This window comes from Callorhinchus milii, unplaced genomic scaffold (assembly GCF_018977255.1).
Source record: "Callorhinchus milii isolate IMCB2004 unplaced genomic scaffold, IMCB_Cmil_1.0 Scaffold1, whole genome shotgun sequence".
NCBI classification, from domain to species: Eukaryota; Metazoa; Chordata; class Chondrichthyes; order Chimaeriformes; family Callorhinchidae; genus Callorhinchus; species Callorhinchus milii.
Window position 1 is genome coordinate 138,709,004 of NW_024704742.1, and position 72,089 is coordinate 138,781,092.

Genomic DNA, 72,089 nt, shown 5'->3' on the forward strand with positions numbered 1-72,089 from the left:
AGACGTCTCAAAGCCCTTGACAGAATATACTGTAAATTGAGTTGACTGAATATGCTGTAACAGTATATTCTGTGAAGTGTTTTGAGACGTCCAATTGTGTCCCACAAACAATCATGGTTTGTGTGACCACATTATTATTATTATTATTTTTTGAAGGGATTATTATCCCCAGAAAAGCGATCCACCAGTCGACTAAACAGGATGAGTTCAAGTTATTGTTAATATTCACTCACAAAACACAGTCACTACACTTTACAGTATATCCTGTGAAGCGCTTTGAGACGTCTCGACCACGTGATAAGGCCCTGTGTCAAATACAACGATCATTGTTGTATTATAAAGTTATTTCAACACATGTTTAATGAACCCACCTCATTGCTTGTTGCTGGACTTGGCGTGGGCCGAAGGCAGCCTCTCCGCTGTGGCTGAGAGCCATGAAGGAGGATGGTCGGTGACATGAATCCCTGGGCAGCTCTTTGACGTTTGGTAGTGACGGGCGCCATTATACCAATGTGGGGTCTCACAGCCACAGCGCTAACGGCCAACGCCACCGCACGTGCAGCACAGACACCACGTGACCCTTTGAATCCGGCCGCCACCATCATCTCATCGGCAGCCGCTCTCCTACCGAGTGACGGGGAGGGCGGGATAACGAATCCTTCTGTCCCAGCAATGATTCTCCAGAACACGAACCACATTTTAAAAATATATCTGCGTGAAGGAATATTCTGTGTCGTTTTTACTTGGCGCAATATGGATTCCTCGATGTGTCTGCCTCCCCCACCAGTCCCGGGCTGTGGTACGCTCCGCCACTGCGCGAGCTGCAGTGGCTTTAGGCGGGAAGCCGGCGCCTGGTGGAGCATGCGCAGTGAGCGCGGGGCGTCCGCCAGCGGCGTCGTGAGAGGAACTGTGGAGAATATTTACTGAATGTTAAACTGCGAAGGTACTCACCAGAGGTTTACAGTCTGGGGAGTATTTACCGGAGGTGTTCAAGTCTGGGGAGTATTTACCGGAGGTGTTGTTGAGCTTTTAGGGAGTATTCACCTGAGCTGGAAAGATTATTTTCCCGCGGTGTAATTCGGGTGTAGGGAGAATTTATTTGAGTTTAGTTAAGTTGAAAGACGGCTTTCCTACGGTGGAGATATGTTTATAAGTTGAAAGCATATTAATAATTTCCAGAGTTTGTAAAATCTAGAAGCAAAACAAGAAAAATGAGGAAGGTGGCACATGCGGCAAACCTGGATAAGCTGGTTGAGAATTTTGCTGTACTGGAACAGGTAAGAAACAGAGGGAAACCAGGGATCCCAATGCCCTTCAGTGCATCTCAAGTTATAAATATGGAACTACTGTTTGAACATACGAACCTAAGAATTTACTCGGAAGAGAAGACCAAGGTCCATCCACATCACCTTCCATCATCCTGGCAGTTGCATGACATTCGTTTCCCAAACTATATATTATATCCCAAGATATTAGTTGAACCTGCTAATTATAAGCGTGACCTATTCCCGGATATTGGGCATTCTTTTGTGCTTTGTTTATAACACAGCTGCTGAGACATTAGACCCAGATAACCATGTTATAATGAGATAATGTAGTTTGTATTACACAGGCTGTTCATCAAATGTCAAATAGTATGCAGACTTGATCACTTATGGTCCCAGGAGTGGAATATCATTGCATGTGGGGGGCAGCCAGACACGTAGAAACCAATCACTTTTATTGGTCTATGCCTCAGTACTGGCTAACTATTGGAGAACTGTAAAGTCATGTAAATTGTACTGGTGAGCATTTAAAGAGTGTGTCAGGTGACATCACTCTGGAATTTTCTTTTATTTTGGATTTCAACATATGTGCATGAAATAAAATAAGTATTTTGTAAACAAGATAGCCTGTGTGTTTAAGACAAAATAAATGCATAGTCTGGTTTATTGTATGAAATTCTGTACATTGTCCTGTGCCTTGGGATGTCCTCCCGACGTGAAGAGCTCTATACAAATATAATCTTCTTGTTATTGTTGATTATTTTGTACAATATTGTACATTAGCTTGCTATAATGGAAGATTGTAAAAATAGTAATCATTGCATTTGAAACATAGAATTACAGAAATTTATAGCATAGAGGAGGCCATTTACTACAACAACAACTTGGATTTATATAGCCCCCTCCACGCTGGACAGCACATTTAGTTCATCATGGCTGTAAAATCCTTTCATTTTCCTGCCTTTTCCCATATCCTTGTAGCTGACTAATTTTAAAGGTATTTATCTAGTTTCCTTTTGAAAGCCAATATAGATTCTGCTTCAACCTCCACTTCCAGCAGAGCATTCCTTATCCTAACTACTGTACTCTTTGGGTGAAAAATAAATCGCCTAGCCTCCTCATTTGCTTGTTTAGCACATTGGAATATCCTCCTGATATGAATAAATGTAATATAAGTTTGTACGGTATTGTTTACTAACTATCTTAAGTTGATTCCCTTTCGTCACTGACTCACTGACCCAAGCAATGGAAATAATTTCTCACTATTGACTATAAATATTGAAAAAATATCTCTACTGGTAATATTTCCACTGAGCTCTTATATATACCAATAATTGGGCTCTTATCTATAGCTCCAGTACACTTGCTTGGAGACATGCACTGTAATATGTCCACTGTAGTTTTGCCCACAAAATATTCAGTCAATTCACTTTACACTAGTGAATCTGTGAAGCCCTTTGAGACGACTCGAAGACTTGAAAAGCGCTCTATCAAATGCCAGGATTGTTATTATAAGGAAGGAAGGAACTCACATTTGTATAGCACTTCTCACATTGGAACGTCCCAAGGTACTAGACAGTCAGAGTTTTGGACTCGAGCTGTGGATTGGGATTGGGGAGGGTAGAGGGCAGGGGGGGAAGCAGGGTGATCAAAAGCATGGTCGAAGAGGAGGTTCTTGAAATATAACAAATATCTATCCACCTCAGTCTTGAATCTTGAGTGTTGTTTGACTCTCAACTGTCCTTTCTACCCTACATTCGTGCCATGGCCCACTCACTCTGCCTTTCCCCACCTCCGCAATATCGCCCGACTCTGCCACTGCCTCACCCCTCAGGCTGCCGAGACCCTCATTCACCATTCATCACATCGAGGCTCGATTACGCCAACTCCATGATTGTCGACCTTCCCAACTTTTCTCTCCATAAGCTGCAGCTCATCCAGAACTCTGCAGCTTGTGTCCTCTCCCACACCAAGCTCAATGATCCCATCAACCCCACCCTCGCCAGGCTCCGCTGACTCCCAATCCCACAGTGGATAGAGTTCAAAATCCTCATCCTATCCTTCAAGTCCCTCCACAGCCTTTCCCTTTCCTACCTCTGTGATCTATTAACCCTATATCAATCTATTCTCTCCCTTCGCTGAGCAGGAACTCCATGCCCACCTCCCGGCACACCCCACCATTGGTGGTCGGGCCTTCAGCCTCTCTGTCTCCACCCTTTGGAACTCCATCTGTAAGGGTTAATTCAAATTTGTGACCCCGCGGTGAAGTCAAGGTTGGCACAAATGTTGAACAAAAATATAGATGTTTATTAATTCAGATTAGTAATAGTTATAAGGAATTAAAAGAATACATTTCAATAATGCTTAGGTGTCAACGCATAGTTCACAACGATTTAAGTTGACCTAACAAAATGCTGCGGAAGAGACAGAGTAGTAATGTCCAATTTAAGGTCCATTTTAATATGTCCTTCTTAATCCAAATATATATACACCCAAAGGTATCCAAGTATTGTTGTATGTTTCTAAATTCGATCACCCAAAAGTATCCAGGTATTATTGTATGTTCAATTCGATCATTTGAAAGTATCCATGTATCATGGCACGTCCAATTCTGTTAATGGCACATCCAATTCAATCCCGTTCCTTTGATTAATTCTTCTGATTTTCTTCAAATCGATCTCCATATATACAGTTTGTTAGGTGACCTTCCACCTATTGTCTTTTGCAAGATGGTTCCTTTGTAAAAAAACACAATATATGAGAATACGTTGAGAATACTTGAACACGTTTTAAGTTGTGAAAAAGATGTTAGTATAGGATTTAGCGTAAGCTAGTAGCAATCAAAAAAGCAAGGAAACAAAGTGAAGGCTGTCTTTAAATGTTCATGTAATTTATGTGTTTAAAAAAGAGGACCATGATGGGTCTGACTTTGCTCTGGACGCAAAGTCTAGCCAGATCCCATCCATGTTCCATAAGTTTCGGATTAGTTTAAAGTACTGGACCATAGTAGATCTGACTTTGCTCTGGACGCGGAGTATAAGCCAGATCCTACCCACGTTCCATATGTACTGAATAATAGTAAGGTAAAAGATAAACAAAATGAGCAATAGTTAAAGAATATGAGGGTCTGCATAGAATTACAGGTAAGACTAAATAATTTGAGACGTGATGCGAGCGTGAAATGACAGGGTAGAATGAACATTGATAGATGTAGGAGAGAAATTCCATAATTTTCCAATCAATAATGACAAATACATTCACATTTTAGTAGTTTTTAATTGTTATAAATGTTATAGTGTCAATTATCTTAATATTTCTTGATTTATTCTGATTCATTTTGTGTATTCCAGTATTTAATCAAAGTGATGTTTATACAAATTATATATGGATACATGTATTGGTAATTTTATAGATGATATTTTGAAAGAAAAGAAGTGTGCCCATAAAACAAGGCAACACCCACTCAAGTAATATTTTATTTTTGTGGTAATACAATTTATGTATAACCTTGCTAATTTATTTTATTTATAGATTTATTAATAATGGTTTATGGTAATTGTTGGATTATGTGTTGGATAAAAAAACTGATGTAAAAAAACTGATGTAAAACAGTTAAGAATCATAAAAATGTTAAAATAGGTTGGAGGTCGAATGCGGTGAGAGAGATGGAGGAGAATAGTACTGATTTTACATTAATTATGGAAATAAAACTGGGTTTATATTTGTAACCTTAACGCAGTTTAGGACGGACAGTAGGATTCTGCAATTAATGTGTTAAATAATATCTCAAATTATATTTTCGAAGTTTCTATACATTTGAAACATATAGAATTATACAGCACAGAAGGAGGCCATTCGGCCCATCGTGTCTGTGCCAGCTCTTTGAAAAAAGCCAAATCCAAATCAATCCCACTTCCCCGCGCTCTCCCCATAGCCCTGCAAACTTATCCTCTTCAAATAATTATCTACTTCTTTCTTAAAAATTGTTATTGAATCGGCTTCACAGAAGCGTACAGCACAAAAAGAGGCCATTCGGCCCATTGAGTCTGTGCGGCTCTGTGAATAGAGCAATGTAATGTCAATCCCACTCCCCAGACCTTTCCCCATAACCTGCAAACCCGTCCTCCTCAAATACCCGTCCACCGCGTTTTTAAAAGTAGTTATCAAATCGGCCTGAACCGCCCTTTCAGGCGATGCGTTCCAGATTCGAACAACTCGCTGCGTGAAGAAATTTCTACTCACCTCCCCTCGGCTTCTTTTAGAGACTATTTTAAATCTGTGACCTCGAGTCACCGACACTCCCACCAGTGGGAACAGTTATTCCCTTTCTAACCCATCAAATCCCCTCATGATTTTGAAGACCTCTATTAGGTCCTCGTAACCTTCTCTGCTCCAATGAGAATAATCCCGGCCTCTCTCGCCTTTCCTCATCATCACGGTCCCTCATTCCTGGTCCCATCCTCGTAAATCTCCTCTGTACCCTTTCCAATGCCTTAACGTCCTTCCTACAGTGTGGGGCCCAGAACTGGGGCCGTATTCTAACTGAGGCCTAACCAGTGTTTATATGGGTTAATCATAACCTCCTGACTCTTGTACTCTATGCCCCTATTTATAAAGCCGAGTATCCCATATGCCTTTTACAGCCTTATCTCCCTGTCCTGCCACCTCCAAGGATTCAGTTACCTGCCCCCCCAGGTCTCTCTGTTCCTTCACCCCCCCTTAAGATTGTATTACCGCCTATATTGCGTCCCCTCATTCTTTTTACCAAAATGCATTATTTCGCATTTCCCCACATTGAAACTCATCTGCCATGTGTCGCCCATTTTACCATCTGTCTATGTCTTCCTGCAGTCGGCTCCTATCCTTCTCACTGTTTAGCCCCTCCCTAACTTTGTGCCGTTCGCAAACTTGGAAATGGTACTTGCTATACCCAAGTCCAGGTCATTTATGTATATTAAGAAGAGCAGTGGTCCTAATACCGATCCCTGGGGGACACCACTGTACACTTCCCTCCAGTCAGAAAAGCAGCCGTTCACCACAACTCTCTGCTTTCTGTCTCCCAGTGAGTTCTGGATCCGCTGCCACTGTCCCTTTTATACCGTGGACTTCTATCTTTCTTACAAGTCTTTCATGTGGCACTTTGTCAAATGCCTTTTGAAAGTCCATATAAACTACATCAACTGCACTCCCTTTATCCCCTCTCCGTTACCTCATCGAAAAATTCTATTAGATTTGCCTTTAACAAATCCATGTTGGCTGTCCCTAATTAACCCATATTCTTCTAAGTGAAGATTTATTCTGTCCCGGATTATAGTCTCCAGGAGTTTCCCCACTACTGATGTCAGGCTGACTGGCCTGGAGTTCCCAGGTTTGTCCTTCTGTCCCTTTTTGTACAGAGGAGTAACATTGGCCACTCTCCAGTCCTCGGGCACCACTCCTGTGTCCAACGAAGATTGAAAAATTGTAGCCAAAGCCTCCGCTATTTGTACCTGTGCCTCCCATAGTAACCTCGGCTGCATCCCGTCCGGACCGGGAGACTTATCACCTTCAGCGCAGTCAACCTTTTCAGTACTTCCTCTCTGTTTATACTTATCCTATCCATTTCCTCTGCCCTCTCCTCCGATACTGTGGAATTTGGTGCATCCACTTCTTTTGTGAAGACCGATGCAAAATACTCATTCAGTACATCAGCTGTGCCCTCTGCCTCCACAATAAGATCTCCCCCTTGGTCCTTAATTGGCCCCACCCTACCTTTGACTAGTCTTTTTCTTGATATGTTTGTAAAATATTTTAGAATCCCCTTTAATGTTACCCGCTAACCTTTTCTCGTATAATCTTTTTGCCGCTCTTATTTCCTTTTTCAAACTCTTCTGCACTTCCTATATTCTATTTGGTTGTCTTCTGTATCTTGGGTTTGACATTTGTCATACGCCTCCTTTTTCTGCTTTATTCTAGATACAATTACCTTCATCATCCAGGGAGGTTTGGAAGCCCTACTTTTCCCTGTTGTGGGAATGTATTTATTCTGTCCCCGAGCTATCTCATCCTTGAAGACTTCCCACTGCTCTTTCGTTGTTTTACCTGCCAATCTTTCTTTCCAGCCGTCTTGTCTAGGTCCCTCACTTAGCCTCTTCCAGTTGAGTATCTTCACCCTTGATTGCTCCTTGTCCCTTTCCATAAGAACTCTAAACCTAATGATGTTGTTTTATTCCTTATTACATTGCTATTCGTCTCTCCCAGCTTTCTGTGTAACTTATCTGTCCTCTCTGATGCTACATCCTGATTCCCTTCCCCCCTCGAAATTAGTTTAAACCTCCCTGTGAGGACATTGGTCCCAGTCCTGTTCAGGTGTAACCCATAATGAATCTCATATGAGGGGAGCGGGTTGTGACTATTTTAGATTCTTTCTCAAGGAGCGGAAACAAAAGACTGTTTATAAACAATAAACTTTTCAGTCCTTATCAGTAATTTTTTCATGGAAATTTGGTCTGTAACTATAAGAGAGAAGAAAGAATTGAAGGAAACGATTAAAGAAGAAACATTAAAATGGACATTGGAGATTGCTACCCTGTCTCTTCCGCAGCATTTGGTTAGGTCAACTTAAATCGTTGTAAACTATGCATCGATATGTAAGTATTATTGTAATGTATTAATTTAATTACTTATAACTATTACTAATCTGAATGAATAAACATCTATATTTTTGTACAACATTTGTGTCAGTCCTTAGTTCTCTACAGGATCACAAATTTAAATTAACCTTTACAAAAGGGTTAAAAGGGAAAATGACTGATAAGGAATGAATACAGTTTGTTGTTTATAATCAGTCTTGCTTATCCTCCGTGAGAAAGGATCTTCTTCGAAGCTAATCACAATCAGGTCCCCTCCATATGAGATTGATCATATGTTTCAAATACAAACAAATATCGCAAATATAATTTGAGATATAATTTAACACATTAATTACAGAATCCCACACATCCACAATCCCTTTGCCTCGCTCCCTCCCTTGCCTCCTTCAACGCACGTCTCAAGACCCTCCTCCTTGACCGTGCCTTCGGCCACCCTTCTATCCATCCAGCCCTACACCATTCTTGATTCCCCCCCCCACCCCCCACCTGACTATCCAGCGCCTTGGGATGTCTACCCGATGTGAAAGGAGCTTATACAATGCAATTTTGTATTGTATTGAGTCACTGTCTTCCTCTGTAAAGCCACAGTTTCTGCATTTGTCAGCTGGGTTTGTGCTCCTTGAGTTCTCTGCCTGCAAGTCTATATCTTTTCTGTATCTCAACTATTGCAATAGCCTGCTTGTCAGGTACATCAAGTTCCTGGAGTTTGTGTATTGTTAGTTTCTCTGATTGCACTCTCTCTTTTAGAGTTTTTTGAAAATGTATCCAGCAGGTTAGATAGGGGGGAACCAGTAGATGTAGTATATTTAGATTTTAAAAAGGCATTTGACAAAGTGCCACACAAAAGGCTATTGCACAAGGTTCAGGCCCATGGGATTAATGGGAAAAAGGAATACACATTAGGATTAGTCACATTAGTTCTGTTGAGTCCTGTAGTATATTCGTTAGAGCACTTGCCTCGCAAGCGATTCCTTCTCAACATGCCTCCGTTTACCTAGCAGTAAATAGGAACCCGGTTATTAGTCGATTGGCAGATTGATTTTCCGGAGTTATCATCCCTTCCAAAAAAATCTGAATAATAATAATAATTTGGTCACTCAATCCATGACTGTTTGTGAGAAACTGCTGTACGCAATTGGATGCCATGTTTTGCCCACAAAATATACAGTCAATTCACAAAGTGCTTTGAGATATCTCCAAGATGTGATAAGGCACTATTTCAAATGCAAGGATTATTATTATTTTCCTGCTTGTCTACTAGGTGACCGCTTTAAACTCTGATGTTGGATTGTTTGGTGTCCTCTACTTTTGTAATATATATTGGCATGGAATATTACATACTCCATGGATGGGATAGAACTTGCCAAAGTGGGAGGATGACCAAAGGCCCAGTCGAAGGGGAAGGTCTTGAGAGGTGGGAGAGGGGGTGGGGCACTCTCAGTAGTAGCATTGCTGGGCCTACACCAGATGGCCCTTGTTCAACTAGATGTCAGGGTGGCTTGATTGGAAGCATTTAATCTAATCAGTGTTTTCTCAATGTGCTTTGGAGTCCCATAACGTAAAGGATAGCTCTCTCGCCTCGCAAGCGAGAGGATCTGGGTTTGATTCCCAGGCAGGGCGAATGTTGGGCAAGTTTTAATAATAAAATTAAATAATAGTAATAAATGAGTTTCTCCCGGTGTCATGGCCAATGATCCCCTAGATAAAATTGATTGAGTCTTGGTACAAGCCTTGAAGGAGGCAAGGGAGTGAGCAAGGTGAAGGACCTGTGGGATGGAGTTCCAAAAGGTGGGGGCAGAGAGGCTGAAGGCCTGGCCGCTGATGGTGGGGCAGGCAAGGTGGGGGAAGTGGAGCAGTTTGTATGGACACATTTAATTAGCAATATACAAAACATTCTGATTGATTTGGTACCTCTTAGTGGTTAGAGCGCTCACCTCGCAAGGGAGAGAACCTTTATGTGATTCCCAAACAGGGCAAAACCTTAGGCAAGTTTTGTTACTCCACACACGTCTCCTACCTAACAGCAGATAGGAAACTGGTTGTTAGTCGATTGGCAGATCGCTTTTCAACAACAACAAGATTCCATTTATAGAGCGCCTTTCACGTCGGGAGGTAGTAATCCCTTTAAAAAATATATATTAAAAAAAAAGTGGTCACTCAATACATGAGTGCTTGTGGGACACTGCTGCCTTGTTTTGTCCACAAAATAAGCATCAATTCATTTTACAGTATATTTTACAGTATAGCATGGATGTATTCAAGGAAAAGCTAGCTAGGTATGTGCGGGAGAAAGGAATAGAAGGTTATGCTTGAAGCTTAGTTGAGGAAGTGCAGGAGAAGGCTCATGTGAAGCATAAACACCGGCAAAGAATGGGTGAGCCAAATGGCCTGTTTCTGTGCTGTATTCTGATGTATATTCTATGAAGCGGTTTGAGACGTCTTGAATACATGATAAGGTGCTATATCTAATGCAAGGATTTTTATTATTATCATGAGGTTCTTTGTATTTCATTCTTGACAAAGTAAATCTTTTGTAGATTCGTTTGGCTGAGCAAGCCAACAATTCTTTCTCATATATGATTACAGTCTGTGGGTAACTATCTGCGGCAAATGTATTTTATTTTTGTCGGACATTTGGTTTTAAGTAGTTTGGAAGTAGATTATTTAGCTTGTGGAACTTTATTTACTTTAGCATATATTGAGAAATACTTTCTTAGAGCAACAGTACTCTAGCTGTCAGGTTTTGCTACCACCAGAGATTTGGCACTGAAAAAACACAATTTGAATGCATTAATAATAATAATCCTCACATTTGATCAAAGAATCATAGAATTATACAACACAGAAGGAGGTCATTCGTGTGTCTTTTAAAAGAGCTATCCAAATCAAGTCCACTCCCCCGCTCTCTCCCCATAAAACCTGCAAACTGCCCCAAATAATTATCTGCTTCTCTCTTTAAAGTTGTGATCGAATCGGCTTCCACCACCCTTTCAGGCATTGCATTCCAGATCCCAACAACTCGCTGTGTGAAAATATTTCTTCTCACCCCCCACCTCTGTTTCTTTTAACAACTGTTTTAAATCGGTGTCCTCGGGTTACCGACCCATCCGTTAGTGGAAATAGTTTCTTCATGTTCACCCTATCGAATCAACCCCATAATTTTGAAAACTTCTATTAAGTCTCCTCTGAACCATCTGCTCCAAGGAGAATAATCCCAGTTTCTCTAGCTTCTCCTGTTAACTGAAGGCCCTCATTCCTGGTACCATCCTGGTAAATCTCCTTTGCACCTTTGATCTAGTGCCTTATCACATTGTTGAGACGTATCAAAGCGCTTCACAGGATATACTGTAAAATGTAGTTACTGTATAGTGGGGAAAACGCAGCAGCTAATCATTCACAGTGATCCCCCAATCAATTAACAACTGGGTTTCTACTTACCACTAGGTAAATAGAGGCGTGTGGAGTAAGGATACTTGCTCAACGTTTCACCTGTTCGGGAGTCAAAGCCAGGTCTTCTCGCTTATGGGGCGAGTGCTCTAACAACTACCCTACAGGAATCCAATTTAGCTACCAGAGTTTTGATCCTTTTTTTTCCCCATCACAATATATGCCAGCTCACAGTTTATATCAGAAAATTTAGACACAAAAAAGAACCTTTTATAGGTTTGATTGCAGTAAGCTCTTGATACTTACCCCAATGCTTTGACAACCTTTTTCTTTACACTTCTCAGAAAATAGCTAAAACTCAGGGGTGGACCAATCTATTGGACATTCAGCTGGAGGAAACAAAACGCCTGCTGAAACTAGCACAAACTAAGGAAAGCTGTATGAAGGAAGGTAAGAAGAAGTTTACAATACAAGTAGTATTTGGTATATTAAAAGCGTTATTTGAATTGTGACTTGAAGAAAGATTTTAAATAGATAATAATAGTTTAGTCACTCAATCCATGACTGTTTGTGGGGACACTGCTGTGCACAATTGACTGCTGCTATTTGCCCACAAAATATACAGTCAATTCACTTTACAGTATATTCTATGAAGCGCTTTGAGCATCTCAAAGACATGATAAGGCGCGAAATGGGGAAAGGGTAGTTAAATAGAACTGAAAGGATTGTTCTTGAGGGAGTTGGATCTGATAGGATAGACAGAAGGGCATTCATCTGTGCTGTAAATTTCTATCGTTCTAGAGTAGAATATTTTGTGAATTGAATGCAAGATACACTGGCGAGACAATATGACCCATAAATCTGGATTTTCTGCACAAACAGAAAAAAAATTACTTGTGCTATGAAACCTCATGTTTGGCAGAGTTAAAGAAATGTTGGATATTTCACATACTGTAGCAGTGACTGTTGTGCAAAATAAATAACTTTTATTGGATTAGGCTAACACAACAATAACAACAACAGTAAAATTATATTTGTTTAGTGTCTTTCACGTCGGGAAGACGTACCAAGGCGCTGGACAGACAGAGTTTCGGACCCAAGCAGGGGGTCGGGATTGGCAAGGGGGAGGGGAAGCAGGGAGATCGAAAGCATGGTCAAAGAGGAGGGTCTTGAGATGGGTCTTGAAGGAGGCAAGGGAGGGGGCAAGGTGGAGGGACTGTGGGATGGAGTTCCAGAGGGTGAGGGAAGAGTGTTAGAAGGCCCACCCATCAATAGTGAGGCGAGCGAGTCGGGTGATGTGAAGCAGGCTGGAGCTCGCTGAGCAGAGGGACCGAGCAGGATGGTAAGGGGTTAGGCGGTGGCAGAGGTCAGGGGGAGCAAGACCATGGAGGGCTTTGAAGGTGAGGACCAGGATCTTGAACTATATACTCTTGTGTGATGGGAAGCCATGGCCATGATGGGGATGATAGGGTTACGGAGCCTGGTGCAGGAGAAGACATGGGCTGCGGAGTTCTGGATGATCTGCAGCCTGTGGAGGGAGGAGTTGGGAGGCCAACATGCAAGAAGTTTGCATAATTGAGTCTCGATGTAATTAAAGCGTGTATGAGGTTCTCGGGGGCTGCGGTGTGAGACAGTGGCGGAGCCGGGTGATGTTGCAGAGGTGGGGAAGGCAGAGTGGAACATGGCCCAGATGTGGGGTAGAAAGGATAGTTGAGGGTCAAACCAGACCCCAAGGTTCGGGACTGGCGCAGTGAGGGGGAGTGAGCCCCAGGGATGGTGATGCTGTCAGGGCCTGAGGTGTGGAGGCGCTGACGGGAGCCAATCAGGAGCCTCGGTCTCGTTGACGTTCAACTGTAGAAAGTTTGCTCTCATCCAGGACTTGACGTCTGACAGACATTCTGTCAGGACAGCAGTGGGTCCTGGAGTCAAGGGGGGGGGCAGAGAGGGAGAGTTGGGGGTCATCCACATACATGTGGGAGTTGACCCCGTGTCTGTGGATGATATCACCAAGAGGGAGCATATAGATTGAAGAGGAGGGGACCAAGGACAGAGCTCTTGAGGAACACCGCACGAGACGGTGCGGGGATTGGAGGAGAAACCATTTGTGGAGATGAAGTGGAGGGGGTGTGAGAGGTACGATCTGAACCAGTCAAACACATGTTGCTCTTAGTACCTGTACAGATATTACTCTGTTTTCTGGGTCTGTTGCTTTTAAAAAAATTTTGCTGCTTGGTGCTACCTTCTGAGTTTTCTCCTGAAATTTCTCATGGTTTCAGCCTTAAGACAAAGATTCAATGTGGTGTCTTGTAGTTTAGTGATTAGTGATTTAGTGATTATCACTCCCACCCTCGCTCGTCTCCACTGGCTCCCCATCCCCCAGAGGATTGATTTCAAGATCCTCATCCTCACCTACAAGGCCATTCACGGCCTTGCTCCCCCTACCTCTCCAACCTACTATCCCCCTACCTACCTGCCCGTACCCTCCGTTCCTCTGGCTCCGGTCTGCTCCACGTCCCCCGCCCCAATCGCCCTACCATTGGTGGTCGGGCCTTCAGCCTCTCAGCCCCGAGGCTCTGGAACTCTATCCTCCAGTGCCTTCGCCGCTTCCTCCCTCTCCTCCTTCAAGGCCGGTCTCAAAACCTTTCTCTTTGACCGTGCCTTCAGCTCCCCTCTCGACTCTCTTCCCCCTTCTCGCCCCCTCCCTTCCCTCCCCTCACCCTGACCATTTCCCCCCTCCTCGCTCCCTCCCCTCCCCTCACCCTGACCATTTCCCCCCTGCTCGGGTCATGACCCAACTGTGCAGCGCCTTGGGACATCCTCCTGACGTGAAAGGCGCTTTATAAATGGAATCTTGTTGTTGTTCTTGTTGTAGAGCACCCGCCTCGCAAGTGAGAGGACCCGGGTTTGATTCCCAGGCAGAGCAAAATGTTAGGGAAGTTTCCTTACTCCACATAACTCTTTACCTAGCAATAAATAGGAACCTGGTTGTTCATCAATTGGTGGATCGCTTTTCCATGGGTAATAATCCCTTAAAAAAAATGTAGTCACTGTCAAATCCTGTGAAGTTCTTTGAGTTGTCTCAACAACAAGGTTCAATATCAAATACCAGGATTAATATTATCTTTAGGCATTTTTAATTAAACTTTTATATTTGAAAATGTAAAATTGGTGAGATTATTAATATTTTTCACCTCTTAAGGCTGAATCAGTGAAACATAACCCAATTTGAGATTACCTGTTTCAAGCCAGTCTGTACTTAAACCCAAGGAGCTGATATTCCAAGCGGAAAAATAGAGATTAGACTTTTAAGAGGAATTCTTACAATTAGGAATGGTTCATACTGGTCAGTATCACACCTTCCATCATCAGCCTACTATCATCTTGAGAGTGATTACACGAACAAAAAATAAATTACTTTTAAATGTACAGGTTGCAGTCACATGGAAGCTGCAGTTTCTGCTTTGAATCCGTTTGTCCAGGTCTGGGACTGATGATGCAGGCTTAGCTGTGAAAAGCAAGTTGGAATGCATGTAACATCATCTTAATGATAAACAATAATAATCCTGGTATTTGATATAACGTCTTATCACGTCTTAGAGAAACCCGGTAGCCAATTGCGCACAGCAGTGTACAACAAACAGTTGTGGATTGAGTTACTATTACCCCCGGAAAAGTGATCCGCCAATCGACTAATAACCAGGTTCCTACTTACTACTCGGTAACCAGAGGCGTGTGGAGTAAGGAAACTTGCCTAACGTTTTGCCCTGCCTGGGAATCAAACCCAGGTCCTCTTGCTTGCGAAGCGAGTGCTCTAACCAACACACTACAGAACTCTACAATCTGCAGGAGATTGACCGAGTGAATAATAATAATAATAATAATAATAATCCTTGCATTTGATATAGCGCTTTTCACGTCGGGAGGACGTCCCAAAGCGCTTCACAGAACACACTGTAAAGTGAATTGACTGTATATTTGTGGGCGAACACGGCAGCCAATTGCGCACAGCAATGTCCCACAAACAGTCGTAGATTGAAAATGACCGATTTAATTATTGTTTTTTTTTTTTGGAGGGATTATTATTAGGCGTGTGGAGTAAGGAAACTTGCCCAAGGTTTCGCCCTGTCTGGAATTGAACTCAGGTCTCTCACTTGCAAAGCGAGTGCTCTAACCACTGAGCTACAGGACTCCACAAGCTACAGAATCACTTGTACTGTTTGAATTTCTGGGATTAATCTGCACAAAGAAGTTTTGTATGTCTGTCGGGATTGTTTCTGGCAAGGTAGAATGATGTTAATACATAAGAATACATTAGAATATACAGCACAGAAACAGGCCATTCGGCCCAGCTGGCCTATGCCGTTGTTTATGTTCCACATGAGCCTCCTCCTGTCCTTTCTCAACTAAGCCTTCAAGTAGAACCTTCTATCCCTTTCTCCCTCATGTACCTCTCGAGCTTTCCCTTAAATACATTTATGCTATTTGCCTCACAACTCCTTGTGGCAGCATGTTCCACATTCCCACTACTCTGTGTGAAGAAATTTCTTCTAACTTCCCTATTTGATCTATTTGTGACTAATTTTATATTGATGGCCCCTGGTTTTGGTCTCCCCCACAAGTGGAAACATCTTCCCTATGTCGAACCTAACAAAACCTTTCATCATTTTAAAGACCTCTGTCAGGTCACCCCTTACCCTCCTCTTTTCAAGAGAAGAGTCCAAGTATGTTCAGCCTTTCCTGATAGGTATAACCTTTCAGTTCTGGGATCATCCTTGTGACTTCCTTATTCCTTATTCCCAAAATATACCACCTCACACTTTTCTTTATTGAAATGCATTTGCCATTTAAATGCCCACTCAGCAAGTTTATTAATGTCTTGCTGTAATTTGTTGCCCTCCTCCTCTGTATTAACTACTCCCCCAATTTGGTGTAGTCCACAAATTTTGAAATTATTGAATGTTATATTTTCACATCTGCCTTTCAGAATGTACTATGCTGCACAGAATGATAGAAGGACTACAGAGCACCATCCAGAACCAATGTGACGTCAGAGGTAAATAAGTTTGAGCATCTTTGATCCAATAGATTCAAAAGGTGATAAAGAGAATGTGTTTTCTTTAATTTAAGGAATCTGCTTCCTCTTTCTGCTAAGCTTTCCCAGATGTCACAATTTCGCCCACAAAATATACAGTCAATTCACTTTACAATATATTCTGGGAAACACTCTGAGACGTCTCGAAGATGTGATCAGGCACTATATGAAATGCAAGGATTATTATAAATACACGGTTAATGACTAGGTAACTGCTGTTTGGGACTGGGATTTCCATTCAGATATCCCTAGTGAATTTCTGGTTCTAGCTTGCACTGCCGCAATATTCAGAAAAAAATGTAAATGAAAGTTTTGTGTTTTTCTATTTATGTTATAGGTAATTATTCACTATCAGCTTGCTAGTCTTATCATCACTGGCGAAGCTTTTTGCTGTTATACCACATGCTTTGGAACTCTCTTAAAATGCTTTTGCTTTGCGTCTTCTTTCCCCGACTTCAAAATCCTTTTTGATAATTATAATAATTTTTGCATTTGATATAGCGCCTTATCATGTCTTCGAGATGTTTCAAAGTGCTTCACAGTATATGCTGTAAGTTAAATTGACTGTATTTTGTGGATGAATCGTGGCAGCCTATGGTGCACAGCAGCGTCTCACAATCAATCGTGGATTGAGTGACAGCATTTTCTTTTTTTGAAGGGGTTATTACCCATGGAAAAACTATCTGCCAAAATCGACTAACAACCGGGTTCTTACTTACTGCGAGGTAAACAGGCGTGTGGTGTAAGGAAACTTGTCCAACGTTTCAGCCTGCCTGGGAATCAAATCGCTTGCGAGACGAGTGCTCAAGAAACAGTTGGTCAATTAGACTTTAGTGGTCTCTTCCACTTGTAGTGTTCTTTTGCTCTTTCACAATTATCTGGTGCAAAATATGCCACTTGCGCTCAAACTTCCTCAACTATTCTTTCTAACCCAAACCTGTGCCATGACCCACTCTGCCTTCTCCCACCTCCGCAACATCGCCCACAGGCCGCCGAAACACCACAGGACGCCGAAACCTTCACACAGGCTTTCATTACATCGAGGCTTGACTATGCAAACTCCTTGCTTGTTGGCCTCCCTAGCTCCTCCCTCCATAGGCTGCAGATCATCCAGAACTAACTCTGCAGTCCATGTCCTCTCCCGAACCAGGTGGCCCTATCACCCCCATCCTCGCCCAACTTCACTGGCTCCCCCTCACACAGAGGATACAGTTCAAGATCCTGGTCCTCACCGTCAAAGCGCTCCATGGTCTTGCTCCCCACTACCTCTGCGACCTCCTAACCCTTACCACCCTGCTCGCTTCCTCCGCTCAGCGGGCTCTGGCCTGCTTCATATCCCCCACCTCGCTCGTCCCATCATTGGTGGGTGGGCCTTCTGCCACTCTGCCCCCATCCTCTGGAACTCCATCCTGCAGTCCCTCTACCTTACCCCCTCCCTTACCTCTTTCAAGACCCGTCTCAAGACTCTCCTCTTCGACTGTGCTTTCAATCACCCTGCTTCCCCCCCCCCACCCCCGCCCTCTACCCTCCCCGACCCCCAGCTCGGGTCCAAAACTCTGACTGTCCAGCGCTTTGGGACGTCCTACTGACGTGAAAGGCGCTATACAAATGTAATGTTGTTGTTGTTGTAGTGGTAAGAGCACTCATCCCACAAGCGAGAGGAACTGGGTTTGATTCCCGGGAAGGGCAAAACATTGGATAAGTTTTCTTACGCCACATGCCTCTGTTTACTTAGCAGTAAGTAGAAATCCAGTTGCTTGTTGATTGGCGCATCGCTTTTCCAGGAGTAATAATCCCTTCAAAAAAAATAAAAAAATAAAAAATAATTATTTGGTCATTCAGTCGACGACTGTTTATGGGCCACTGTTGTGCGCAATTGGCTACTGCGTTTCGTCCACAGAATACACAGTCAATTCACTTTACAGTACATTCTGTGAAGAGCTTTGAGACATCTAGAAGACGCTTTATCAAATGCAAAGATTATTATATATTATTCCAGTACAATTTTCCTGCTGTACACCACTGTATACTGGAGGGAAGTATACAGCAGTGTACCCCAGGGCAACTATTAGGACAACTGCGCTTTTTAATCTATATAAATGACCTGGACCTGGGTATAGGGAGCACAATTTCCAATTTTGCAGATGGTACAAAGCGAGGAAACGTAATAAACAGTGAGGAGGATAGTAGCAGACTGCATGAAGTCTTAGACAGACTGGTAAAATGGGCAGACAATTGGCAGATGAAATTTAATGCGGAAAAATGCAAAGTGATGCATTTTGTGAGAAAGAATGAGGAGAGGCAATATAAGCTGATGGTACAATCTTAAAGGGGGTGAAGGAACAGAGAGACCTGGGGGTCATATAAGTAAATCTTCGAAGGTCGCCGGACAGGTAGATACAGCTGTTTTTAAAAAAAAGCGTACAGGGTATTAGGCTTTATAAATAGGGGCATAGAATACAAAAGTCAGGAAGTTATGATGAACCTTTAGAAAACACTGCTTGAGCCTCAACTAGAGACTGTGGTTAGTTCTGGGCCCCACACTTTAGGAAGGATGTCAAGGCATTGGAGAGGGTGCAAAAGAGATTGACCAGGATGGCACCAGGAATGAGGAATTTCAGTTATGAGGAGAGGCAGAGAAGCGAGGATTGTTCTTGGAACAGAGAAGGTTAAGGGGAGATTTAATAGAGGTGTTCAAAATTATGAGGGGATTTGATAGAGTGAACAAGGAGAAACTGTTTCCATTAGCAGGTGGGTCAGTAACTAGATGACACAGATTTAAGATAGTTGTCAAAAGAACTAGAGGGGAGATGAGGAGAATTTTTTTTCACACAGCGAGTTTTTTGTATCTGGAATGCATTGCCTGGAGCAGATTCAACAACAGCTTTCAAGAGAGGAGTGGATAGATATTTGGGGAGGACAAATTTGCAAGGCTATGGAGACAGAGTGGGGAAGGGGGATTAAATTGGGCAGCTCTTTCAAAGAGCCGGCATGGACACGATGGGCTGAACGGCCTCCTTCTGTACATGATTCTATGATTCAATGCTGGTAAAAATGCATAGATCATTGTTTCTATTAGTCCTATAGTGCTATCTTCTGGAACCTGAGGATATTGCAGCTACCCAGAATAGTCTGTTCACGAGCTATTGGCTATATCCTTGCTGGAGAAATCCTGCTTAGGATGTTTTGACATCTGTTGACCTTCTCTCAAACCCTCCTATTACTGGCACCGGCACTCCCTGTTCTCCTTCCCAAATTGTAAACCTCAGTTTCCTGCTTTTCTCAGGCCAGTGAAGCTATTTTCTCTGGTTTGTAATGTCAACCCCCTCCACCCTTTCTAATAAAGCGCCTATATTGTTTTCAATCCCTGTGTCTCAGGTCTTGTTAGGCGTGCTCGTTCAGAAGATACAAGCATTCTATGGATAGTGAATCTTGTATACTATGGACCTGTGTGTGTGAGGTGGCAGGGGTGGTACTGCGGAGTCAGGAAGGCAATGGAGGGACGGTTCTCATTGTATACCAGTAGCATCAGACACTTGGCCTGGCTCTGCTTGGGAAGGCGAGGGGAAGGTTTATTACATTGCGTTATTTGCGGGGCGGGGAGGTGATAAATGCACTGATTCCTGAGCTGCTTGATGCCCCCAGACAGGCATTGGGACCTACATGAACGTGCAGGGGGAGTGGGGTAGTGGTACAATTGCCTCTGTCAACTCTCGACTTTAATCTGCTGTCTGGCCGACGGGTGGATAGGGCAGAGGTCTTTGGGAGCAAGGTTAGGGATTAGTGTAGCTTGGGGCACCGTATTTCAGGAGAGATATATGGGCCCTAGAAGGGGTGCAGTACAGATTCACTAAAATTATTATAGGCCTTAAGGGTTAAATTATGAAGACAAGTTGGATAAACTTGGTCTGTATTCCCTTGAGTTTAGAAGGTTGAGGGGTGATCTGTCCTGACTGTCCAGCACCTTGGGAAGTCCTCCCGACATGAAAAGCACTATACAAATGTAAATTGTTACGTAAAATGTTAGGTAAGGGTATCAAGGGATAGAATCATACAGTCTTACAGCACAGAAGGAGGCCATTCAGCCCATCGTGCCTGTACTGGCTCTTTGAAAGAGCTACCTATTTTAGTCCTGTAGCTCTGTGGTTAGAGCACTCACCTCGCAAGCAAGGGACCTGGGTTCGATTCCCGGCAGGGCGAAACCTTAGGTAAGTTTCCTTACTCCACACGCCTGATAATAATCCCTCAAAAAGAATAATAAATTGATCATTTCAATCCATGACTGTTTGTGCGACACTGCTATTCGCAATTGGCTGCCATGTTTTGCCCACAAATATACAGTCAGTTCACTTTCCAGTATATTCTGTGAAGCGCTTTGAGAAGTCTAGAAGACGTGAAAAAGCGCTATAGTCCTGTAGCTCAGTGGTTAGAGCACTCGCTTTGCAAGTGAGAGACCTGAGTTCAATTCCAGGCAGAGGGCGAAACCTTGGGCAAGTTTCCTTACTCCACACGCCTAATAATAATCCCTCCAAAACCAAAAACAATAATAAATTGGTCATTTTCAATCTACGACTGTTTGTGGGACATTGCTGTGCGCAATTGGCTGCCGCGTTCGCCCACAAATATACAGTCAATTCACTTTACAGTCTATTCTGTGAAGCGCTTTGGGACGTCCTCCCGACGTGAAAAGCGCTATATCAAATGCAAGGATTATTATTATTATTATTATTATTATATCAAATGCAAGGATTATTATTATTACCAACTAGTCCCACTAGCCCACTCTTACCCCATAGCCCTGCAAATGTTTTCTTTTTAAGTACATATCCAATTCCCTTATGAAAGCTATTATCAAATCTGCTTCCATCAGCCTTGTCTCCCCTCTGGTTCTTCTGCTGATTATCATAAATCTGTGTCTTCTGATTATGGGGAAGAAGCAGGAGAGGAGTAACGAATTCCAGTGTGGGAGTGACTTCCATTCCTGAGGCAACAAATTAACTGTAAATTGATAAGAACTTGATGGAAACATTTATTTTAAATAGGAACTTTAATTTTGGCTTTGGTGTGAATTGTTTGTTTAAATAATGCTGCAATATGTATACTATTTCATGTTTGGAAAGAAACGTTTTCATAATATCTATCTTTACAGATGAAAATGAACAATTTAAAAAATGCATCCAGGTGCTGGAACAGAAGATTCAAGTGGCAGAGGAGGTAGAATTTTGTAGAGTGTAACTACATTTATACTCTGATAATTAGATCTATTGCTGTGTTGGACAAGTATTCTGGTACGCTACCCTGTGTGAAAGGCACTATATAAATACAAATTGTTGTTGTTGTTGATAAAGAGACGGTGTTTCCTAATTGGAGAAGGTAACAAAAAAATGATTGCAGTGATTTGAATTGAAATCTGGGAGAATTAAGATGCAGGTTGACAACAGTCAAGCGTTAGTATCTCAGAGCTTCTTTGGGGGTACTGTTGGAGTTCAGCCAATTAAAACTATAACATTTACCACAATTGTGAATACTCTGGTTTTGTCCACAAAATATACAGTCAATTCACTTTACAGTATAACCTGTGAAGCGCTTTGAAGACCTGATACGGCGCTATATCAAATGCAAGGATTATTATAAATATTATTGTTAATTCTAAATTACTGCTGACCAATTGGAAACTGGTTGCATCCAGAGGGTATATAAAGGGGATAGGATAGCTGTGAGAGCCTTACTCGAGCAGAGAGCCCAGAGTGAGCTACGTCCGGAGTGAGGCGAGGCCAGAGTGAAAAGGAATTGGGTGAGAGTGGGAATTAGGTGCAGAGGGAGAAGTAGATGCAGGTTATATATCTGAGGGGAAGTAAGAGGAGATAGATAATGGCCTGGCAGGTGATGTGCGAGGAATGTGGTATGTGGGAGTTGATGGAAGGCAACCTGAGCCCAGGTGACTTCATCTGCAGCAAATGTCTGCAACTGAGCAAGATCCAACTTAGAATAGCTGAGCTGGAGTCTCAGGTGCAGATAACTGCGCTCCATCAGGGACAGTGAGAGGTTCCTGGACAGCATGGTGGAGGAGACCCTCACTACCCTAGGACTCAGTTATAGCAGTCCATCGCTGTATAGGAGCTATGAGAGAGGGGTACTGGAGCTATCGGGAGGTCAGAGTTCAAGAAAAGGACCACTCCCAGAGGAGCCCAACACACAGCCACCCTTCATTCATGCTAAAAGTGATTAGGTGACACTGCGACGGGGCAAGAAGAGGGCTTGTTCAAGGCAGAGCACCCCCAACAGAGTACCAGTCTCTAATTGGTACTCAACATTAGCTATCGAGAGCGTAGAAGCCTCTTGTGAGGACAGCAGTGGACATTCTGTCTAACAGGACAAACGCATGGTTCACAAGGACAATACAGTTGTGACAGGGGATTCAACAGTAAGAGGCACTGACAGGATCTTCTGTAATCAGAATCGTGAGGCTAGGATGGTTTGCTGCCTTCCTGGTGCAAGGGTAGTGGACTTCACAGAGCACATGGACAAGATTCTTCGGGGGGAAGGAGAATATCCAAAAGTCGTGGTCCATTTGGGGACCCACAATATTGGTAAGAAGAGGGCTGAGATGCTCCAGGGCGAGTATCAAAAGGTGGGGAGCAACTCAAGTCCAGAACATCCAAGGTGGTGATCTCTGGGTTACTCCCGGTACCTCGGGCAACAAGGCACCATAATGAAAGGATCAGGCGCATGAACGATTGGCTGGAGAAATGGTCCGGAAAAGAAGGTTTCCGTTTTCTGGGCAATTGGGACCACTACTGGGGGAGGTGGGGTCTTTACCTTGAGGATGGGCGGCACTTAAGCAAGGCAGGGGTGAGCTACCTTGCCAAGAGAATATCAAATGCTGCAGGGGCGGATTTAAACTGGTGTCGAGGGGGGATGGGTATCCAATGGATTAGAGATTAGAGGAAAACGACAAGTGGAAAGTGTAGGGCAGGTACAAACGGACAATTTCCTCAAATGCATGTACCTAAATGCACATAGCTTAGGGAATAAGGTTGATGAGCTGCAGGTTCAATTGGCTGTAGGGGGTTACGATGTGGCGGCTGTAACCGCGACATGGCTCAGGACAGGAATGGGAGTTAAATATTCCAGGAAAAAATGTGTTCAGGAAGGATAGAGAAGGAAGAAAAGGAGGAGGAACGAGGCTCTGGAGGGCCCGACAACAGAATCCATCTGGTTAGAGTTAAGAAATAAGAAAGGAGTGGTTACACTGATGGGGGTTTACTATAGACCACCAGACAGCGGGAAGGAGATAGAGGAGCAGATCTGCAACCAGATCACGGATAGATGTAGATAGGCGAACAGAGTTGTGATAATGGGGGATTTCAATTATCCCAATATAGACTGGCAAAATAGTAGCGCTAAGGGCAAGGCAGGAGAAAGATTCATAGACTGTGTACAGGAAAATTTTCTTGAGCAGTATGCTTCCAATCCTACGAGGAAGGAAGCATTGCTGGATTTAGTTCTGGGGAATGAAATAGGTCAGGTTGAACAAATTTCGGTAGGGGAGCATCTAAGTAACAGTGACCACAATATTATTAGATTTAGATTACTCATGAACAGGGACAAAGTACAGTTAAGGGTGAAAATGCTTGACCGGAAAAGGGTTAATTTTGATGGGCTAAAAAGGGACCTAGAGTTGGTGGACTGGCAAGTAAGACGAGCAGGTAAAATGAGTAATGGGAGATCTTCAAAGATATGATAGCTCAAGGTCTAAATAGATATATTCCCATAAAAAGGGAAATGTGCGAGAACCAAGCCGGCCTGGATGACCAGGGATATTCCGTCTAGGATGAAAAAGAAGAAGATGGCGTACGACAATTGGAAGACGCAAGACACTGAGGATAGCAAAGCGCATTATAGAGAATGCAGGAGTGATCTTAAAAGAGTGATAAGACAGGCTAAAAGATCGCATGAGAAGAGGTTAGCGGGTAACATAAAGGGGAATCCTAAAATATTTTACAAGCACATAAAGGAAAAAAGGTTAGTTAAAAGTAGGGTGGGGCCAATCAAAGGCAATGACGGCCATCTTGTTGTGGAGGCAGAGGGCGTATCTGATGTACTGAACGAGTACTTTGCATCTGTCTTCACAATGGAAACGGGTGCCCCAAATGCCGCAGTATTGGATGACAGGGTAGAGGACATAGATCAGATTACTATAGACAGAGAGGAAGTTCTGAAAAGATTGACTGGGCTGAAAATTGATAAGTCACCAGGACCAGATGGGTTTCACCCAAGGTTGCTGTGGGAGATACGGGTTCAAATAGCGGAGGCTTTGGCCATTATATTTCAATCTTCATTGGACACAGGAGTGGTGCCAAGAGACTGGAGAGTGGCTAATGTTACCCCACTCTACAAAAAGGGGCAGAAAGACAAACCCGGAAATTACAGGCCAGTCAGCCTAACTTCGGTAATAGGAAAACTACTGGAGACCATAATCCGGGACAGAATAAATCTCTACTTAGAGGAACACGAGGTAATTAGAGACGGCCAACATGGATTTGTTAAAGGCAAATCTTGCCTAACAAATCTAATAGAATTTTTTGAAGAGGTGACTGCGAGGGTTGATGAGGGAAATGCGGTGGATGTTATTTACATGGATTTCAAAAAGGCTTTTGACACAGTACCGCATAAGAGATTAATAAAAAAATTAGAGGCCCACGGTATTAAGGGGACAGTGGCAGTTTGGATTAGGAACTGACTGAGTGACAGAGAGCAGAGGGTGGTGGTTAATGGGTGTTTCTCGAAATGGAAGGAGGTGTACAGCGGTGTCCCCCAGGGATCGGTATTGGGACCACTGCTCTTTCTAATATATATTAATGATCTGGACTTGGGCATAGAGAGCACTATTTCCAAGTTTGCAGATCAGAGAATCATAGAATCATAGAATGTTACGGCACAGAAGGAGGCCATTCGGCCCATCGAGTCTGTGCGGCTCTTTGACAGAGCAAGTCACTTTCACTAACCCCAATCACCAGCTTTCTCCCCATAACCCTGCAAACCCATCTTCCCCAGATACCTATCCAGTTCTCTCTTAAAAGCTGTTATCGAATCGGACTTCATTGCCCTTTTGGGCAGATCATTCCAAATTCGAACTACTCGCTGAGTGAAAAAATTTCTTCTAACCTCCCCTCTGCTTGTTTTGGTAGATATCTTAAGACTGTGACCATGAGTCACAGACACACCTACCAGCGGAAACAGCTTTTCCCTATCTTGCCTGTCGTGATCTTGAAGACCTCTATCAGGTCCCCGCGTAACCATCTCTGCTCTAATGGGAAAAGTGGGGGCAGTGGCAGGAGTCGTGGCAGAGGGAGAAGGCGGTGTGGATGGTCTGGGTGGGGTGGAAAGGGACATGGTGGGAGTGGGGAGGATGATTCAGGCAAGCGGATGTTTTCAATCTTTGAGGAGAAAAAGTCTAGGGCCTCTTTGCACTTGGCGTTTGATGAAAGGATAGAGGGGGCTTGAAGGAGTGCACAAAGAAGATGCACCCCCTCAAGCCCTCTCTATCTGTGAACAGAGCTCCCCCAGATGGACGGTGGAAAACAGAGTGTTTGGATTGTTGTTTGCCTCCAGCATGACTTTGGAGTAGAAGTCAGCTGTGGGCTGTGAAAGGGAGAGCTGGTGGGCGTGGAGGTGCTCGAGCCACAGCTGGTGGTGAATTGTGAGGCTGGATTTCTGCCACCTACACTAGAGGGTCCGGGATTCTGTTTCTATGAGCCCAATAATATCAATGTGCTCATCCAGGATGAGGTTATGCATAGAGCATAGAGTTATATAAATGCAAGTTGGTGTTGTTGAGTTCAGAATTTTCTTGTTCGCCTTCAAGCCCCTCCACGGCCTTGCTGCTTCCTACCTCTGTGACGGCTAATGCCCTATCAAGTTGTCCCCTCCTTCCACTCAGTTGGCTCCAGCCTGCTCCATGTCCCCCACCCAGCCCGCCCCACCATTGGCACTCGGGCCTTCAGCTTCTCTGCCCCCACCCTTTGGAATTCCAACCCACAGTCCCTTCGCTTTGCTCCTTCCCTTCCACTTCAAGGCACGTCTCAAGACTCTCCTCTTTGACCACGCTTTCAGTCACCCTCCTACCCTGGCCTCTCTACCCTCCACACCTCCTGATCCCAACCTCCAGCTCAGGTCCAAATCCCTGACCATCCAGCGCCTTGGGACAGCCTCCCGACATGAAAGGTCCTATACTTGTAATCTTGTTGTTGTGGTTAAAGGAGAAGAAAAGCTGTGTTGAGATGTTGGTGACAGAGATGAAAACAATGGAACAGAAACACAAGGTAGAGCTTGCAGAAATTCAACAGGACATAAGCAGGAAATGTACGTACAATAGAAATAAATAGATATTATCACTGTTAACATATTGGAAATGTCAGTGTATCAAACACAGCAAGCCAGTAATACGCCTATTGTCAAAGTATAGGGATAGTAAATGTCAGTGTATCTCAGAAAGCAGCTAGGAAACATAAATTGATCTAATTCTAGTATTTGGTATTAAAGATCCTATTGTATTCTTCGAAAAGAGGTTACTCCTTTTTGGGTTCAAGCCCCACTTGGAACTCATATTACCCTTTGGCACTCCGATTTAATGCTTTATTGTTGGAGGTGCCATTCTTCAGAAGAGGACTTTAACAAAGGCGCTATCTGTCTGTTCAAGTGGATGTTAAAGATCTCATGCACTATTGGGGGAAAAAGGGAGTTTCTCCCAGTGTCATGGCCAACAGTCCCTGAAATAAAATTGGTCACTCACTCCATGGCTGTTTGTAGGACTTTGCTGTGTGCAAAGCTGCCATGTTCGCTCACAAAACACACAGTCACTGAACTTTGCAACATATCCTGTAAAGCGCTTGGAAATGTCCTCCGAACATGAAAGGCGATATAGAAAATGTGAGGATTATTATTATAAGTTTTCTTTGCTGGCATTGAACTTTTACTTAAAATCATAGAATCATACAGCTTAGAAAGAGGCCATTCGCCCATCGTGTCTGCGCCAGCTCCTAAAAGAGCTTCCAACTCAATCCACTTTCTCTCCATAGCCCAAATACCCATCTATTTCTCTCTTAAAAGTTGTTATTGAATCGGCTCCCACTGCCCTTTCAGGTAATGCATTCCAGATCCCAACACCTCGTTCGGTGAAAACATCTTTCCTAATCGCCCCTCTGTTTCTTTTAACAACTATCTGAAATCGGTGTCCTCGGGTTACTGACCCACACAAGCGGAAATAGCTTTTCCCGGTTCAACCTATCAAATCCTCTCATGATCTTGAAAACCTCTATTAAATCCCCTCTTAATCTTCTCTGCTCCGGGGAGAATAATCCTAGTTTTGCTAAACTCTCCTCATAACTAAGGTCATTCCTTCCTGGTACCATCGGGTAAACCTCCTTTGCACCCTCTCCGATGCCCGAACATCTTTCCTAAAGTGCGGTGCCCAGAACTGAACGCAGTCTCCAACTGAGGCCTAACAGCATTTTATAAATATTCAACATAACCTCCTGATTTTTGAATTCTATGCCCCTATTTATAAAGCCGAGTATCCCGGATGCTTTTTTAACAGCTTTATCTACCTGTCCGGCCACCTTCAGAGATTTGCTGATGTGGACCCCCAGGTCTCTCTGTTCATTTGCCCCCTTTAAAGTTGTACCATCAGCTTATATTGCCTCTCATTCTTCCTACCAAAATGCAACACTTCGTATTTCTCCACATTAAACCTCATCTGCCACGTTTCTGCCCATTTTACCAATCTGTCTAAGTCCTCTTGGAGGCTGGTGCTATCCTCCTCACCATTAACTGATTTTTCCTAGTTTGCACATTTGGAAATTGTGCTCCGTATATCCAGGTCCAGATCATTAATATAGATCAGAAAGAGCAGTGGTCCCAATACCGACCCCAGAGGGACACCACTACACCCCTCCCTCCAGTCAGAAAGGCAACCGTTTACTACCACTCTCTGCTTTTTGACTCCTCACCAGTTTGCGATGTCCTCCCGACATAAAAAGCGCTCTATAAATGTAATTTTGTTGTTGTTGTATTTGATTATCCTGTTTGATTTGATTGGACCTGACGTTTATCATAAGCCTCCTTTTTCTGTTTTATTTTAATCCCAATTTCCATAGTCATCCAGGCAGGTTTGACTGTCCTACCTTTCCCCTTTGTGGGAATGTATTTGTTCTGTCCCCAAACTGTCTCCTCCTTGAAGGCTTCCCATTGTTAGTTTGCTGTTTTACCTGCCAATCTTTCTTTTCAATCTATCTTGGCCAGGTCCCTTTTTAGCCTCTTCCAGTTGAGGGACTTTACCTTTGATTGATTGTTGTCCTTTTCCATAACTATTCTAAACCTAATGATATTGTGATCACTGTTATCCAGATGATTTCCTACTGAAATCTGCCCACTTAATTTCCCAGAATTAAATCCAGCTCTGCTTCCTTCCTCGTTGGGCTGGGAACATACTGATCCAGAAAGTTATCCTGCACACATTTCAGGAATTCCTCCCCCTCCTTGCCCTTTACACTGTTATTTTGCCAGTCTATGTTAGGATAATGGAGTCCTGTAGCTGAGTGGTTAGAGCACTCGCTTTGCAAGCGAGAGACCTGAGTTGAATTCCAGACAGGGCCAAACCTTGGGCAATTTTCCTTACTGCACACAGAGCCTAATAATAATCCCTCCAAAAAAAACACAATAATAAATTGGTCATTTTCAATCCACGATTGTTTGTGGGACATTGCTGTGCGCAATTGGCTGCCGCGTTCGCCCACAAATATACAGTCAATTCACTTTACAGTATATTCAGTGAAGCGCTTTGGGACGTCTAGAAGATGTGAAAAGCACTATATCAAATGCAAGGATTATTATTATTATTGTTATTATTATAATTGAATAATTATAATAATAACAATAATAATAATTATTCACTACTCTGTTGGTTTTGCATCTCTCCGAAATCTGCTTGCAGATTTGCTCATCTATTTCCTTCCCACTATTTGGAGGTCTATAGTAAATACCTAACAGAGTAACAGCTCCTTTTCTGTTCCTTAACTCTAACCAAATAGTTTCAGTTTTTGGACCCTCTAACACATCGTCCTTTTCCAGGACCGTGACCGTGTCCCTAATTAGTATTGCCAGCCCTCCTTTTTTCTCTTCCCTATCCCTCCTGAATAAGTTGTAGCCGGGAATATTCAGCTCCCATTCCTGTCCTTACTTGAGCCAAGTCTCTGTAATTGCCCCATGTGGCAACTTGAGCCGCAGCTCACCAAGCTTATTGATCACTCTCTGTTCATTTACACACATGCACTCCAATACCAGCTTAATCCGCTCTACATTTCTCCCCCGTCTCTTTCCACTTTTTGCTGGACTATTCCTTGTTTCATTTCTATTTGTCTCTCCTTGTCCACTATGTAACTCGTTTCCCCTTCCTGATGCTACATTCTGATGCCCAACACCCCTCGAAATCTGTTCAAACGCTGCCCCACAGCATTTGTTTCCTTATTGCAATTACTTCAGAGCTGAATGCTGATGATGCCATTTGCAATAGTTTGCTTATGGATACAGTACAATACTACATTTGTATAGAGTCTTTCACGTCAGGAGGAAGTCCCAAGGCGCTGATATGTGGCTTTCTACAGGGTTGTACCTTCTAACACCTTTTAACTTGGAACTCCCCCTCCCCAAAAAATGAAGGTGGAGTCCTGTAGAGCAGTGGTTAGAGCACTCGCCTCACAAGGGAGAGGACCTGGGTTCAATTCCCGGCAGAGCAAAACGTTAGGCAAGTTTCCTTACTCCATGCACCTGTTTATCTAGCAGTAAGTAGGAACCTTACTTAGTCGATTGGCGGATCGCTTTTCCAAGGGTAATAATCCCTTCAAAAAAAATAATAATTTGGTCACTCAGTGTATGACTGTTTGTGGGGACGCTGCTGTGAGCAATTGGCTCCTGCATTTTGCCCACAAAATATACAGTTAATTCACTTTACAGTATATTCTGTGAAGCGCTTTGAGACGTCTCGAAGATGTGGCAAGGCGCTATATCAAATGGAAGTATTATTGTTGATGATCTACAACAATCCTTAATTGTCACATGCACTCCACCTGTGTCGTGTTTATGTATGTTTTCACGATTTAACAGTTGAAATAAAGGAGACTGAGATCAATGGCATAATTGACAAAAAGCAAACAGAGATTTTGGAACTGAACAGACAGCTCCGTTTTCAGGAGAGGGAGAAACAGAGTGAGATCATCAAGCTACAGATGGAGGTACTGAAATGCAATGATCTCTAGAATGTTAATTCAGTCTTTCACTGTTAATGTTGCTGGTAGGTGATGTATTACAATTAGGTAACCACTGATCAGTCTGCAAAAAATAAGTTTTGGTACCCTGGAAAATTCTTCAATCCTGTCTTAATTTTGAAGCCTTTGCAATTTTTTTTAGAACAACAATTAACATGAAATCATAGAATCTCACAGCATAAAAGGAGGCCATTCAGCCCATTGTGCCTGTGCCGGCTCTGAAAGAGCTGCCAGCTAATCCCACTCTTACCCCAAAGCCCTGCACATTCTTCCTTTTCAAGTACCTTTCCAATTCCCTTTTAAAACCTACTACAGAAACTGCTTCCATCAGACTTTCAGGCAGTGTATTTCGGATCGTGACAACTCTCTGGATAAAAAAAAATTCTCCTCGTCTCCCCTTTGGTTGTTTTGCCAGTTATCTTAAATCTGTGTCCTCTGGTTACCAATACACATGCCAGAGTAAACTGTTTGTCCCTCTCTACTCTATCAAAACCATTCGCAATTTTGAACAACATTATTAAATCTCACCTTAACCTTCTCTGCTCTACAGAGAACAATCCCAGCCTCTCTAGTCTCTCCACATAACTAAAGTCCTTCATCTCTGGTATCATTATTCTGATAAATCTCCGTTGGCTCCTCTCCAAGGTCCTACATCCTTTCTAAAGTGTGGTACCCAGAATTGAACACAATACTCCAGTTGAGGCCTAACCAGTGATTTATTGGGGTTTAGCATAATTTCCTTGCTTATGCCGCTATTAATAAATAATAATAATAAAGCCAACGATCCCGTATGCTTTTTTAACGATTTTATCAATTTGTCCTGCCACCTTCAAAGATTTATGTTTGTGAGCTCCTAGCTGTCTCTGCTCCTGCACCCCTTCAAAACTGTACTATTTATCTTATATTGCCTCTCCTCATTCCTCCTCTCATAATGCATTACCTAACACTTCTCTGTATTGTCTCCATTTCACCAGTCTGTCTATGTCCTACTGTAGTCTGCTACCATCCCTCTCACTGTTTAGTACGTTCCCAAGTTTTGTGTCATGCAAACTTAATTATGCTCCTTATACCCAAGTCCAAGTCATTAATATATCAAAATGAGCAGTGGTCCTAATACTGATTGCTGGGGGACACCGTATACCGTATACCTTTCTCCAATTTCAAAAACAATGATTTACAGCGCAGAAGGAGGCCATTCGGCCCATCGTGCCTGTGCCAGCTCTTTGAAAGAGCTGCCAACTAGTCTCACTCCCCCGCTCTTACCCCAGAGCCTTGCAAATTTTACCTTTTTAAGTATCTACAACAATTTGCATTTATATTTATATTATATTTGTGGATTGGTCACTCAATCCATGACTGTTTGTGGAACACTGCTTTGCGCAATTGGCTGCCCCATTTCGCCCATAAAATATACAGTCAATTCACTTTACAGTATATCCTGTGAAACGCTTTGAGATGTCTCAGACATGGTAAGGCGCTGTATCAAATGGAAGGATTATTATTATTTATATAGCCTCCGTCACACGGGGTAACTTCCTGGAGCAGAGTCTGACACCGAGCCAGGGGGAGAGGGAGGGGGGAGGTGACCTTACTTAAGCATGATCAAAATGGAAGGTCTTTAGGCGGGATTTGAAGGTGGAGACAGAGTGGGAAAGGTAGAGGGATTAAGGGAGAAAGTTCCAGAGTACCTATTCTAATTCCCTTTTGAAAGCTCATATCAAATCCACAGTAAATATGTCAGAAAATCTACCACAACAACAAGTTCACGTTACAGACCTTTTCACATCGGAAACTCAGTATTTTTCCAAGAACATCACTGTAAAATAGTCAATATAATGTTGTATAGGATATTATTTAATTGGGTGTAATAGACTTTTGACCAAGGATGGCCATTACAGCTACAATCAAACTGAAAATGGGTTTTCCCTATCTCTTGGCTATATCTATTTCAAGAGCATCTGCAAATTAGATAGAACCGTTAGATGAATACCTTTCATAAGTATTGTGTCATTCATGCAGTTTAACTCCAAGCTGGTGCGAATCCAGAGCACGTCAGTGAAATCACCACACCAGGATTCCTCTGCACTGCCACAGAATATCTTCAAGAGGGTGAGTCCACAAACGATACATCAGATCGAGTGTTGGTTTATTTAGATATAATGTTTTTTCTTTTGATGAACAGCAGAAATTGTTTTCATTTAGATAAATTTCTCTCCTCTCTCTGTCAATTGCTTTCATATATTCTGTACATATTATCTATAAAAACTAAAATGGAGAGGAATAATCCAGAGGAATAAAAGTACTGATTTTCTTTGGTCTTTAAAGTTATAAAAAATATTCTAAATTTCCTGTATGTATAAAGTACAGAATAACAATAACTTGATGTGTCAAGAAAACAGTGTGTCTGATGATGCTGGAACAATAACAATGACTTGCATTTATATAGTGCCCCTCACGCAGGGCAGAGTCCCAGAGCGCCTGACAATGGCAGAACACAATGCCGAACAAGGGGAAGGCGCGGGGAGAGGTGACCGTAGGCACATCAAAGAGGAACAATAAGTTTACATTTATGTAGCTCCTTTCACATTGGAAGGATGTCCCAAGTGGTTAGATAATATTTTGCCCACAAAATATACAGTCAATTGACTTTACAATATATTCTGTGAAGCGTTTTGAGATGCTGACCAGGTTATATACAGATTCGGTAAATCTCAGGGAAAGGCCGGGGAAGTTGAGGAGGTCAGAGCCGCAGGAGAGAAGACGTTGACGGGAGCCAAGGAATATGATTTCCGTCTTTCAACATTCAGCTGCAGGAATTTTGTGCTCATCCAGGCCCTGATGTCTGCAGGGGGAGAGGTAGATTTGGGTGTCATCCACGTGCATGTGGAAGTTCACCCCATGTCTACAGATGACTTTGGCGATTTTATTTTTGACACGTGCGGAAACCGTCACCATGCTTAAGAGTATCCAAACCAATCCCGAGAATTCCATGCATCCCACCAACACAAGGAAATTCCAAAGGTCGATTGTTGGAATGAAATGCGCTCTCTAGAGGGATGCATCCTGCTTATCTAATTCCGGAAAGTGTTCGGCGCAGATTGTCAAGCGCCAATGCTTGGAGAGCACCAATTCTGTGTTAGGGAAACTGTTGGAGACTAACCAGCTAAAAATACATAGCTTGCCATTGATATCACTGTCTGGTAAACTTCCCCACTGCTTATCCAGCTAGGACTACCCTACCCATTGGGGCTTTGGCTTGCAGGGTTAACAGGAGCTGAGTGGGATGCCTCTCTGCCCCCTGTTACAGCTCTTTTCCATCATCAAATTTATAGCAAATATTGAGAATGTGCTTGATTTTAAGTTCTTTAGTTTCAGGCTCCAATATACTATCCAGCATGAAGGATGCCATATAAATGAATGAAAGTTGTTGTCATTCTTTATCAGTTGCAAGCAAGTCTCTCAAGGCTTGGACTAGGGTGTAAGTCGCCTGTAGGGGAAATATTGGGGTGTTTCTATTTTTAACAGAAGCTGATGCACCTGCAAGAGGAGAAAAATCGAGAAATCTCAGCCCTTCGCCAGACCATCCAGGAGCTTGAACAACAACTGAGTGGCAGCCAGGACAATCGTCTTAAGCGACGAAGATTTTAACACAAAATTATTTTTGTTCAACTAAAAGAGGTGGTTGTGGCACTGCACTGTTCAGCTCCTTGGAGGCCACGTGTATATTTGTTGAATAAGTTAAAATGTAAGATGCACCACATAAAGATATTTAGATCACAGTTGCTGTTTGAAGGAAGTAAAATTCAGTGGAGTGGGTGACACTGAGTGTGGAGTTATTCAACATGATTGTCCAGCGCCTTGGGACGTCCTCCCGATGTGAAAGGCACTTTACAAGTGTAATTTAGTTGTTGTAGTGTTGGTTAAACAGACATCAAACAGGACTCCCACTGAATATTACAAATTGAATGTTTATTAAAACCTTCCTACAGAAGTGTTCTAGTATGTTACAAACGTTTAGAAAATCTGTCCCAACTTCTATTTTGGCAGCATTTATCATACAGAGATTCAGATTAACTAGGGTCAATGGATTTCCTAGTCACCATCATGGAGTATGATGCCTGATTCCAAACAAACTGTAATAACCTTTCATCTTCATTCTGACATACCAGAAGCAAAACAAGAAGCAAATTAATAAGAATAATCACTGCCTACTGGTTTCTGATTCATAAACTTTAAAAAAAAGCAGTGTTTTTTGATTGCTTAGTAATTTTAAGTAGAATGAAAATGCAGTTATTGGAAACACATTTTAGTATTAAACATGGTGATTTCACTGCCTTCACCTTCATTTCTATGGGAAAGGCTTTTGTCTTCTTGTTATTTTACTTCTACACCTCATCACAGGTTAAACTGGATGTATTTCCCTGATTAAGTAAAACATATTTTCTCATTTAAAACATAGATATTTTTCTTGTGATGCCAATGGAGAGAAAAGTCACAGGAAGACAAAGTAAAGAAAGATTCCCTTTTTACAGCGGGGAAACCAAATTGATAGAGGCCAAAACATGTTAATGTAGGTGAAGCATAGGTCATGTAAAGGAAAACTTCAATTAACTGTTATTTTGTTGCTTTAAGATTGCAGCCAATGTTTAAGAATATAAGTTTTCTTTCAGAAAAAGTGTTTTGTAATGTTTGCTTTTGAAAGCTTATAAAACTCCCTGTTCGAAATATTTCCAGTTGTTCTCCATTTAGTCGATTAGCTTTCCCACTTCACTTTTTTTTCCATTTGTGTTTGCCTTACATCAGACAGCAGCTCCTACTGGGTAGTTTGTGCTGAGGTCCTCACAAATGCAACCAGAATAGTTGGAAGAAAAGCAACAGTGGCAATAATTAATCCCGAATTAACACTGAATGTCCATAATACTGTTAGGTAACATATTCTCCCTCGTGTTGTTAGATCAGGAATTGTAAAGCACTTTAAACCTGGGGAAGGGTTGCAATTTGAAATGGGAAGTTCAATTCTGTATTTTGATGTAAAAGCCATTCATTGTTGTGGGTTAATTCTCAGATTTGCCATATTTATTAATTGCTGTTGGGACATCTAAGGTCAAACTATAATCAAAGCATTTAATACGATAGCAGTCAGACAGACTGTACTTAAAAATACCGTAGATTTCTGTTTGTGTCTTATTCAAAGTAATTACATTGTGAAATGTGAAGATTTTATGATTTTATATTTGGCTTCAAACTGTCATAAAAGAAAGCTGTTTCACATTGAAAATAAACGTTCCAAACCAAGTGCTTCCTATTCCTCCATTGGTCACAATCAAGTGTTAAAATGTCGGGCTTGTCTGTGTAATTTAGCTCTGACTATTTTCTGGTCAACTGGCAGCAGAGAGCGAGCGTCACTGTCAAACCTCAGGAACGTTGCCTTCAGACTTTGGCTGCTGTCACCATCAGGATGATGGGAGGTGGGTTTTGCGGCACTGTCAGGTGACCACATTGTGTGAGAGGTCGCTCCCAAACAGCTGACGTCAGTGTCAGGCTCAGCTGACTGGAGCTACCTCTGACCTCACTTCTGGTATACATTTGAATTTCATTACTCTTCAAGGGCGTATCTGTAGACTATGCTGGTTCCGCTGTACTCTGGGGCTGTTGGCTGTTGGTCCATCACTTGTTCCTGCCATACTTTCCTCTCGATGACCTGAGTTGTTGTGATGGTTCTTGTGATGACGTTGATGATGGCGGTGCTGCCGCCTTCGGTGGGGATCTTGCTCTTCGCCTGGCCCAGTCATGTTTAACAGAAGTTGTGTATGTGTGTTGAGGCCACTATCAGGTTGAGCATCAGCCTTATTCACTGATTTAACTACTCCACGACGATGATTCTGTACTGTTTTGTCAGCAGTGTTTTCTTCTGTTGCACTTGTTGAGTTACATGCTTCAACATATTGCTGTGGGTATAAGCAAATGACATTTCAAACCCTTTCACATGCTTAATAAGCTTTTCACTGCATAAGCTTTTCAAAGCTTATTCTCTCTGATATTCAAAACCATAAAGGTAATGATTGTGATTTTTTTAAATAATGTTTATTTGCCCTGGATTATGCCAATGTAAGATACCACAGTGGAGTCCAATAATGTAATAATAATAATTCTTGCATTTGATATAGCACCTAATCATGTTTTTGAGGCATCTCAAAACGCTTCACAGAATATATTGCAAAGTGAATTGACTATATTTTTGTGTAGGGGTTAGTGCTCTCGCCTCGCAAGCGAGAGGACTTGGGTTCAATTCCCAGACAGGGCAAAACGGTTCCTTACTCCACACACTTCTGTTTACCCAGCAAGTAAATAGGAACCCGGTTGTTAGTTGATTGTCGAATCGCTTTTCCGGGGGTAATAATCCCTTTTAAAAATAAATAAATAATTTGGTCACTAAATCCACAACTGTTTGTGGGACTCTGCTGTGTGCAATTGGCTGCCACATTTCATCCATAGATATACAGTCAATTCACTTTACAGTGTATTCAGTGAAGCGTTTTGAGATATCTCAAAAACACGATAAGGCGCTATATCAAATGCAAGGATTATTATTATTTTCAAAGCTTAGTCTATCTGATGTACAAAACTATAAAGGTTAAGATTGTGATTTTTTTAAAAACACCCATTGTCCTAGTTTATGCCAATATAAAAGACCATTCTGAGGCAGACTTGTGCATTGGCCATTCGATTTATATTTGGACAGCCCGGTATTTGACTCAGGCTAAAGTATATAGAAACCATCACCATGCTTAAGAGTCTGCAATCCAAACCACTGAGTATTCCACACATAAATGTTCCAATTCACATCATTGAATAATATTAAACTTAAAACGTATTGATTGATTCTTACCATTACAGAGCAGCCACTGCAGATATTTTGACAGTAAGTCATCCTAATTGCAGTCTCCACATATGGTAGGGTTAGTAAGGTGTAGGGCAGACCCAGGTGGTAGGTCAAATGGCCACATCTGTGAAGAAGCCATGAACAACATGTAAAGTATGTTATTTTCACAGTCATAAGTTTTGTCAAACATAAATTTTCAGTACTGAAAGAAATTATTCTGGTCAATACAATTGGCTGCTGGGTAAAATGTACAGTAAATTCACTTTAGAGTATATAAGAGCATAAGCATTTGCTAGGTGAAAGAAGACCAAGGTCCATCTAATTTGCCTTCCATCATCCTAGCAGTTGCTTGACATGCCATTGTCCCAAACTATATACGTATCCCAAGATATTATTTTCTATTCTCTGTGAAGCGCTTTGAGATGTCGCGCAGATGTGCTAAGGCTATATCAAAATCTCAAGACTCCTCTTTGACTGTGACTTCAGCCTCCCTCCCGTCACCATCAACACGCACACTCCACCCCTCTTGTTTCCATCCTCCAGCTTGGATGCAAACCCTTAACTGTCCAGTGCCTTGCATCGCCCTTCCGACATGAAACATGTTATACAAATATAATTCAATGCACTCTGAGACACTACCTGTGTGAAGGGAGCTATATGAATCCAAGATGTTGTTTAATGAAACTTATGTTGAGGAAGAGGCACAATGTCAAGAGTTCTCATGTATCTCACAACAAATAACTGAGTGGAATTACATACCTGTCATAGATCAGAAAGTCATCTGTAACCCCTTGTAAGAGCTTCCAGATATTAGGCTGATGAACATTCTGTTGATACACAGGAATATCCCTAGACACTAAATCAGTGAAATTCTGATACAGGTCACGTGAAAGCTTCTCTTGATGGTTTACTATTAAGTAAGAGATGTTCACCAGGCCAGCATTTGTCAGATTTTTTCGCAGGCTATCCAATCTGAAATTATAAACTGGGTTAAAGATCAGAGATAAAGATCCAACTTTCAATATAATTAAGCATCTAGTTAAAGTAATGGTGGTTAAGATTAAGAACATAAGACAATAAGAATTTGCTGGCAAAAGAAGACTAAGGTCCATTTAGTTTGCCTTCCACCATCCTGGCAGTCATTTGACATGTCGTGGCCCAAACTATATACTAAATCCCAAGATATTATTTTCCCAGCAGAAATCTATCTCATTTGTTCTTAAAACAAACAACACTTTCTGCTTCCACTGTCTGTCTCCCTCGGGAACCTGTTCCATACGTTTACTACTCGCTCACTGAAGTAGTTTCGCAGATTTGTTCTGAATTTACCCCCTTCAATCACAGACGGTGTCCTCTAGTCCTACTATTCAGTACAAGATAAAACAGCTTATCACGGTCTACATTACGTGGTCTAGTCCCTTTAGAATCTTAAAGACCATAATCAAATCACCCTTCAACCTTCTCTTCTCCAGTGTGAACACACCCAGTTTATCTAATCGTTCCTCATCATTTTTTTACAGTTTTTTGGTTAGTATACAAACTTAAAACCAACATGGATCTAAATGATGTACCATGCAACAATTTCAAATGGAATTTCTTAAGGAATTTGAATGAAGGGACCTTCTGATAACGCGCATGTATCACGTAAATTTGTGAGATACCCACAAGTCTCTGTAACCTGCCAATATTCTAAAGGTTAAATTAATTAGTATTTGTTTTGAGTTTGGGCCATCTATGTACGTCTCTGTAGTAGATGGGAGAATTTTGAGTTAGCAGTTGTCACTTGAGATTTGGTAGATGAATATATTTGATTTCTTTTTGGAAGCATATAATGGAAATGTCCCAAGGTTTGTGAATTGGCATGTCATTAAGCTTTCATAGGATATACTATAAAGCGTAGTGACTGTATTTTGAGGGTAAAAGGCGACAGCCAATTGCACACAGCAGTGTCCCACAAACAGTCTTAATACAATAATATAAATATACAATATAAAATCATATAAAATAATAAAATATACAATACGGTGTTATAAAAACTGACACAACAGGGTTACAATTTGTATTCCAACAATTATTAGATAATAATTTATTAAAAAAACTATAATAAACTTTATATAATAAAATATAATATAAAACCAACAACAAGAGAGACATGGTTACAATCTGCACTCCAATAATTAACTTAATATGATGTAAAACCAATATCAGAGACAAGATTACAGTTTATAACTGGTAAAAAGGACCTTATAGTTTTCACTTCTTACCTGGGTGCCTGTTTTTGACATAACTGTCAGCTCGCTTGGAAAAGTACTACCACTGTCACAGTACCCAGAGCGTTCTTCATTGGGTAATTCTCTCCAATCCTCCATTGTGGTGGCTTGGTACACTGTGTTCCGTTTACCTGACCCTCCACCCACCCCAGCAGGAGTAGGCAGAGAGTCAGAGCGAGACCCAGGCTGGTTGGCATTAATGCCCAGGGCTTTGGCTAAAATAAGAAATAATAAACACAGTTTTCATAGATCTTATTTTGAACAATATTGCTATTACATCAAATGTCTTAAAATCATAGAATCTTACAGCCCAGAAGGAAACCGTTTGGCCCATCGTGCTCTTTGAAAGAGCTATTCTGCTCTTACCCCATAGCCTTGCACATTGTTCCTTTTTAAGTACATATCCAATTCCCTTTTGAAAGCTAGGTAATTAAAAAGAAAAGGAGGTGCCGGAGCCTGCTATTTTTTGGAATTGAAATAATAATAATAAAAGAAATTTAAAAATTTGGTCACTCAATCCACGATGGTTTGTGGGACACTGCTGTGTGCAATTGGCTGCCACGTTTCACCCACAAAATATACAGTCAATTCACTTTGCAGTATATTCTGTGAAGCACTTTGAGACGTCTCGAAGATGTAATTAGACGCTATATCAAATGAAAGGATTATTATTATCTAGCACTGTTACTCTCCTTTTTGGGTTTTCTACAAATTGCTTTAGAAAGTAATTTTGGACGCACTCTAAAATTACAACCCCATTTTGTACCTCATTACTTTCCATGTCCTAATCAATCTTCAGATAGTTAAAGTCCCCAGTTATTATCACCTTGTTCTTACAGAGCACACCTTTCTAAGATGCCCTATAAATCCCATTTAAATATCTGAAGCCACATTTCAGATAATAAGATTACATCATATCCCTTATCCCAATTAAGATTTTAAGTTCAAAATCACCCATTTTATTCCACTATTTTGGTCAGCCACATGTGGAAACCCATCACCAAACTTAAGATTACCCAACCCAAACTGAGAATTCCATGCATCCCACCTACACATGAAAATTCCTGACATATTACAAGTTTAAAATTTTTTTTTTTCAATATTTCAAATATATTTTTAAAAAATTGGTCACTCAATCCATAACTAGTTGTGGAACACTGCTGTGCGCAATTGGCAGCTGCATTTCGCTCACAAAATAAACAGTTCACTTTAAAGTAGATTCTGTGAAGGAATTTGAGACGTCTTGAAGAAGTGATAAAGCGCAATACCAAATGCAAGGATTATTTATTGATTTATTCCTCCACAAGGAGAGAGAGTGCACATTCTATTTCATGCACGGGGAATTTCTATATTCAAGGATTATTATTACAATAAATGGAATGCTCATTCTCTCCCTGGAGGGACGTATCCTGCTTACCTAATTCTGGAGAGTATTAGGCGCAGATTGCCAAGATCCAAGGCTTGGGAACCCCAGAGTGTGTGTTGGGGTAACTGCTGGAATACACCGCAACCCCTTCTTCCTTTTTCTTAAAATTATGGCTTTGAAATCCCAAATTTGTTGTTACCAACTATTCGTGTGGTTTTCCATTATAAAGATTTTGTGGCGAGACTGCTACTTCAAGCAATCAGTGTATATTAGACCATTACAGTCAGAATAAACAAAAGCATCAGATCAAATTTACTATAGTGATAAGAAATTGTCACTAAAGAACATAAGAACATAAGAATTTGCTGGCAAAAGAGACCAAGGTCCACCCAGTTCACCTTCCCCCATTGGCTGCTGCATTTTGCCCAGAAATATACAGTCACTTTACAGTATATTCTGTGAAGCGCTTTGAGACGTCTTGAAGACATAAGGCGCTATATCAAATGCAAGGATTATTATTATTATGGTAGTTGCTTGACATGTCATGTCCCAAACTGTATACTGTATCCTGAGATATTATTTTCTAACAGAAATCTATCTCATTTGTTCTTGGGACTTGGGACTTCAGCGCCTTGGCACGTCCTTCTGACGTGAAAGGCGCTTTATAAATGGAATCTTGTTGTTGTTGTTGTTCTTGAAACAAACAACATTTTCTGCTTCCACCGTCTGTCTCCCGAGGGAACCTGTTCCATACGTTTACTACTCGCTCCCCGAAGTCGTGTTTCCGCAGATTTGTTCTGAATTTACCCCCTTTTAATCTCAGGCCGTGTTGTCTGGTTCTACTGTTCAGTACGAGATATAAAACAGCTTCTCGTGGTCTACATTATCTCGTCCCTTTAGAATCTTAAAGACCGTAATCAAATCACTCCTTAATCTTCTCTTCAATGTGAGTACACTGTTTACCTGATCGCTCCTCATAGTCAAGTCCCTCCATCCCCTCAATCATTTTGGTTGCAGTGACCAGAACTGCACACAATATTCACAGTTCAGTCGCACCAGTGCTTTATAAAACTATTTGGGCTCAATGTTGCTCTTTTGCATCTGGTTTGCCTTACAACAATATTAATAATAATCCTTGCATTTGATATAGCACCTTATCACGTAGTTGAGATGTCTCAAAGCGCTTCACAGAATATACTGTAAAGTGTAATGACTGTGTATTTTGTGGATGATTATATTACTCACTGCTACCGAGCACAGTTGCGATAGCATACACCACTTTTTCCAACAAGCTTTATATTACAGCAAGAATTATTTTAGCTAGTTACTCGGAGATTCAATTACATTTGAAAAAATGCAAAATTTATTTTAATTGATAAACAATTGATAAATAATTTTAAAAGCGGCTCATCGCATTCCAAGGTTAAATTGATGAGCCAAATCAACAAATACAGTAATTGTCAACAACTGAGTAATTAAAGATATTCTAAGTTTAAAAAATATATATTTTTCATATTTCATACTGCATAATTACAGCTACAAATACTGAATAATAAAAGAAAATTCCATATAAGCAAGGGAAACAATTTAGTTTACTATAATTTCAACAATATTTGCTATCATTCTTTGAAAATAGTTCTCTTGTTATTGAAGTTTCATGCAAATATTGTTAAAATGATTTAATGAATGAAGTCCTTACATATTCTTCCTCATGTTTTCTGTTCTTATTCCTGCTCCTGTTTTCAGATCTAACTAGCTCCGAGCTGCTCCCGCTATTTATACCTCTCTTGTTTTTCAATCTCCTTTTTCACTGAAGATTTAGGTTAAAGTTCATGTTTGTCAATCACATAGTCAAAAAAAACAGCAAGTAGTGCATGACTTTAACTCATTTTCCAGTATCCTTTCCGTGGCAACAGAGACTCTATTTCAAATTCAAAAAATAGTAATAGTCAGCTGTTTACTGGTTTTATTTAGTTTAGTGGAGTCTTGTAGCTTAGTGGTTAGAGCACTTGCCTCGCAAGCGCGAGGACCTGGGTTTAATTCCCAGGCAGGGTGAAACATTAGGCAAGTTTCGTTAATCCACACGCCTCTGTTAACCGAGCAATAAATAGGAACCCAATTGTTAGGCGATTGGCAGATCGCTTTTCTGGGGGTAATAATCCCTTAAGAAAATAACAATTTGGTCACTCGATCCATGACTGTTTGTGGGACACTGCTGTTCGCAATTGGCTGCCAGATTTTGCCCCTCGAAATATAAGTTGGGAGGGCAATGGCAGCTGTGCGGATTCCCTCGATTTTGGACTGAGAGAAGTCCAGCATTTTCTCGCAGTGAGTCAGAGGAAAGAATCTGCGAGGCGTGTCGGGGAGGGCGGAGGAGCCGGTTAGTGGTGGAGAACAGGAGCCAGGGATTTCCCTTCACCTTTAGGATTAACAACAACAACAACAGGATTCCATTTATAAAGCGCCTTTCACGTTAGGAGGACGTCCCAAGGCGCTGCACAGTTGGGTCAGGACCCGAGCAGGGGGGAAATGGTCAGGGTGAGGGGAGGGAAGGGAGGGAGCGAGGAGGGGGGAAATGGTCAGGGTGAGGGGAGGGAAGGGAGGGAGCGAGGAGGGGGGAAATGGTCAGGGTGAGGGGAGGGAAGGGAGGGAGCGAGGAGGGGGAAATGGTCAGGGTGAGAGGGGGGAAGGGAGGGAGCGAGGAGGGGGGAAATGGTCAGGGTGAGGGGAGGGAAGGGAGGGAGCGAGCAGGGGGGAAATGGTCAGGGTGAGGGGAGGGAAGGGAGGGAGCGAGGAGGGGGGAAATGGTCAGGGTGAGGGGAGGGAAGGGAGGGAGCGAGGAGGGGGAAATGGTCAGGGTGAGGGGAGGGAAGGGAGGGAGCGAGGAGGGGGGAAATGGTCAGGGTGAGGGGAGGGAAGGGAGGGAGCGAGGAGGGGGGAAATGGTCAGGGTGAGGGGAGGGATGGGAGGGAGCGAGAAGGGGGAAGAGAGTCGAGAGGGGAGCTGAAGGCTCGGTCAAAGAGAAAGGTTTTGAGACCGGCCTTGAAGGAGGAGAGGGAGGAAGCGGCGAAGGCACTGGGGATAGATAACCTGGAATAGAAGGATGATTTGGCTGAGGCGGGAGCGGAGCGGTAGTTTTGTCTGAGGAGGTGGAGCAGGAGGGGGTGAAGTGGAGGTTGAAGTCGCCCAGGATGATGAGGTGGTCAGAGCAGAGGCAGGGGGAAGCAAAGAGGGTGGAGATGTCAGGTGGGGGAGGATTTTGGGGGGCGGTACACTAGGAGGATTTTCAGAGAGAGGTGGGAGGGATGGCAGAGGGTAAGGTATTTGAGGGGAACAAGCCGGTGGAGTAGGGGGATAGGGCAAGTGATGCCCTGAATATGAGGGACACACCACCACCACAACGATTGGGGCGGGGCATGGTGGCAGGTGTAGCCAGGTGGTGTGGTCTCAGTGAGGGGGAAGGTGTCACCTGGAGTGATCCAGGACTCTGTTAGTGCCATAATGTCAATGTTCTCATTGAGGTTGAGTTCATTGATGGCCAGGGTCTTGTTGGAGATGGAGCGGACAGTTGGCAAGGGGATGTGTGGGATGGGAGGGGATAGTGGAATGGTTGGGAGGGAGGGTAGGGTTGCAGATGAGGGAGGAGAAGTTAGCCCCCAGGGTCTGGGTCTGGGGTGGCTTGCAGGGGTAGTGGGGAATGGGGCAGTTGGTGTGGCTGCTGCTGGACAGCCAGCATCGTGATGAGCGAAGGATTCCCAGGCTGGAGCAGAGGGAGGCAGTGGAAGGGGCAAACAGTGATAGGAGGCGGGGAGGGCGTAGAGAGAGCAGGACAGAGCAGGAGAGTTGCAGGGAAAGGGACATTTTGAGGGAGGGCCAGCTCGGGTTGGGGGCGGCAGCCAAGATGTGCACGCTGGGACGAGAGGTGGCGGGTTTAGAGAGACATTGTCAGCCTGCAGGAGGCTGTGGGGCTGTGAGGTGGTGCAGAGGTGGGAGGGCGCTCATTGTGGTTAGTAGGGGAAGGACAGGGAAAACAGGCAGACAGACAGACAGACAGAGGGTGGGAGGGAGGGAGACACTGGTACAGGCGGTCCTGTCCTGTCCTGTCCTGTCCTGTGCTGTGCTGTAGCTGCTAACGGGATTCAAACCTGGCGGGCGGAAGTGACGTCATGCAGAATGGTGGGAAAATCTGGAAGTCGAAAATGGCGGCTCCCCCTGACCAGGTAATGGCCAACGCTCGATCCCCGAGACCCCGACCCCAAGACACCCACCTCAGGGCCCACGAGACCCCGGCCCAGCCTACAGATACCGGCCCCTGCCTTTGGCTAATGCCAGTCCCCAGGACCCCGACTCTGCTTCGAGCTATTGCCGGCCCCAATCCCCAAGATACCGTCCCTACCACTAGCTGTTGCCGGATCCTGACACCCGCTCTGGCTACTGCCGGTCCCCATCCCCGGGACCTCGAACCCCCACTGGCTAAAGCTGGTCCCGATCCCTGGGAGACCAGCCCTATGACTTCCTGCCTCTGCCTGACTTACCTTCCGTGAGTCTACCCTTGACTCCAGGACCCACTGCTGTCCTGACAGAATGTCTGTCAGACGTCAAGTCCCGGATGAGGGCAAACTTTCTACAGGTGAACGTCAACAAGACCGAGGCTCCTGATTGGCTCCCGTCAGCGCCTCCACACCTCAGGCCCTGACAGCATCACCATCCCTGGGGCTCACTCCCCCTCACTGCGCCAGTCCCGAACCTTGGGGTCTGGTTTGACCCTCAACTATACTTTCTCCCCCACATCTGCCCCATGACCCGCTCTGCCTCCCCCACCCCCGCAACATGGCCCGACTCCCCCACTGTCTCACACCACAGCCCCTGACACCCTCACACACCCCTCCATTACAGTCAGACTCCACTATGCAAACTCCCTCCTTGTCGGCCCCCAACCCCTCCCTCCACAGACTGCAGATCATCCCGAACTAACTCTGCAGCCCGTGTCCTCTCCCCCACCCCATCACCCCCATCCTCACTCCCACCAGGCTCCCCGATCCCATCACCCCCATCCTCACTCCCACCAGGCTCTGTGACCCTAACACCTCCATCCTCACCCCCACCAGGCTCCCCGACCCCATCACCCCCATCCTCACCCCCACCAGGCTCCCCAACCCCATCACCCCCATCCTCACCCCCACCAGGCTCCCCCACCCCATCACCCCCATCCTCACCCCCACCAGGCTCCCTGACCCCATCACCCCCAACCAGGCTCCCCGATCCCATCACCCCCATCCTCACACCCCAGGCTCCGTGACCCCCATCACCCCCATCCTCGCCCCACCAGGCTCTGTGACCCTATCACCCCCATCCTTGCCAACTCCACTGGCTTCCCGTCACACAGACGATACAATTCAAGATCCTGGTCCTCACATTCAAAGCCCTCCATGGTCTTGCACCCCCCGACCTCTGCCACCTCCTAACCCCCTACCATCCCGCTCGCTCCCTTTACTCAGCGGGCTCTGGCTTGCATCATGTTCCCCGCCTCACTCGCCCCACCATTGGTGGGTGGGCCTTCTGCCACTCTGCCCCTACCATCTAGAACTTCATCCCATAGTCACTCCACCTCGCCCCTTACTTACCTCTTTCAAGACCCATTTCAAGACCCTCCTCTTTGACCGTGCTTCCGATCACCCTCCTTCCCCCATTGCCCACTGCCCCCCACCCTCCCCAATCCCAACCCCCAGCTCGGGTCCGAAATCCAGTGCCTTAGGACATCCTCCCGAAAGGTGCTATACAAATGTAATGTTCTTGTTGAAATATGCTGTGTAATTGTAACTTCTTGATGTTGTTGTTATACCGCCCTTCAAACCTGAGTTATTTCTCTGTCCTTTTTCACTCCATGACATCAAATGCTCAGTTGCGTTTTTCAGGCCGAGTACAAGGATTACTTGCACCTGGTGACCGACCTCCCCCGGTGACCGACCTCCCCCGGTGTCTGAACCGCCCCCGGTGACCGACCTCCCCCGGTGACCGACCTCCCCCGGTGTCTGAACCGCCCCCGGTGACCGACCTCCCCCGGTGACCGACCTCCCCCGGTGTCTGAACCGCCCCCGGTGTCTGAACCGCCCCCGGTGTCTGAACCGCCCCCGGTGACCGACCTCCCCCGGTGACCGACCTCCCCCGGTGTCTGAACCGCCCCCGGTGACCGACCTCCCCCGGTGTCTGAACCGCCCCCGGTGTCTGAACCGCTCCCGGTGTCTGAACCGCCCCCGGTGACCGACCTCCCCCGGTGACCGACCTCCCCCGGTGACCGACCTCCCCCGGTGACCGACCTCCCCCGGTGACCGACCTGCCCCCGGTGACCGACCTGCCCCCGGTGACCGACCGCCCCCGGTGACCGACCGCCCCCGGTGACCGACCGCCCCCGGTGACCGGCCGCCCCCGGCGACCGGCCGCCCCCGGCGACCGGCCGCCCCCGGCGACCGGCCGCCCCCGGCGACCGGCCGCCCCCGGCGACCGGCCGCCCCCGGCGACCGGCCGCCCCGGCGACCGGCCGCCCCCGGCGACCGGCCGCCCCCGGCGACCGGCCGCCCCCGGCGACGTCCCGCCCCCGGCGACTGTCCCGCCCCCGGCGACTGTCCCGCCCCCGGCGACCGTCCCGCCCCCGGCGACTGACCCGCCCCCGGCGACTGGCCCGCCCCCGGTGACTGGCCCGCCCCGGTGATTGACACGTCCCCGGTGTCTGAACCGCCACCGGTGACTGACCTGCCCCCGGTGACTGTCCCGCCCCCGGTGACAGCCCCGCCCCGTCCCCGGCGACTGACCCGCCCCCGCCCTTGGTGACTGACCACCCTGTCCCGGCGACTGACCCGCCCCCGCTCCTGGTGACAGACCCCCCTGTCCCCGGCGACTGACCCGCCGCCGCCCCCGCTCCTGGTGACAGACCCCCCCTGTCCCCGGCGACTGACTCGCCCCCAGTCACTGGCCTGCCTGCCCCCTCCTAGTCTTGCAATGAGCCCAGGCTGTCTGCTGTCATCACCAGTGCCTTGGAGTACTGCAGACCCACCTGCCTCAGGAACTGGACACAGAGGGTGGAATCGATTCTGATATTCCATTGCCAGACATGTCACCTTAGAACTAGGTCAGCTCCAAGGAGATCCGACTAGGAGCGTGAAAACAAAAATTAGGAAGAATGTTTTTTCTCAGAACGTTATCAAGTTCAAGATCCTCACCCTCACCTTTAAACCCCTCTATGGTCTTGCCCCACCTCAGCTCTGTGACTCTCTCAAATCTTACAAATCCTCCACTTGATGAGCACTAGCCTACTTCACCCACTCCCTGCCACCCCGCCCCACTATCAGGCTGCCTCAGGTCCTAGCAAATCAGCTTATTTGTCCCCACTCTCTCAAACTCCATCTTGGAATCGCTATGCCTCGCCAGCTTCAAGGTCCATCTCAAGACTTTCCTCTTTGACCTTGCCTTTGACCCCAACTCGACTGCCCTTGGAATGTCCTCCCGATTTGAAAGGCACCATATAAATGCAAATTTTTGTTTGTTATTATCAGATGTGAAATGAATTGCCAGGAATTGGTAGTGGAGTAGAATTACTTGGAGATATTTAAAGGGGAATTAGATAAATGCATGCTCAGGAAAGGGATTGAAAGGTATGAGTGTGCTCTGGGTTGCTACCCTGCATGAGGGGTGCTTATATAAATGCAAGTTGTTGTTGAGAAAAAAGTGGGGAACTGAGAATAATGATAGATAATTCAATTGGAGGAGCAAATAATATGATCGGTTAAATGGCCTTCTTTGTGTTGTAGTTTGTATGTTTCCATATTGCCATCAATAAGCAATAAAGGAGATAATTTAGCATTAAAAAACTACATTTGTAGTGAGGGTTTCATGCAGTACATTTTGTAAATTTGGCTCTGTGTGCTTATAAATGATACTAGGTTCATTTTAATTATTTAAACTTAACTATGGTACTGTATATCATTCACATCATAGTTGGCCATGGAGTCCTGTAGCTCAGTGGTTAGAGCACTCCCTCGCATGCAAGAGGACCTGGGTTAAATTCCCGGAGAGGACAAAAAATGTTGGGCAAGTTTCCTTGCTTCGCACGCCTCTGTTTACTTAGCGGTAAGTAGGAACCTGGTTGTTAGTTAATTGGCGAATCGCTTTTCCGGGGATAATAATCCCTTAAAAAAATATTTGGTCACTCAATCCATGACTGTTTATGGAGCACTGCTGTGTGCAATTGGCTGTCATGTTTCGCCCACAAAATATACAGTCAATTCACTTTACCGTATATTCTGTGAAGCGCTTTGAGACGCCTCGAAGATGTGATAAAGTGCTATATCAAATGCAACGATTATTATTATTATTATTACTATTATCATAGTTGGTTATAATTTACAAGATTACACAGCCCAGTGTGGTTAAGGTCCAATTTAATTATTTCATGTGCATAAAGAAAATTGCTTCTGAATTATTGTCATAGGGATATTTGACTAGAAATATTGAAATGAGTAGAACAATCCTGACCTCACTATATGGGAGTGCTCAAAACAGAGTAACCTTCAAGCTTTCACAATATTGGCTTTGTATGGTTCTGTTGGGAAAGCAAATAAAAGTTGCTGAGTTGTTGTTTGGATCTGGCAGGAGGGGTCCAATATTTGAAGTTGAGCAACAGTTGTGCTGATTTGGACTTTGCTGCTTTGGGCTCCAGGCCAGCTCAGATCGGATTCAGTCGTCCTGCAATCTGTAACCTGGACCACTACCAGGTAAATATGTCAAATTGATGAGGCAACGTTTCTGCCATCAGCTAACACAGCCACTATTGATTGGGTTGTTTTTGTTCAAATTGGCTGTATTTTATTTGAAATGAAAGAAACTAGGCAGGCGTCCAGGCACTGGTCCTTTTACTCTCCTGTCAAGAAACAATTTTAAATCAGATAAATAATTTTCCTTTGGTCAAACAGTAGAACAACAACTTGCATTTTCTGGCAGCCTTCACGTGGGGTAGCCCTTGACAGTGGAGGAGTCTGATCCCAAGCCAGGGGGAGAGGGATTGGGGAGGTGACCATAAGCACAATCAAAAAGGAAGGTTATTAGGTGGGATTTTAAAGTGGAGAGGGGAGGCGGCAAGGTGGAGGGATTGAGGGAGACAGTTTCAGAGAACCTACCTAATTCCCTTTTGAAAGGCTCCTGTTTGCTACAAAACAGTAGCAGTTTTCTTAGCGGTTCCACCATCAGAAACTTTGCTACTGCTACCAAGATTGCGGTTAGAAATAATAATCTTTGTATTTGATATTGCGCTTATAACACAAAAGTGTTTCACAGTTTAGTGCTGCCAAGTTTAGTGACTGTTGCCATTTTGCATAGCGTAAGGTCTATAAAAAGACATGAAATGAATGACCAATTTGTCTGGAAGATTAATGGCAAGGACCGACGAGAAATTTCTTTCTCTTTTCAAATAGTGTTGTGGGATCTTTAACATCCATCTGAGCAGACAGGCAGAGCCGTGGTTTAACATCTCCTCTGAGGATTGCACCTGTGACAATGCAGCGCTCCCCTGTGCTATGCCTGTGCTCAACCTATAGTGCTGACATGAGAATTGAACCCACAATCTTCTGACCCAAAAATGAGAGCATGCCTGACTGAGACAATGTGACACTATTTTCTCATTCCCTCATTCCTGTCATCACAAGGTCACAAGATTGGTCTGGATAAAGATAGCTCTGGGCCCATTTGATTTCATTCCTCCACAATTCCAGGCAGGGCGAAACCTTGGGCAAGTTTCCTTACTCCACACGCCTAATAATAATCCCTCCAAAAAACCCAAAAACAATAATAAATTGGTCATTTTCAATCTACGACTGTTTGTGGGACATTGCTGTGCGCAATTGGCTGCCGCGTTCGCCCACAAATATACAGTCAATTCACTTTACAGTATATTCTGTGAAGCGCTTTGGGACGTCCTCCCGACGTGAAAAGCGCTATATCAAATGCAAGGATTATTATTATTATTATTATTATTAATACCCACCTTACCATCCTCCCATCACAGCATCAAGCTGCTTTTTAAAAGTCCATTGTCCTGGCCTCAACAACAACAACACATTACATTTACACAGACTTTCACCCTTCCTTGGCAAAGTGCTGAATGCCTATATGCCAAAATATAGGTGTATTTGAGTCCTGGAGTCCTGTAGCTCAGTGGTTAGAGCACTCTCTTTGCAAGTGAGAGACCTGAGTTCAATTCCAGGCAGAGGGCCAAACCTCGGGCAAGTTTCCTTACTCCACACAGAGCCTAATAATAATCCCTCCAAAAACAAAAACAATAATAAATTGGTCATTTTCAATCTACGACTGTTTGTGGGACACTGCTGTGTGCACAAATATACAGTCAATTCATTTTACAGTGTGTTCTGTGAAGCGCTTTGGGACGTCCTCCCGACGTGAAAAGCGCTATATCAAATGCAAGGATTATTATTATAAAATTGAAAACAATTAATATTTGCTAAAGCCCCAAGAGTAAACCCAGAGCAGAATAGCAGATCTGAAAAGCAGTCTCATGTTGATTGCCATGGCAGAAAAATATTCAGTCCGCAGACCTGTTGATTCAGTTTATGACGTCAGGATGAATCTGGGTTCAACGAATCTTGAGAATTAGCATCTGATTAAACACAGGGGTCTCTTCATAACTACCTTGTCTGTCTGAGATAGCTGGTGAGGCTTGGGGTGACAGCTGCCGGAGGGCACTACCTAAAGTCTGAGTTTGTGAACACATGTTCATATACCCAGGGCTGGGTATCTACCTTGATTGGTATGGAGAGAGGTTTTCATCAACTATCCAATAGACATAATAATAATCCTTGCATTTGATATACTGCCTCATCATGTTGTTAAGATGTCTCAAAGTGCTTCACAGAATATATTGTAATGAGGATTGACTGTATAGCGCCTTATCACGTCGTTGAGACGTCACAAAGTGATTCACAGAATACATTGTAAAATGAATTGACTGTTTACTTTGTGGGCAAAAATGTGGCAGCCAATTGCGCACAGAGGTGTCCCACAAACAGTCATTGATTGCTGCTGAAACCCTCATTCACACATTCGTCACATCTCGGCTCGATTACGCCAACTCCCTGCTTGTCAGCCTTCCCAACTTTTCCCTCCACAGATCCCCCAAACTCTGCAGCTCATGTCCTCTCCCACACCAGACTCCATGACCCCATCACCCCAAACCTCGCCCGGCTCCACTGGCACTCCACCCCTCAGGATAGAGTTCAAAATCCTCGTCTTCGCCTTCAAAGCCCTCCACGACCTTGTCTCTCCCTACCTCTGTGACCTGCTAACCCCATTTCAACCTGTCCACCCCCTCCACTCAGCGGACTCTGGCCTGCACCACTTCCCCCGCCTGGCCATTGATGTTTAACCTACTTTTACATGATGTCCCTCCCAGCACTGGCTTTTCTGTGACTTGGGAGCTAACCATTGGTTGTGATGACCAATGTTTTTATAAATCATTTATTGATTTCTGTGTAACTGATCAGACATTTACAGGGACAAAACAATAAACAGTAGACACTCGAGAATGTAAAACCCTGTGTTGGTACATTGTGTGCTCACCACGTCAGCATTACATTTGCTGATCAGTTGATACTATTGGGTTCAAAGGTATGTCAAGCAGTGGCCTAACCATTCTGTGATGCTTGGCCAGCAGTGGAACCGTTACGTCTGGGAAAAAATTCCTGGAGCTTAATGGTTAGCACACTCAGCTTGCAAGTGAGAGGATCTGGGTTTGATTCGCGGGCAGGGAGAAACTTTGGGCACATTTTTTTACTGCACGCCTCACTTTCTCCCTCGCCTCCTTCAAAGCCGGTTTCAAGACCCTTCTCTTCAACTGTGCCTTTGGTCTCCCTCCCACCTCTCTGCCTTCCGTCACCCCTACACCACCCCTCCCCCATGCTCAGGCCCCGATACCTGACTGTTCAGCGCTTTGGGACGTCCTCCCAACGTGAAAGGCGCTCTATAAATGTCATTTTGTTGTTGTTTACCTTGCAGCAAGTAGGAACCCGGTTGTTAGTCAATTGGTGGATCACTTTCCCGGGGGTAATAATCCCTTCAAAAAACAAATAAACACAAATAATTGGGTCATTCAATCCACAATTGTTTGTAAGAAACTGCTGCCAAGTTTCGCCCACAAAATGCAAAGTCAATTCACTTTACTTGAGCAGAGAGCCCAGTAGTGTGAGGAGAGAACTGAGTGAGGTGGAACAGAGTGAAAACTCTGTTAAGAAATTTGGTGAGCATGGGAATTCTTCAGCAAGGGAGATACCAGAGAGCAAGAGAGAACTCTTTTATTCAACAGAAGAGTGGGAAATCTATCTTGAAGTAGAGGCAACCTCATAAGGAATTTGGTGAGAGTGGGAATTCGGTGCAGAGGGGGAAAGAGGTTCATAATTATAAAATATATGTTATATTAAACTAATATAAAACGTGTCTGGGAATATGACAGGGCAGCTGAGACCGGTTGCCTGCACAATGTGTGCCATGTGGGAGCTCCAGGAGGCTTTGTGAGCCCTGCACAGACACGTGTGTAGAAGTGCCTCCGGCTGCTGGAGCTCAGGGTTTCCGAGCTCGAGGAGACGCTGGAGTCACTACATGGCATACGGGAGGCTGGAGAGTTCATGGATCGAACGCTTCAGGAGGTGGTCACCGTACAGCCACAGAGGGTTCAGAAGAAGAGTGAGTGGGTGACCACCGGCCTGGTAGGAAGAGGGGACGGCAGTGCAGAAACCCCCTGAGAGTGTGGCACTCACAAACCAGTCTTCAGTACTGAATACCAGTTAGGGTGATGGCACCTCTGGGGAGCGGAGTCAAAAGCTAATGGATGCCCAGAGGAACACAGGAAGAGTGTCATTGCAATTGTCATTGGGGACACAATGGTGAAGGGAGTAGACAGGCGTTTCTGCAGCCAAAGCCGTGATCTCACACGGTCTGTGGCCTCCCTGGTGTCAGGGTTGAAGACATCACAGAATGGGGCCAAATATTCTACAGGGGGAAGGGGAACAGCCAGAAGTCGGGGTCTATGTTGGGATCCACGACGTAGCGAAAAAAAGGGCTGAGATCCTACAGGGAGAGTATCAGAAGCTCGGGAATAAGCTAAAGAGTAGGGCCTCAAAAGTGGTGATCTCTGTATTACTCCCAGTGCCTCGTGCAAGTGAGGATCAAAACAGCAGATCAAACACATGAATGAATGGCTGGAGAAATGGTGCAGAAAGGAGGGCTTCAGGTTCCTAGATCATTGGGACCAGTTCTGGGGCAGGTGGGACCTGTACAAGGTGAATGGGTTACATCTGAACAGGGCTGGGACCAATGTCCTGACAGGGAGGTTAACTAGTGCTGTAGGGAAGGGTGTAAATAAATTTTGAGGGGGGAAGGGAATCAGGTTGTAGCATCAGAGCGGACAACCAAGTTACACAGAGGGCTGGGAGAGACGGATAGCAATGTAATAAGGAATAATCCAGAAAAAGGAGGGATTAGACGGGGGAGAAATGCAGATCAGACTCAGTCGGTCTTGGAGTGCATGTGTGTAAATGCACGGAGTGTGACAAATAAGCTTGGTGAGCTGCGGCTCAAGTTGCCACATTGGGTTATGATGTAGTGGCAATAACGGAGACTTGGCTCAAACAAGGGCAGGAATGGGAGCTGAATATTCCTGGCTACGATGTACTCAGGAGGGATAAGGAAGGGAAAAAAGGAGGGGAGGGGGTGGCAATATTGATTAAAGACACGGTTACGGCCCTGGAAAGGGATGATGTGCTTGAGGGTCCCAAAACAGAATCTGTTTGGTTAGAGTTAAGGAGCAGAAAAGGAGTTGTTACTCTGTGAGGTGTGTACCATAGACCTCCAAATAGTGGGAAGGAGAGACGAGCAAATCTGCAGATTTCAGAAAGATGCAAAACCAATGGAGTAGTAATAATGGGGGACTTCAATTATCCGAACATAGACAGTGCAAAGGGCAAGGAGGGGGAGGGTTCCTGAAAGGTGTGCAGGAGAACTTTCTGGATCAGTATGTTTCCAACCCAACGAGGAAGTGGAGTCCTGTAGCTCAGTGGTTAGAGCACTCGCTTTGCAAGTGAGAGACCTGAGTTCAATTCCAGGCAGAGGGCGAAACCTTGGGCAAGTTTCCTTACTCCACACAGAGCCAAATAATAATCCCTCCAAAAACCAAAAACAATAACAAATTGGTCATTTTCAATCTACGATTGTTTGTGGGACATTGCTGTGCGCAATTGGCTGCCGCGTTCGCCCACAAATATACAGTCAATTCACTTTACAGTGTGTTCTGTGAAGCGCTTTGGGACGTCCTCCCGACGTGAAAAGCGCTATATCAAATGCAAGGATTATTATTATTATTATAAGGAAGCAGAGCTGGATCTCGCTCTGGGGGATGAAGTGGGGAAGTGGAGCAGGTTTCAGTAGGAGAGCATCTGGACAACAGTGACCACAACATCATTAGGTTTAGAGAATTTATGGAAAGGGACAAGGAACAATCAAAGGTGAAGATACTCAACTGGAAGAGGCTAATTTCAATGAGCTAATTTAAACAGGGACCGAGCCAATGTGGACTGGAAAGAAAGATTGTCAGGTAAAACAGCTAACGAGCAATGGGAAGCCTTCAAGGAGGAGATTGTTGTCAGGTCCCAAATACGGAAGATAATCAAATAAAATATAGAAAGTACAGAGGAGAACTGAAGAGGAAATAAGAGGGGCAAAGAGATTGTATGAGAAAAAATTAGTGGGTAACACAAAAGGGAACCCTAAGGTATTTTATAAGCATCTAAAGAATAAAAGGTTAGTCAAAAGTAGGGTGGGTCCAATTAGGGACCAAAGAGGAAATCTTCTTGTGGAAGCAGAGGGCACGGCTGATGTACTGAATGAGGACTTTGCATCTGACTTCACAAATGAGTATGCAGCCAATGCCACAGTATTGGAGGAGATGGGAGAGAAATTAGATAAGATAAGAATAAACCAAGGGGAGGTACTAAAAAGGTTGATGGTGCTCAAGGTAGATAAGTCACCCGGCCCGGACGGGATGCATCCTAGGTTACTGAGGGAAGTAAGGAAATAGCAGAGGTTCTGGCCACAATCTTTCAACCCTCCTTGGACACCAGGGTGGTGCCAGCGGACTGGAAGGTTGCAAATGTTACTCCCCTGTCTCAAAGAAATGATAAGGCACTATATCAAATGCAAGGATTATTAAAAGATTTGGTCAGAATATGTTTTGTGATCTCTCCCTCCTCCTACTTCCCACACCACGGCTAATTGAGGATCACACTTCAGCTAATGCAACACTCAGTCACCTACCTACAATCGGGTCTCTTGCAAATGTGATGTCAGCCACAATAAAAATCAGATATCACCAGTAATAATCATTGCATTTTATGTATTATAAACAACAACTTTATTCATAAAGCATAAGCATTTCAGAGCTTTATAATAATTACTGAAATGTAGTAACTATGTACTTAAAAGGTAATGTAACAACTAATTTCTGCACCATAACAACAACAGCTTGTATTTATGTAACGCCTGTCACATGGGATGGTGTCTCAGAGGCCCTAGCTGTGATGGAGCTTGGGAAGTGATGTAGGCATGGTCGAAGAGGAAGGTCTTCAGATGCGATCTGAAGACAGTCAAGGAGGGCTCAAGATGGAGGGATTGAGGCAGAGCGTTCCAAAGTGGTAGAGCATAATATTCGCCCACAAATATACAGTCAATTCACTTTACAATGTGTTCTGTGAAGTGCTTTGGGATGTCCTCCCGACGTGAAAACGCTATATCAAATGCAAGTATTATTATTATAGTGGCTAAAAGCACAGCCACCAACGGTGGAGCAGAGGAGACAAGGGATATGCAGGAGGCTGGAGCCAGCTGAGTGAAAGGGGCTTTGTGAAGAGAGCAAGCTGAGTGATGTGAGCAAGTGAGCGACCGAAACAGATATGAACAAGAGACTAATGGGACCGGATCAGCCTGAGCAGAGGCTCCTTCTCGGCGATGTCATTCGCAGACATGGGGTCAATTTCCACACATATGCGGGTGACACACAAATCTACTTCTCCTCCTGTAACTGCGATTTCAAGTCTTGCCGATCAGCTTGTCTGGCAGACATTAGGGCCTGGATGAGCACAAACTACTTACAGATAAATGTTGACAAGACAGAAGCCATAGCCTTGGCTCCCATCAAGGAGTCCTGTAACTCAGTTGTTAGAGCACTCGCCTCACAAGCGAGAGACCTGAGTTCAATTCCTGGCAGGGCGAAACCTTGGGCAAGTTTCCTTACTCCACACACCTGATACTAATCCCTCAAGAAAAAAAAGCACAATAATAAAATTGGTCATTTCAATTCACAACTGTTTCTGGGACACTCACTGCTGTGCTTAATCGGCTGCCGTGTTTCACTCACAAATATACAGTCAATTCACTTTACAGTATATTCTGTGAAGCGCTTTGAGATGTATAGAAGTCGTGAAAAGCACTATATCAAATGCAGGGATGATTATTATTTTTATCAGTGTCTTCGTCCTGCGGTTCTGACATCCTCAACCTCCCCAGCCTATCCCTCAGATGGAAACGGTGTGCGACCTTGGCGTCAGGTTTCACCCACAGCTGTCCTTCCATTATCCACAAAATCCAACTAATCCAAAACTCCACAGCCCGCACATTTCATCTGCTCCAAACTCCGTACCCTCATTATACCAGTTCTAGCCACACTCCACTGGCTCCCTGTCATCGAACAGATCGATTTCAAGATCCTTGCACTCAAATCCCTTCATATCCTGGCACCTCTCTACCTCTCCGACCTGCTTACTTCCCAACACACGATCCGCTGCCTCCACTTGACCAGCCTCTTGCATGTCCCTCGTGCCCTCTGTTCTACCATCGGTGGCCACGCTTTCGACCACAACACCTCGAAACTCTGAAACGCTCTTCCTTTATTCCTCTGCCTTGCCCCTTCTCCATCTTCAGGTCATGCCCGAAGACCTTCTTTTTCGACCGTGCCTATGGTCATTCCCCTCACCCCCCGGCGCTGCGTCATGCTCTGCCACTGTCAAGCGCCCTGGGACACTGCCCTGTGTAAATGCAAGCTTTTGGGGTTCTGGGTGATCTGGAGCTTGTGGAGGAGGGAGCATAGGAGCAGAGTATTGGATAAATCTACTCTGAAGGTGACTAATGAGTGGATGAGGGCTTTTTGCAGTGTAGGTAATAAGGTAAGGCTGGACACTGGCAATAGTGCTAAGATGGAGGAAAGTGGATTTTGTCAAGGACAAATGGAAGGTTTAAAGGCGGTTGAACAAAACTCTGCGATTGCCATTGGCTCCATGAGCTGATGGAGTAAGCAACCTGAGAATTTGATACAGTCACAGCCACTTAAAAGTACACCAGTCCTTTCTTCTTGCTGAGAGTGAAGCAATGTGCGTCGCATATCCTGTTGTGAAGCATTTCTGTAAATATTGACATATTGGCTGGAACATTCATATACTCATTAGCCTGTGGTAGGGCCATGGTCACTCTGACTACATCAAGCCAGAGAATCTGTGTTGTTACTGCAGATGTTGAGAGCTTGCTTACTGCCAAAGCCCCTCACAGCATTCTCTGTCAGGTTACCAGCTCAATGAGATGCTGTATATTGCGTGTGAATGATCAGCCAACAGGTCAACATTGCATCCTATAGCCCATAATCTTACAGATCTTAACAGAGCAGACTGGATAGTTGTTGGATAGTTGACCATGATAAGCTGTTTCATCTTGTCTTGATCAGTAAAATCAGAGGACACGGCCTGCGATTGAAACGGGGTCCCAGCGCCTTGGGACATCCTCCCGAAATGAAAGGTGCTCTATAAATGTAATTTGGTTGTTGTTGTAAATTCAGAACAAATCTGCAAAACTCTATATCAGGGAGCGATTAGTAAACGTATGGAACAGGTTCCCTCGGGAGAGACGGTGGAAGCAGAAAATGTTGTTTGTTTCAAGAACAAATGAGATAGATTTCTGCTGGGAAAATAATATCTGGGAATGTAATATATAGTTTGGGCCACGACATATCAAGTGACTGCCAGGATGGTGGAAGGTGAACCTTGGTCTTCTTTCACCAGCAAATTCTTATGGTCTTATGTTCTTAATCTTAACCACCATTACTTTAACTAGATGCCTAATTATATTGAAGGTGAGATCCTTATCTCTGATCTTTAACCCAGTTTATAATGATCTTATGTTCTTATTGTAAATACATGGGGAGCTGGTGTTGGAGAACTCCTTAAAAGTTAGCCCCATATGTGGAGGCCTGTAGCTCAGTGGTTAGAGCACTCGCCTCACAAATGAGAGGACCTGGGTTTGTTTCCCGGGCAGGGTGAAATATTAGGCAAGTTTCCCTACTCTACAACATAATAATAATAATAATAATAATCCTTGCATTTGATATAGCGCTTTTCACGTCGGAAGGACGTCCCAAAGCGCTTCACAGAACACACTGTAAAGTGAATTGACTGTATATTTGTGGGCGAACGCGGCAGCCAATTGCGCACAGCAATGTCCCACAAACAGTCGTAGATTGAAAATGCCAATTTTATTATTGTTTTTGGTTTTGGAGGGATTATTATTAGGCGTGTGGAGTAAGGAAACTTGCCCAAGGACAACAACAACTTGCATTTACACACTGCCCTCCTGGGTGGCTTCTCAGAGCACTTAAACTCTACTCTCCACACCTCTGCAGAGCACTTACTCTACACACCTCTGTTTAACTAGCAGTAAGTAGGAACCTTCTTGTTAGTCGATTGGTGGATTGCTTTTATGGGGATAATAATTCCTTAAAAAAAATTGGTCACTTCAATCCATGACTGTTTGTGGGACTCTGCTGTGCGCAGCATTTCACCCACAAAGTATACAGTCAACAAACTTTACGGTATATTATGTGAAGCATTTTGAGACGTCTCAAACACAAAATAAGGAGCTATATCAAATGCAAGGATTATTATTGTTAGATGTAGGACCTTTCATTTCATAGCAGTTTGCTTTTTAACTCTAAGATTTTAACATGTTATTCTCTGTCCTTAGAAGACGTTAACTTAAATTCAGGGATGCATTTCACAGTTTAGGCTGACACTCTGATACAGTGCTGGATTGGTGGATATTTAATTATTGGAAATGCCGTCTTCTGGATGAAACTGAAGTCTCATCTACATGTTTAGGTGGACGATAAAGACCATGGCAGTACTCGAAAAAGCAAGAGAGTCTCTCCTGGTGTCGCTGGCGAGTTCTCTCAATGTGAAAGGCACTATAAAAATGTAAATTTATTGTTGTTGTCCAAGCCGACAATCCCCCAAATAAAATCGGTCATTCACTTCATGGCTGTTTGTGCGACATTGCTGTCCGCAAATTGGCTGCAACATTTTCCTGCAGATACACAATCACACCACTTTACAATAAAAGGGACTTCACTGTGAAGAACTTAGAGACATCCTCCTAATGTGAGAGGTATTATACCAAATGCAAGGATTATTATAAATCCTGTGAAGCACTTTGAGACATTCTTCTGACACAGAAGGTCAAATCCAAGGAATGTTTAATTTTTGCTATGAAATTGAGCATGGGAACCAGAGGAGGCCATTCAGCCCATCAAATCAATTAGAAACATAGGAACAGGAGGAGGACATTCAGCACCTCGAGCCTGTTCCGCCATTCTTTATTATCATGGCTGATCTGTACCTCAACTACAATTAACCGCCTTTCCCCCGTATCCCTTGATACCCTGACCACCCAGCTTATTAAATCACTGCAGATCTATTTCCCTGTCTTTTATCCATACCTATTAATCATTTTACTTCCCAAGTATCTGTCTCTCTCTTTTAGTCCTGTAGAGTATGTGGACTCCTAAAGCATATTGGTTACAGCTCGTCTCGCAAGCGAGAGGACCTGAGTTTGATTCCCGGACAGAGGAAATCCTTAGTTAAGTTTCCTTACTCCACACACCTCTGTTTACCTAGCAGTAAGAACCTGGTTGTTAGTCGATTGGTGGATCGCTTTCTGGGAGAAATAATCCCCTATATAAAAAAAATTGGTGTCACTCAATCCATGACTGTTTGTGGGACACTGCTGTGTGCAATTGGCAGCCGCGTTTCACCCACAAAATATAGTCAATTCACTTTAGAGTATATCCTGTGAAGCATTTGAGACGTCTCAACGTTGTGATAAGGCACTATATCAAATGCACATATTATTATTTTAAACATCTCAATTGCTGCTGTCTCTATAGCCTTCTGGGCAGTGCATTTCTACATTTTCAAAATTGTCTGGATGACATAATGTTTGCTGATTTCACTTATAGACAGTTTAGCTCTAATTCTGAGATTATATCCCCTTGTTTTGGATCCCTCAACTACAGGGAAGAGTCGTCCACTATCGAGCATCCTTGTTTTATAACTTTAAAATTGTGTTGCCAAAATAATGTTGAAGCGTTTCGTTGAATCAGAGATTTGTGGTCTTTGTGAAGATTCTTAAACTCAGTGACCAAACTGGGATAATCTAATAATAGCATTTGATATAGCGCCTTATTATATCGTTGAGATGTCTCAAAGCAGTTCACAGAATATACTGTATTTATATCAACTATTGAACGAGTATAATATATTGTAATATAATATACCATGTGGAGTTCTGTAGCATAGTGATTAGAGCAATCACCCGCAAGCGAGAGGACCTGAGTTCAATTCCCGGGCACGGCGAAACATTGGGTAAGTTTCTTTACTCCATGCGCCTCTGTTTACCTGCAGTCAGGCAAGAAAAACAGCTAACAAGCCTTCAAGGAGAGATAGTTTGGGGACAGAAAAAATACATTCCCACAACGGGGAAAGGAGGGCATCCAAACCTCCCTGGATGAGTGAGGAAATTGGGATTAAAATAAAACAGAAAAAGGCTTATGATAAATGTCAGGTCCAAAATACAGAAGATAATCAAATAGAATATAGAAAGTACAGAGGAGAACTGAAGAGGAAATAAGAGGGGCAAAGAGATTGTGTGAGAAACGATTAGTGGGTAACATAAAAGGGAACCCTAAGGTATGTTATAAGCATCTAAAGAATAAAAGGTTAGTCAAAGGTCGGGTGGGGCCAAATAGGGACCAAGAGGAAATCTTCTTGTGGAGGCCGAGGGCACGGCTGACGTACTGACTGAGGACTTTGCATCTGTCTTCACAAAAGAAGAGAATGGAGCCAATGCCACAGTATCGGAGGAGAGGGGAGAGAAATTGGTTCAGAATAAACCGAGAGGAGGGACTAAAAAGGCTGTCGGTACTCAAGGAGATAAGTCACAACAACAACAACAACAACAAGATTCCATTTATAAAGCGCCTTTCACGTCAGGAGGACGTCCCAAGGCGCTGCACAGTTGGGTGATGACCCGAGCAGGGGGCAAATGGTCAGGGTGAGGGGAGGGGAGGGAGGGAGCGAGGAGGGGGGAAATGGTCAGGGTGAGGGGAGGGGAGGGAGGGAGCGAGGAGGGGGGAAATGGTCAGGGTGAGGGGAGGGGAGGGAGGGAGCGAGGAGGGGGGAAATGGTCAGGGTGAGGGGAGGGGAGGGAGCGAGGAGGGGGGAAATGGTCAGGGTGAGGGGAGGGGAGGGAGCGAGGAGGGGGGAAATGGTCAGGGTGAGGGGAGGGAAGGGAGGGAGCGAGGAGGGGGGAAATGGTCAGGGTGAGGGGAGGGAAGGGAGGGAGCGAGGAGGGGGTAGAGAGTCGAGAGGGAGCTGAAGGCTCGGTCAAAGAGAAAGGTTTTGAGACCGGCCTTGAAGGAGGAGAGAGAGGAGGCGGCGAAGGCACTGGGGATTAGAGTTCCAGAGCCTTGGGGCTGAGAGGCTGAAGGCCCGACCAACAATGGTAGTGCGGTTGGGGCGGGGGACGTGGAGCAGACCGGAGCCAGAGGAACGGAGGGTACGGGCAGGTAGGTAGGGGGATAGTAGGTTGGAGAGGTAGGAGGGAGCGAGGCCGTGAATGGCCTTGTAGGTGAGGATGAGGATCTTGAAATCAAGTCAAGTCACCCGGTCCAGACAGGATGTACCCGAGGTTGCTGAGGGAAGTCAGGGTGGAAATAACAGAGGCTCTGGTCACAATCTTTCAATCCTCATTGGACACCGGGGTGGTGCCAGAGCACTTACTCCCCTATACAAAAAGGGGCAGAAAAAGGGGAACTACCGGCCAGTGCCTAACATCAGTAGTGGGTAAACTTCCAGAGACTACAATCCGGGACAAAATAAATTTTCACTTAGAAAAATATGTGTTAATAAAGGACAGGCAACACGGGTTTGTTAAAGGCAAATCATGTCTAACAAACCTGATAGTTTTTNGATGCAGTAACGGAGAGGGCGGATGAAGGGAGAGCAGCTGATGTCGTTTATATGGATTTTCAAAAGGTTTTTGATAAAGTGCCACATAAGAGACTTGTAAACAGAATCGAAGCCCCGGTATTAAAGGGACAGTGGCAGCGGATACAGAACTGGGAGACAGAGAGCAGAGAGTGTGGGGAACGGTTGTTTCTCTGACTGGAGGGAAGTGTGCAGTGGTGTCCCCCGGGGGCCAGTATTGGGGCCACTGCTGTTTGTGATCTATATAAATGACCTGGGCTTGGGGAGAGGGAGGACAATTCCCACGTTTGCAGATGATACTGAGCTGGGAAAGTAGTAACCAGTGAGGAGGACAGTCGCAGCCTGTAAATGGCCATAGACAGACTGGTAACGTGGGCCGACACGGGGCAGATGGCGTTTAATGGGGAGAAATGCAAAGTGATGGAGTTTGTGAGGAAGAATGAGGAGAGGCCATATAAGCTGATGGTACAATCTTAAAGGGGATGAAGGGACAGAGAGACCTGGGGGTCATATAAGTAAATCTTCGAAGGGGCCGGACAGGTAGATACAGCTGTTAAAAAAGCATCCGGGATACTACAACAGCGCAAAGGGCAAGGAGGCAGAAATATTCCTAAAATGCATACAGGACAACTTTGTTGATCATTACGTTTCCAGCCCAAAAGGGAAGGAAGCAGTGCTGGATTTAGTTCTGGGGAATGAAGTAGGGCAAGTGGAGCAGGTTTCAGTGGGAGAGCATCTCGGCAATAGTGATCATAACATCATTAGATTCAAAGTGCATATGGAAAGAGACAACGAACCATCTAAGGTGAAGATATTCAACTGGAAGAGGGCAGATTTCAGTGAGTTAAAAAGGGACCTATCCAAGGTGGACTGGAAAGAAAGATTGGCAGGTAAACCAACTAAAGAGCAGTGGGAAGTCTTCAAGGATGAGATAGCACAGGGACAGAATAAATACATTCCCACAACAGGGAAAAGTAGGGCTTCCGAACCTCCCTGGATGATGAATTGTATCTAGAATGAAGCAGAAAAAGGAGGCGTATGACAAATGTCAAACCCAAGATACAGAAGACAACCAAATAGAATATAGGAAGTGCAGAAGAGGTTTGAAAAAGGAAATAAGAGCGGCAAAAAGATTATACGAGAAAAGGTTAGCGGGTAACATTAAAGGGGATTCTAAAATATTTTACAAACATATCAAGAAAAAAAGACTAGTCAAAGGTAGGGTGGAGCCAATTAAGGACCAAGGGGGAGATCTTATTGTGGAGGCAGAGGGCACAGCTGATGTACTGAATGAGTATTTTGCATCGGTCTTCACAAAAGAAGTGGATGCACCAAATTCCACAGTATCGGAGGAGAGAGTAGAGGAAATGGATAGGATAAGTATAAACAGAGAGGAAGTACTGAAAAGGTTGACTGGGCTGAAGGTGATAAGTCTCCCGGTTTTGGCTACAATTTTTCAATCTTCGTTGGAACTCCAGACCAGTGCCTAACATCAGTAGTGGGGAAACTCCTGGAGACTATAATCCGGGACAGAATAAATCTTCACTTAGAAGAATATGGGTTAATTAGGGACAGCCAACATGGATTTGTTAAAGGCAAATCTTGTCTAACAAATCTAATAGAATTTTTCGATGAGGTAACGGAGAGGGGATAAAGGTAGTGCAGTTGATGTAGTTTATATGGACTTTCAAAAGGCATTTGACAAAGTGCCACATGAAAGACTTGTAAGAAAGATAGAAGTCCATGGTATAAAAGGGACAGTGGCAGCGGATCCAGAACTCACTGGGAGACAGAAAGCAGAGAGTTGTGGTGAACGGCTGCTTTTCTGACTGGAGGGAAGTGTACAGAGGGGGTCCCCCAGGGATCGGTATTAGGACCACTGCTCTTCTTAATATACATAAATGACCTGGACTTGGGTATAGCAAGTACCATTTCCAAGTTTGCGGACGACACAAAGTTAGGGAGGGGGTAAACAGTGAGAAGGATAGGAGCCGACTGCAGGAAGACATAGACAGATGGTAAAATGGGCGACACATGGCAGATGAGTTTCAATGTGGAGAAATGTGAGGTAATGCATTTTGGTAGAAAGAATGAGGGGCAATATAGGCGGTAATACAATCTTAAAGGGGGGTGAAGGAACAGAGAGACCTGGGGGGGCAGGTAACTGAATCCTTGAAGGTGGCAGGACAGGGAGATAAGGCTGTAAAAAGGGCATATGGGATACTGGGCTTTATAAATAGGGGCATAGAGTACAAGAGTCAGGAGGTTATGATTAATCCATATAAACACTGGTTAGGCCTCAGTTAGAATACGGCCCCAGTTCTGGGCCCCACACTATAGGAAGGATGTTAAGGCATTGGAAAGGGTACAGAGGAGATTTACGAGGATGGGACCAGGAATGAGGGACCGTGATGATGAGGAAAGGCTGGAGAGGCCGGGATTATTCTCATTGGAGCAGAGAAGGTTACGAGGACCTAATAGAGGTCTTCAAAATCATGAGGGGATTTGATGGGTTAGAAAGGGAAAAACTGTTCCCACTGGTGGGAGTGTCAGTGACTCGAGGTCACAGATTCAAAATAGTCTCTAAAAGAAGCCGAGGGGAGGGGAGAAGAAATTTTTTCACGCAGCGAGTTGTTGGAGACTGGAACATTGCCTGAAAGGGCGATCGAGGCCGATTCGATAACTACTTTTAAAAACGCGGTGGACGGGTATTTGAGGAGGACGGGTTTGCAGGTTATGGGGAAAGGTCTGGGGAGTGGGATTGACATTACATTGCTCTGTTCAAACAGCCGCATAGACTCGATGAGCCGAATGTCCTCTTTTTTTNGCTGTATGATTCTACTCGGGTTTATAAACAGGGGCATAGAATACACAAGTCAGGAAGTTATGATGAACCTTTCTAAACACTGGTTAGGCCTCAGCGAGAGACTGGGTTCAGTTCTGGGCCCCACACTTTAGGATGTCAAGGCGTTGGACCAGGATGGTGCCAGGAATGAGGGACTTCACTAATCAGGAGAGGTAGAGAAGTGAGGATTATTCTCCTGGGAGCAGAGAAGGTTAAGAGGAAACTTAATAGAAGTTTTCAAAATGATGAGGGGAATCGAAAGAGTGAACAGGAGAAACTATTCCCACTGGCGGTGGGTCGGTAACCCGAGGCACCGATTAAAAATAGAGAGCGGGGGAGTGGGGTTGATCAGGGCTATGGGGAGAGCACGGGGGAGTGGGGTTGATTTGGAAGCTCTTTTCAAAGAGCTGGCATAGACATGATGGGCCAAATGACCTCCTTCTGTGCTGTATAATTCTATGATTCTATGATCCTAAGTAGGAACCTGTTTGTTAGCTGTGGATTGCTTTTCTGGGGGTAATAATAATGCCTCCAAAGAAAATTAATGATAATTTGATTATTATTCAATCCACGACTGTTTGTGGGACACTGCTGTGGACAAATGGCCTGTTGCGTTTCATCTACAAAATGTACTGTCACTACACTTCACAGTATATTCCGGAAGCACTTTAAGGTGTCTCGAATACATGAAAATATTATTTGGCTGCCGACCAGCGAGTGGAAGAGAGTAAGTGAATAGCGTTTGGTGAACCGACAGAACATATAGAAAGAGTTAATCAGAAGTCCTCGTTAGTATCTGTCATTTTTGTTAAATATTTTCTCATTTGAGGAACACTTTGTACAGATTTTACCCATTTCTTCAACTGTTTGATTGTCCTTTTGTTCTGGTGCAACAGTGACAACCGCTTAAGGGTATAATACCTGCCATTATAATTTGACTTAAGTACAAAGTAAAGCTCCCTTCACACAATTCCATCCTCAAGTAGGCTTCAGCCCAGTTTAGATGCAGAATAAACCAGTAATACTTGCATTTGTTATTGTTCATGTCAGGAGAATGTCTTATCTCACTCAAGGTGAAGTGTATTGTATCTGTGGCAGATTTGTGAATATGGCAGTCAATTTGCACACAGCAATGTCCCCCAAGTAGCCGTAAAGGGAATGACCAATATTATCTGGGAGATTGTTAGCCATGACACGGGCACGTGAAAGCTCCATACAAATTTCATTTTTTGTTGTTCAAGTAGACAATAAAGATCCCATGGCACCATTCGAGAAGACTTTCCTCTTGAACTATGCCTATGCTTACCTCATAGAATCATAGGATAATACAGCACAGAAGGAGGCCATTCAGCCCATCGTGCCTGTGTGGCTCTTTGAAAGAGCTACCACCTCATCCTACTCCCTTGCTCATTACCCCATAGCCCCGCAAATCTTTCCTTTTCAAGTACTTATCCAATTTCCTTTTGAAAACTGCTATCAAATTTCTTCCACCACCCTGTCAGGCAATCCATTCCAGACCATAACAACTCTCTGGGTAAAATATTTCCTCCCCGTTTCCTCTCTGGTTCTTTTGCCAATTATCTTAAATCTATGTCCTCTGGTTACTGACCCACATTCCAGAGTAAACAGTTTCTCTCTGTTTACTCTATCAAATCCTTCATAATTTTGAACACCCCCAGTAAATCCCCTAAACTTTCTCTGCTCTAAGGAGAACAATCCCAGCTTCTCTAGTCTTTCCCCATAATTCAAGTCCCTCATCTCTGGTACAATTCTAGTAAATCTCCTCTGCAGTCTCTTCAAGGCCCTTGACATCCTTCCTGTGGTGCTTAGAATTGGACACAATATTCCAGCTGAGGCCTAACCAGTGATTTATAAAGGTTTAGCATAACTTCCTTGCTTTTGTACTTTATGCCTCTACTTATAAAGCCAAGGATCCCATGTGCTTTAATCTCCTAACCAACTCTTCCTTCTCCCCAGCTCATTGTCAAGCTATGCCATTGTTAAGTGCTTTGGGATGCTACCCCACATGAAGGGCCCTGTATAAATGCAAAGGTGTTGCTGTTTATAATAATTTGCTGTGCCATAATCGCCTACAAATTGTTGAGGGTTGATCTATTTAACGAAATTACGGATTAATGAAAACCTTCTTCAATATAACATCGACAAAACAGAGGCCATACTCCTTGGCTCCCTCACTTCTGACCTCCCTCTCTCTCAAACTCTCCAAATCGGTTCTTTGTCCAGCCTTCCCTTTTCCCTCACATCCGGTCCCTCATCAAGACCACTGTCATTCACCTCTGCTACATCATCTGCTCCCACCTCTAGTTCACATCCAAACGGCTAAAACACTTATTCATGCCTTCATCAAAACTCCCTTAGACTTTTCAACACACTCCTTGCTGGTGTCCCGAGCTCCACAATTTACAAACTACAACTCACAAGCAAACCTTATGCCTGCATCCTTATCTGCACCAAACTCTGTATACCCATCACCCCAATTCTCACCAGTCTCCACGGTCTCTGTCTCCCAGCAGATTGATTTCAAGGTCCTCACCGTCGCCCATAAGTGCATCCACTTCCTGGCACCTCCTTACCTCTCCAATCTTCTCCTCCCCTCCTCCTCTGCTTGCCCCCTCCACTCAGCTAACTTGTGTTAATTCAAGAATTCAAGATCCTCGCTCCCTCCTACCTCTCTGACCTACTCTCCCCCTACTTACCTGCCCGTGCCCTCCGTCGGGAGGACATCCCAAGGCACTGTACAGTTGGGTTAGGACCGGAGCAGGGGGGAAATGGTCAGGGTGAGAGGAGAGAAGGGAGGGAGCGAGGAGGAGGGGAGAGAGTTGAGAGGGGAGCTGAAGACACAGTCAAAGAGAAAGAGAGAGGAAGCGGCGAAGGCACTGGCGGATAGAGTTCCAGAGCCTCAGGGCTGAGAGGCTGAAGGTCCGGCCACCAATGGTAGGGCGGTTGGGGCGGGGGATGTGGAGCAGACCGGAGCCAGAGGAACGGAGGGTACGGGAAGGTAAGTAGGGGGATAGTAGGTCAGGGAGGTAGGAGGGAGCGAGGCTGTGAATGGCCTTGTAGGTGAGGATGAGGATCTTGAATTCAATCCTCTGGGGGATGGGGAGCAGTGGAGGCGAGCGAGGGTGAGGGCGAGAGTGAGGGTGAGGGCGAGCGAGGGCGAGGGTGGGAGTGATGTGGTCACGAAGCCTGGTGCGGGACAGTACACGAGCTGCAGAGTTCTGAATGACCTGCAGCTTGTGGAGGGAGGTGCCGGGAAGGCCGACGAGGAGAGAGTTCCCATAGTCCAGACCTTAGTGTCTTGTTGGACCGCCAACTGTCTACATCTGGGCTTTTTCCTCACTCAATTTTCTTGCACCTCTGCAACATTGTTCAAGATCCTTGTCCTCACCTTTAAAGCCACCCATGGCCTTGCCCTCTCCTACCTCTCTGACCTGCTGACTCTCTACCAATCTGCCCACTCCCTTCGTTCAGTGGGCTCCGGCTGTTCCATGTCTCCCGACCGACCCGCTCTACCATCGGTGGCCGGGCTTTCAGCCTCTCTGCCCCCACACTCTGGAAGTCCATCCCACGATCCCTTCGCCTCGCTTCCTCCCTTGCCTCCTTCAAGGCCGGTCTCAAGACCCTTCTCTTTGATCGTGCCTTTAGTCTCCCTCCCACTTCTCTGCCTTCCCTCCCCCCTACCCCACCCCTCCCCCCATCCCACCCCTCCCCCTACCCCACCCCTCCCCCATGCTCGGGCCCCGAGACCTGACTGTTCAGTGCTTTGGGACGTCTTCTCGACGTGAAAGGCGCTCCTCAAATGTAATTTTTTTGTTGTTGTTGTTTGTTTCTGTTACTTTCCCTCCTCTGGGTTCCTGAGACCTCACTCACACCTTTATCAATTTTGATAACCCTGGATCCTCACTAGATAAGCCGTAAACCATCCATAACTCTGCAGACCATGACCTCTCCTGCAGCAGGCTCCACAAACCTATCACCCCAGCCTTGCTCAGCACCATTGGCTCCATCCTCCAATGGTCCTCAGAATCCTTGTCCTCACCTTCAGATCCCTTCATGGCCCCATCCCACACTATGTTTGTGATCTCCTGCAAATCTATCATTCCCTCCGCTCAGTGAATACTGGCCTGCTTCAATGCCCTGCCTCACCATTGGTAGGAGAGCTTTCAGCCATTCTGCTTCTGCTCTCTGACATTATTCAGGAGTCCCTCCCAACCTTCCTACTCACTTTAAAGCCCAACTTAAAACGCATGTTTTATTTAATCCCTCCTCCATTCCACTCTCCTCGGTTCCTCAACACCCACCCATCCCCCCACCCCCCACTCCCCACTCCCCACCCCATCTCTGATGCCCGTTAGGTGGGTCAAACACTTTGAGATGTTCTCTCAACATGTAAGGCGCTAAATGTAAATTTATTGTACAGTATGTTCTTATGTAGACAATGCTCTTCTTATAACTATCCTATAACTCTATCCTCTCGTCACTGGTAGGGGAGTCAGTTTAAGATTTCCACATACGTATGCCACACACCCCATAGAAATTTCCCTGTGCTTGGAATTGAATCTGCATTGCCCCCAGAGAACACACCCCTCTTACCTAATTCAGGAGATTATTAGGCATAGGTTGGTGAGAACCAAGGCTTGGGGTCCCTAGAGTGAGCTTTAGGGTAACTGGACTCCAACCAGCTAATCTGTATACCTAGCCACTGTTTGGCAAGCTTCCCGCTGCTTGATGGCTAACCTTTCATTAAAAGGACACGTAGATCAGTTACAAAATTAAATGCAGGATATAAAGTCTCAAATTAACAGAGCAGTTCCGGGTGGTCTAAACCATGCAGCAGCAAGCCAGCCAGATGCTGGTTTTAATCAAGAAGCTAAATAGTAGACAACTCATCCCTCTGGTAGAGGGATTCTTAAACAATCTTGATTTTAGAGATATTCGAGACATTGAGAATGTGCATAATAATAATATAATAACCCTTCCATTTGATATAGCGTCTTATCACGTATCCTAGATGTCTCAAAGTGCTTCAAATAATCTATTGTAAAGTGTAGTGACTGTGTATTTTGTGGGGGAAAAATATCTAGAATTCCAGTTCATTAAACACATCATCAAGGTCCCTGTACTCTTATTCCCTTATGACAGAGAGGAGAGCTGCACTTGGACTCCTTTCTCACTTAATACACAGTTCAATGCCGCAATGGAAAGATGCAGAATGGGTATTCTAGAAGGATAAGGTCAATCAAATGAGCTGAAGGATCTTCTTCAACCAAATGTAAGCGAGAGGACCTGGGTTTGAATCCAGGGCAGGGCGAAAGTTTAGGCAACAACAACAAAATTCCATGTGTAAAGTGCCTTTCATGTTGGGAGGATGCCCCAAGGTGCTGGACAGGCAGAGTTACACACCCGAGCTGGGGGTTGGGGTGGGGGAGTGGGGGTGGGCAGGGGGAAAGCAGGGAAATCGAAATCCCGGTCGAAGAAGAGGGTCGTGAGATGGGTCTTGAAGATGGCGAGAGAGGGGGTGAGGGAGGGACGCGAGGTGGAGGGACTGCAGGATGGAGTTCCAGAGGGTAGGGGCAGAGTGGCAGAATGCCC

At 44.5% G+C, this 72,089-nt stretch overlaps 2 protein-coding genes across 4 annotated transcripts; one reads left to right on the forward strand and one right to left on the reverse strand.

Moving 5' to 3' along the window:
• Positions 1 to 840: 840 nt before the first annotated feature.
• Positions 841 to 34,792, forward strand: LOC103183868 (coiled-coil domain-containing protein 152). 3 transcript variants are annotated; one of them, XM_007901588.2, is made up of 9 exons: positions 841 to 943; positions 1,180 to 1,277; positions 11,629 to 11,734; positions 16,269 to 16,337; positions 21,526 to 21,590; positions 26,639 to 26,741; positions 30,540 to 30,667; positions 32,720 to 32,809; positions 34,226 to 34,792. In XM_007901588.2, the coding sequence occupies exons 1-9, from the start codon at positions 928 to 930 to the stop codon at positions 34,346 to 34,348; spliced, it is 798 nt and encodes a 265-aa protein (XP_007899779.1). In that variant the 5' UTR covers positions 841 to 927; the 3' UTR covers positions 34,349 to 34,792. The 3 variants fall into 3 exon arrangements, with proteins under 3 accessions (XP_007899779.1, XP_007899780.1, XP_007899781.1); XM_007901589.2 differs by having other exon boundaries at positions 1,196 to 1,277; XM_007901590.2 differs by lacking the exon at positions 34,226 to 34,792 and adding an exon at positions 33,147 to 33,238.
• LOC103183869 (selenoprotein P-like) lies at positions 34,649 to 42,996 on the reverse strand. The gene is given in 5 exon segments (XM_007901591.2): positions 34,649 to 36,648; positions 37,590 to 37,707; positions 38,343 to 38,555; positions 39,848 to 40,068; positions 42,919 to 42,996. Coding segments are annotated over 4 exon segments (879 nt in total). The 5' UTR covers positions 40,051 to 40,068; positions 42,919 to 42,996; the 3' UTR covers positions 34,649 to 36,303.
• Between the last annotated feature and the right edge of the window lie 29,093 nt (positions 42,997 to 72,089).

Coding starts and splice junctions, on each gene's coding strand:
- LOC103183868 (XM_007901588.2), top strand. Junction 1,278..11,628: donor ATTTTGCTGTACTGGAACAG/GTAAGAAACAGA, acceptor TACACTTCTCAG/AAAATAGCTAAAACTCAGGG. Junction 11,735..16,268: donor GGAAAGCTGTATGAAGGAAG/GTAAGAAGAAGT, acceptor TCTGCCTTTCAG/AATGTACTATGCTGCACAGA.